We start from the raw sequence: 72,089 nt of genomic DNA on the forward strand, positions 1-72,089 counted from the left end.
TCGGAGATGTATTAACCCGTTGCGCTCGAGACTATTTTAACTCCGAAATGAAGACACTTGTTTCAACCTACGTATTTCTATTTCGTTTAATGTTTCTATTTGGTACTTATAAAATTGAACGTGTACATTTATAAAAGATTTTTCTATTTGACCATTTATCGAGTATAGATAAATTTAATAACTCGACAATATTTTAGAAATACTCTGGCAATTTTCAACGTCGCCTGGGAGTCGCGACGCGATTGCAAAGGATTAATCCGCCTCCGCGCAGGCATTTTAACCGTCTACATTGTAAGCTGCAAAATAGCAATATAACATTACAGAGACAATTATCCACTGTTCAGAATTCGGTCAGTGAACGTCCTTTGACGAAATGTACCTCTGGCCCTCCACTTTACACGCATCTCGACCGGAAGCAGTCGCAGCAAAGGCGCAGGCGACTGAAAATTTCAATTTCGTTTTTCCGACAAAATATCGACCTGTTGGAAGAATATTGAAAGCAGATCCATCTGACAAACGAAGCAGTTTTCTAATTCAACTGACGAAACGATGACGTAAAAATAGTTTGAACTAAGTTAATGGAACATTTCGCGAAAGTTTTTATTAACCCTTTGAGGTCGAATTAAATTTATACGCGATTCATGCTGGTCGTAATTAATTTTCTTTCAGTGGACAGGAATAAGAAAACAATAATAAAAGAAGGAAAACAAAGTTTATTAATATCGTTTTAATATTTAGAAATATGTAACACAATAATACGTTTTAATTTTATGCAAAAATGAAAAAGATGAAAAAGGATAAATAAATTGCTTTGGTGGCTGAGAGTAGTCATACGACCGCAAAGGGTTGATATGTTTAATACTGACTCGCTTCGATTTATATGTTTAATACTGACTGGTTTCGATTAATATGTATAACACTGATTCGCTTCGATCACACAAGATAGTTTACGGTGGACTTTGAACGCGAGCGAACGAACATTTTCTCGAGTTACAGTAATATTATATTTTAATGTAACATAATGATGGCGTAATTCATTTAAGCGCGCCTTTATAATGGCAACGAACGCCGCACACCGCGCCGCGCCGCGCCGGCCAGTCGTTTTGCTGCGTGGTAATGTACGACCACATACAGCTGGTATAACAAAACGTACGATAATGGAGCACGGTTGAGATGTTCTCTCACGCCCCGCCGCGCCGTCCAGACATAGCTTCTACTCGGTTAAATTTGGAAATTAGAAAAAGATTTCACAAGATGGTTATAGCGGTGCGGGAGCCAAACGAAGCGATGCAAATAGATACCTTAATAACTTGACACTCCGTGAACGTTTCTAAATTTAACAACTTCGTAAATTCGTTTTATTTGGAGAGCAATGGTACTGTGCTGCAGTTTCGACAAATTCCGAAATAATAGGTGTACTCGCAGTGATCAATTTTACTGAGAGCTAATCTTATTATCATTTTTCAAAATCTATTTTTTATATATACACTACAATCTTTACTCAGTATTCATTAATTGTTTCGTGACTTTATATTAATATTTTACCAACCGGTAGCTGATCGGCTTTTCCTCTGATCGATAGTCTGTGAATAGCCAGTCATGGCAACTAATAATTTGTTAGCTATTATTGAGAGAAAATTGTTAGAAAGCTCTAATATTATTATATAAGTTTTTAAATATTAGACACCTTTAGCGATGCGTAGAATAAATAAAATAGAAATACAATGAACAGAATATATAACATAAAAATGCAATGAATAGAATATATAAATAAAATAGAAATACAACGAACAGAATATGTAAAATAAAAATACTATAAATAGATTATATAAAATAAAAATACAATGAATAAAATATTGAAATAAACAAATATTTAATAGCAGTGTTTCGCTGGTGTAGATGATTGATAATGGAATCAAGAAATGATTTGAAAAGACTTCCGTCCGAGAAAGTAGAAAACATTTTGCGAAATTTATAGACAGAGAGAACATTGAAATTATGCGGAGTGTATCTGTACGGGAACTCGCTTATGCGATAGGTGGCTGTCAGAAAACTATTTCATTTTACTTCTCCGCCTTGACATCGCATCGTTTCACACAGCTCGTCTGAATAGACGTCACCTTATTCTACTGCTCTGAGTCAATATAACTGCCATTCTACGTCTTTTGCTTTACTTTAATTTTTTATCCTGCATATATCCCGCTATGAATTCATTATACGCGCCAGTCTGAGAACTGACCTTCCCTTTTGATAGTTCCAATACTGGAACTATCAAACTGATCGAAATGACAGGTTTCTAATTTTTTCTTCTACAATTTCTGATATAAAAATATTTTTGTAAGAAATTTTTGGATAACCATTTTTATGCAAGCATATTATTTTATATATGATACAGGGTTGAAATAAATCCAATTTTGGCAGCAAAATTTATAAATCTTGTTTAGAGTTCTGCAGTTTCAATTTTAATAGACATAAGTGTCCTAAATTTTATTTTTAATACTTCGTTACTTATGTTTTTACTATATGTAATACTTTATTTTACTGTATGCAATATTATTATATATATTATTGTATATGTATGTACTGTATATATTATTGTATATGTATATACTGTATATATTATTGTATATGTATATACTGTATATATTATTGTATATGTATATACTGTATATATTATTGGAAAATTTTATTACCAATCACTTGTTAACAAACACCGACTAGTATTTAAAGAACACAAAAATGACGAAAGCAAATGTCTCGAAAACATTTGCAATCAAAGCTAACGCATAGAACGTTTCACAAAACGTACGCGCGGAACAATTAAATTCGAAAGAGCGAAACGACATTGTTCACACTGCATCGTGCGATATGAAAATGTAGTTTACAGAGCTTTACATTGCGTATCGCCGAATATTTTCAATGTATTCGCAACAAAAATTTCGGAACGAGGGCCAAAGGCATGAAAAATCAACGAGAGATTTTCTGTAAAATACGAGAATTTGTTTACGGCGCGGCCGAAATAATATAAATATATCCGCCGGTTGTGGAATTTCAATTTAAGCGACGCGAAGAACATAGGGGGATTATAACTGTGCGACACAACGCGTGCAAAGTGCTACATTAATAGACAGGGGACGTAATGTTAATTACGAACCTATAAAATTACACTTGAGCCTCGCTTGACGCGACAACGCAATTTAACTGTGCCACACACATATATATATATATATATATATATATATATATATTTGAATTTGTGGCCGGTTAACACCGCGATTAATGCATATGGTATAATCACACTTGCAGATAATGATCATTAGATATTACAGCGAATTATTAATGAACATGTTTCACGCATTATATATTTATCTGGTATTGCTGTAAGCCGGTGCTATCTAGTGGCTATGGCTTGAGAATGCGTTTAGTGACAAGTGATCGCGTCGGCCACGTGCTCGTACGTAGTCGCCGCAAGCGTAAAACCGCGATCGATGAGATTATGACAGAACATAGTAAAATAATGATCATACATAACCTTTCGACCTGTATTCTTATTTCATTACTAATACTGGAAACATTAGTAACATCAAGCTATTCACTTGGAAGACATGTTAACAGAAGCTACAAAATAATACAGTACTGAAAAATGTAATATTATTGTAAATATTGCTCACTCATGTGAAGTAACAAAATATTCATGAATAAAAAATGTTAAAAATTGTGAACTGTAATCGTCTCCGATATTGTTGAATTATTTAAATGAATACTATCCCTGATTTGATGAAATGAGGGAATTTCAAGTAATTTACGAAATTCATTTAACTAAATTATAATAATTAAAGTTCCGTCCTATTCGTTAAATTACATGCTCCTGCGTTCATGATGAATTTAAGCTGTTATTTTGATATTTGATAAAATTGATCCAGACCCAGACTATGCGTCAAACAATGTTATTTTATATATGAGCGCGTGGGAAGGTTTTATCTTTCTAATTTATTCGATCTGGTCAGTAATCAACGATAATAATATATTTATCGTGAACAGGATAACTGATATTTAACAATAAATGTAACGAATCCCTAATTTCTGAAACTTTATCAATGACCGTAGAAATAATTCAGCGTTAATTAATTAATTCGTGAAGATATGTTACATTTTATGCACTCGATTAGAATATTCGAAAATTATATAATAAAATTCTTTCAAACTAAACAACATTTCCAAAAACAGATAATATATTATAATTATACGTCTCGAGAATTTTTGTTTGTTTTTTTACGAAGTGAAACAACGTTATCTCATGACATCGGCACTTTCGATTTAACTCGTATCTACCTTAGAGTAAATGTGCAATCTTAATTTGCAGCGAAACTGACTGAAACCATAGCTGCATTGCACTGATTAAATTTCTCAAATGAATTTGCTGGAAAAGATAGAACATGAAGCGTAAATACACATTTGACAGTGACGCCACTTCCATTTAACGAACGTTAATCAAACCTAGAAAGCAAAAGATATATTTCGTGTACAGTTGCGAGACACATCTTTTTACATTAATTTTTACGATTTTTTACATTACTTTTAACGATTTTTTACGTTATATCACGATCGGATCATCTGTATGTAATTGCGTAAATAGGTTAATATTTAATTAATTCTAAAAGATTCTGTTGCAAAATGCACAAAAATAGCGGAAATTTCATATTTATTAGTTTAGATCACGTTTTATATGTAAATGTAATACTTTTGATTAAACTTAACGTAACGATATCAACCGCTTGGAATACTTTAACGAGTTTGACTCGTGACAGAGATTTATAGCAATAATCTGTTAATTTTATTAGCCATTTGGCTTTTCCTAATTCCATCAAATTCGTGAAGTTGATAATTTATAAAATCAAGCGAATATAGACACACTATATACATCAATCGTGTTTTTTAAAATTATTTCAATCGAGGAACTTCTAATCATTGCTAAACTATAAAGAAAATAGCACGGCAAGGGGTTAAACGAATATGTCCGATTAAACTTTCGTTTTTCTTTAAAGCAATATTTACTGGAGCAATGTTAGCCTAGTAGAAAATGACTGTACCCAAGTTCGCCAAAATTCGATACAACGGATGGTGGTGCCATCCGATAGCCATCACAAATAATCTCCTTGAGGGGTGCAGCATGGTCAGAACCGCTGCCATCGCTGTCATAGACGACTTATCGCACGATTTCAAATATCGATATCATATCTTGTCCGTGATGGAACTTGGTATACTGATGAATCTATTCCTATACTTCGTCTGTGCTTAAAATTTTCTGCGATACCAACGAATGTTCACTAGCCGTCGATCGACGACTTAAAAGGTTATATTGCAGACAAGGTAAAGAATTAAATCTGATACCCAATTTACTATCATATAGGAGGTATTACGGTAAATTAAACATCGATTGGGGTTTCCTATTAGATGTTCTGAAGTACCGACATTGCCAAAAAACAAAGGCGCAGACTTAGGACTAGTACAGACATTGTATCTTATGGGATTTTCTGTGTTAGTTTTGGGGAGTTCTAGAGTCCCCTTATCATTTCGTATCGCATTCAGCGTTATCGATAGTTCACAAAAAACACGTTAGCAAGGAGCGAATATTCAGCATATTACATTTCTACTACGAGTGCTGAATATTATTTCCGTTGTAATAAATATGGAAGAGGTGGCAATAAGAGTGCAAATATTAGAGTGATGTAAATACTATACAGAAATATATCAAAAAAATATAATTACTTTCATGATCAATTGAGCAATTACTTTCACTACTTACATACTTACTGATGGTACAGAGCAATAGTTTTGTATATATTTTTTCTTGCAAATGGATGTTTAAAAAGTCAATTTTACAAACTTTTCAGTACACAGAAAAGCATTGCATACAATATCTGTAGTGTCTGTGATATTGAGTTGTTACGAAAATAATTTAGATCGTTTTGTAAGTTGTCTATTTGGAAAACTAAAGTAACATTTGCAAGGTACTATATGGTAAAGTTTGTTACCTTTCAGCTCGTCGAATTGTCGAGACGTAGGACGTTGTTGTGACGCGTTCGCAAGGAGACTACGACGCGAACTGCGGTCTCCTTGGCCCCACTCCTTCGACAGAATGACTAGTAAACAAATCCTGCTCCTCGAGTTACCTTGTCAAAGTCATGTGACGTATATAACTGCGTTTCGAATTATTAAGGTTGCAGGACAAGAACAGAAACGACAAAAATAATCTTCCCTTGAGACAAGTCGAATCTTGCTCCTCGTTTACTGACTTATGGAAAAGAGGCTAGCCAAGCAGCTGCTTTTCTTTTTTCATATTAAAAGCCGATTTTAATCAGTGATAATATTAATATTAGCGAATAGTTTGTATCGTAAATAGAAAAAGATTTGACAGGGTAAATGAATTGGTATATAGTTGGATTTGGATTTCAAAATTTGAAATATATTTATATCTATAAATAAGATATTTATAATTCGTTTATGATTATATAAACTGTATTATTTATATCTATAAATAAGATAGTAAATATACCTCCTTTATGGTTTCATAAACTGCATTATCATCTAGATTTTATTAATAGAGAAGGTCCCTGGGGGCCTTGTCGGGCTTTGACCGTTGAAAAAGTTGTCGGCCATCGGAGGGTTAACTGAGATCAGGAATATTAAATCAGCTTTACCTGAGCTCGATAAAGTAGTATAGGAACGAATGGTCGGACAAGTAGAATAAGAGTTGTTTGTAGCCAGACAAACTTAATAGCGATTCTTTTTGGTCAGACGAGAAGAACAAAAATTATCTATGATAATTACCAGAAAAATACAGTAGAAACCTGGTTCGTGATCAGACAAGTAGAATAGAAATTGTATATAGTCAGACAGCAAGTATATAAAGTGCCTTTGGTCAAAAAAGTAGAACAGACATTGTCTATAGTAATACAAGTAATATAAAAATTGTTAGAGAATAAGAATCGTCTGTGATCAATTGTCTAGGCTCAGAAAAATACAACTAGAGTGATATACAATTTATCAAATAGAATATCAACGATTAATAACCATAGAAATAAAATAACAAATATCTATGGTCACGCAAACAGGATAGGTAATAATCAAAATATCCAAACATTATTAACATATCTAATGATTCAAATTATACTATGATTCAAAACATATAATTGATCTTCCTATAATTGAACTTTTTAATTGCAATGATTTACGACTGATAAAGTAGTTACAAAAGCGTCGAATGGCCTAGATTAGGTTAAACGAATAGGTCTATAATAAAACTGGAAAACACCTTTCTTCTCTTAGACTTTCTCAATAGTATAAATAAAATAGGAGCGATCGAAATCAGCGCCGTTCATTTCGGAGAAACTTTATTGTACAAATTGTAAAGTTGGGACAAGCTTATCACCATCGAATACATAAACAATAAACTTCAATTGTACGCTAATGAACATGGATTATTTTTATAAACAATGCCAACGTTTCGCCAAACGTCCGATATCTCTCTCTCTCTCTAGTCCGAGGCCGAATATATATTATTATATTCATTACATTAATCCGTTTCTTTCGAACCCCGTCGAGGAAAAGTCAACTCACGTTCGATGACTACAACGAACACCTGGCATCGTAACATTATCATTATAATTTTGAGCGTTACAAATATATATATATATGTATGTATAATACAAAACAAACTTTCTCGTCGCACATTAGTCCACGGTAAATTCCATCGCAGTAATCGCAATTATTTACAGGTGATCTCCGTAGAATTCAGTCGAATACCTCGGTCACGTGGCTTCAATGTTATCAGTCATAAGAAACGATCGATAGTTCTATGGAAAATGAATCGTCTCCCACACGGTATACATGCCGAACGGTAAAAAGGAAAACAATACGAGAAACGCTTTAAACAACATTTTCTTATTTCGAAATCGTTTGAATGGAATCCAAGTGTATTTGGAATTTATTCTTAACAATGGTAGCCTCAAAAAATGGCACTCGACACGGTTACCATTCTACATATACACGTATATATTGTCACAAAAGATGCTTCCGTTCGCAACACGACGCACGGCTGTCAGAGTAAAAAATGTCGTTAACAATATTCAACAGGAGAGTAAAAGTATGATCAACACGCGATCCCCGTATCACGGTTCGAAATTTAATAACGAAGATATCCAGCCTCCTCCTCTATGTACACAGCGTTTAATCAGAGTTCCCCATGAAAACGTCCGAGCTTACTGTTATTAGATTGACTGACGATTGATCGACGAACATCGTAACTTTCATTTGTCATCGGCCGATAAGCCGGCCGAGAAACGTTTGAGCGGCGAAACCCTCAGTGGAAAATTGACTACAGTAAAAAACCTTATCGACTAGTTGTCACCAGTTAAAAATTCTCATTCGTAACATCGGTAGCTTCCACATGCTCTCTGTACACCGAAACACGATAAAACTTCGTTTTAACCAGTTCTCGACTATGAACACGTTCATGATACAGTTATACAATAGATCGTTAAATCCCTAGACCTCGAAATCAATCGCAATTCCTTTCTTCTTTTTTTCAATTTCGACGCTTCCCTCTTAATTTGGACGCTTCCTTTCTTAATTGGATGATTCGTTGCCGCGCCAGCTGATCCCGAGTGCGATGAATTAGTACAGTGCCGTGTTACAAACGGGACAATTCGACGCTGGACAACGGTGCAGTCTCCGAGAAAAGTTCATGCTCATTTTAATCTGAATCCTGTAGACACCATAACCGCGGAAGAACTTGTATACTTTGTAAAACGATGTTTCCGATGTTCTTGATCCCCGTAGAATTGAGATTAAAATGTTAAACGGACAATTATCTACACTAGATACAACAGTGTTTACGCGATTACAGATTCGTCGATTCGCAGTCTCAATTTTTGTTTCAGTTCTGGCAGTCTTTCGATGCTCTAGCAACGAATGTTGTACAAACGACTGTGAAAATGATTGTTGCGTCGACGATTAATGTATACGATCATTGCAATAGCCTTAGAAAATCTCTGTTATACTTGAAACAATTTGAACGTTGCCAAATTTGTTTGTAAGGTAGACTGTGGATTTTATACAGTTATAAATACAATTGAACAATTATGCCTTTCGTTACAGTGTTGGGTAAAATTTGGCACTGTCGGATGAATTCTCAATTAGATACGAATTTATCCAAATCAAATTTTATTCGAATAAGAATTTATTCAAATATTTATAGGGAATGTAATTGACTTGAATAAAAATGATAGAATATAAAGTGTTATTTTATCGATTTATTTCTTCTACGTTGCTTCTTCGAACAAAGAATTATTCGAGTAATAATTATGGTAAATATATGGAATAACGAGTAACAATGAATTATTCGAATAAAACGTTCGACGAAAATGAATTCACCCGGACAATTACCTTAGACAAATATTTATTCGGAACACTCCGAATAATGGCCAACTCCGGTTCGTTACAATGAAGGCAAATTTTATTCAGCATATAAATTCACAGTTTCATAATAGAAATGTTCCGGATCAGCTGGAACGATCCGTTTCGCAAACGAACGCGGCATCGTCCGCAAAGTCGGGACTCCTCAAAATGCCTTTAATTTGACAATGATCGAATAACTCGATCGAGTTTCCTCTACGAACACTTTTCGTTTCTCGTCCGTGGAATACGCATTTGATCCGTGTCCTATCGATAGGACGGATCGCGTTGACGATCTACGATCTAGGCTGGCAGTGGCGGGACGCGTTCTCTCCGACCTTCGTCAACCGGGGGAACGTCTCGTCGCTGAAAATATTCGTCGACAAATCGAACGAAGGTCGTCGACGGTGCACCAATCGAACGATAACGCCGCACTTCGCACCACTAGTTCCCGCGCGGTAATTGCAGCGTCTCTGTCACACTCGCGGCTCCGATTTCTCGAGGAACACGGAGCTGTCTGTCGCGAGAACAGTTCTCTCGGGGACAGCGATAGGATGGTTATTAAAACCGAGATTCGATAATCCGACGATCGATCCCCGGGGCCGTCTCCGCGCGTCAAAAGCGTCTCACTCTTCTCTGCGCGCCTTTGCGTTTGTGCGGGCCCGCGATGAAATATTTGCGATTCGCGCGGGGGGCAAGGTCTCTCATTAAAAAAGGCCGGAGTCGATCTGTTTAATCGCCGGCTATATCGTGGTCCTCCTCGGTCTCCGCCTCGTCCTCTTCGTCGCTTTCGACGCTTTGCACCAGCCGCGCGTATCTGTGCAAGAAATCGAGAAGTGTATTCATTTTTTAGTCCCGTCGGCCGACAACGCTTCGACGACGAACGCTCCGTCGCCGCTGATCCGCGCTGCGATCGATCGCGAAGCTGAAAGGGGTTGATTAGTAACGAAATAAAACAACCGCGCCACGAAAAAATGCCTGTCGAAACGTCTTCGTATCTAGGAAAATTCATTTTAGAAATTCCCTTCGACGACGTGATTATGAAAGTTCGTTTGTTTTGATCGTCTTAACGAGCTATCGATTTTTAGCCGACTTTGTTTCGCCGCTTTCGTAATATTCGCTCGGAGTCTATTAACTGTGACTGGTCGGTCGATCCCGAGTAAAAATCGTTAATATTATTAATGGTGTGTTAGAAAGTTGCTTTGTACGGCAACTGTGATTATAAAGTTCGATGGTACCGTGCTAACGAGTTATTCAGGTTTATTCGATCATATTTCTGCGCGCTGATAAAATGTCTATTAACTGTTTGCGAATTTCTGTATAGAATCTGATTTCGTTATGGCAAAGACAACATTCCTTTAAGCACATAAATGAATTATGAACGAAATTTTTTAGTATATTAATCAACTATGTTAACTTATAATCTTCTAGGTAGTTTGAGTATATTGATAATGTGCTACATATTAACAAGTAACAAAATTATGAAGTTCCTATATTATGCACCTTATAGAACAATTATTTTTATAATATTTCAATTTATATTCATTATTCTCTTACTGTGGATGTTTATATAAAATAAATATTGTCTGCACCAATTGCAAAAATTCACTCTTCCTTTAACCATATTGATAGATTTAAAATAATACAATAACGTTTTAAAATGCATTTAATTTTTATGCTATTTCAAGTTGCATCTAATCAATATTGCTATAAATGCATACAATCTGCAGTCTAGTTATCACCGTAATTTATTTACAAACCTAGTCGAAAAGAATCCATTATCTCTATTTTTCATGTTCTCGAAATAGCATTAACTATTTATTAACAATGTATCAAAGTGGACAGCGACACGACGACGAAGTACATTCGCGACCAAAAACTCGATTTATGAATTAGAATACCAAGCCACGTTGAGCACCGACGCCGATCTCCGGTTCTTTAATTTATCTGTTCAAGGTGCTGTTGTTCCAGCCATTAATTGTCTTCGACTAGCTAACTAAGGGCTCATTTCCCCCGCCGGAGGCTCCTAAATTAGTTTCATTATTTCGGTACCCTAATTAGTTTCTCGAAGACCACGCGAACCCACGGCGAAGTCAAGTAGTTCGGAGTTGTCTGTTTCTATTAGAAGCGCGGCCCGATGTGTATTTGTTGGCACAACGACCGTGCTATCGAAGCCCTTAAACAACAACGGGAATTACGCGAAACAATTACGCGAGCACACTTTCGCGTGCTTGCAGAACGAACCACGTACGAGCAGTGAATATTGAACTTCATGGGGTTCCTACCGAGCGTCTCGTTCATAAGTTTAACTTTAATCACGTCCGGTACACAGTTAGATCGCGTGTTTATATTAATTATGGATTAGCCCGAAGGTAGACCATCGTGCTCTTCGGACTGTTCAACGATTTTTCGAGTTCGTCTGCCGTTGGAAAAAAAGTTTAATTAAAAGATCGATGTAACGTACGCACGATCTCGCGTCTACCGAAGCGTTTTACGGAGACGTATCACTGTATTTCGTAATTGTTTTAATCAGATAATTAAAAGGGAGAAATTAAATGCAAATAAACGACCGTTATGCTGAAATAATGAGAATATTCGAAGGAAAGGAAAGAATAATTTGCTGCTCCGTTAATTGATAAAATAAAACAGTAGAGCTTTTGATAAAATGTAAAAATTGAAGGAAGGTGGCTCGTAAATTATTTAATTTACTTCAAAGTTTATCACGTCGATTGCCAAGCAGCATTTTATAAATTTCTTGAAATTAATTTATAGAATGATATATCTAGACGAGAATAAATTGTAGTAAGAATCGTAGTGCGATAAATAAAGCACGAAATAATTTTTAGTAGAAAATCTGGTTTTACAGTTTCCATTTTCGCTAAGGATCTTCGGAAATATTTTTCGACGATGGTCTGGCAATCGACGTGTTAAATGTTCCATACCTGACGGTATATCAGACGGGAGTCGTTTTCCTTAGCGTGTCGAAAGCCCATTCGCTACCCCTAACCGGGGGCGGTGGGGGCAGAGGCCCGTCGAGATCGAAAGTCACGAATTCATGCTGAACACTTGGGCTATACTCCTCTTCCTCTTCCTGCAGTACGTCAGCCGTTGTACTGACCTAAAATTGAAATTGCAAACCGTAAGTAAAAACGACTGTGAACCTATGTCCCGATAATTTATTAGTCAATTTTTAATAATTTAATTCAAGGAAAATTCTAACCAATATAATGCTAGAATAACACGAAGAATTTGTCTATTTTCTTTGATTGAAAACGGGGAAGTTTTACTTCATTTTAATGAATGAAGTATTGTATAATCTTAATAAATGAAATGTTCTTTGATCATAATGAATGAAATATTGCTTAATCTTAATAAATGAAATGTTCTTTGATTATAATGAATGAAATATTGCTTAATTTTAATAAATGAAATGTTGTTTGATCTTAGTAAATGAAATGTTGTTTGATCTTAATAAATTAAATGTTGTTCGGTCTTATTGAACGAAATGCTACAGAATTATGATAATTGAAACATCACTAAATTTTAATAAATGAAGTGTTAGTAAATTTTATTCCGTCAACGTTTTAGTTCCTTGGATTAACTTAAATGAAATGGTAGAGTTTGAATATTTTTCCAATGATTGACTCACCGTTTGAGTGGTGAGATCCCTGGGAAACTGTCTCGAATAATCATGATACTCCAAATTCGGAGGTGGTGGCAAGAATTCGTCGAAGTCGACGTGATCCACCGAATCCCTGCCGAAGAAGTATCTTTTCTGATGCCTCTCGCAGAGGAACCCACTGGGACCAATGTTCGAGTGATTTGCATGATGCACGTGATGATTGTCTAAATGATACACTCCCTGAAAAAAACGATATTATTAGATGAAAGAACAGATCAATATCGAACGAAAATTATTACAATTAATACCAATTACTACAGTTAAGTAAAATTCGCTATTCTATTTATCCTATTAATTAAAAAATTACTGTGTCGTAAAAGTGCTGTAAGTCTTATATGCTACACGATAACAAAGTTATCGAAAATAATAAATTCAAGCGAAAGAAAACGGACGAGCCCTCATCTGCATAATCTTCAATAGGATACACTATAGAATTTACTTACTGAATATTCATTTACTGAAAGTTCACCGGAGGTAAGATCTAAGTGTAAGTTTCATTAATGGGTTTATTCTAATCCTTTCGAATAATGGTGTGACGTAAATAGAGTAGAAATCACACTTTCGAAATATCAAGATTCTAAATCGATTAAATATCTTTCCGCTGTTGAATTAAATTTTTATTTTCATTTTCCGCGAAACTGTGCATGAGAAAACAAAATTAATATATTATTTTATTTCCAGTTTCTCTCATAGAAAAAAATGAAATTCATCGAAAATTCATCAGAGAAAACTGAATGCAAACAAATTAATTAATATGTTTTTACTTACATTTAGAATTTATAATTACTTACACTTTATTCTTAATATAGAATATTTAATAATTTAAAAATAATATTTACTGTATCTCTTTAATAGAATGTATCAGATAGAGATATTGACAAATAAAAGAATCTTGTTAAAAATACATTTTTACAGAGTTGCATACTAGATAAAAATATTCTATACCCTTTTTACAGCCTCTTTAAAATACAAAAATATTAACATGATAAATAGTTTATCAGTTATAAATATATACAAGTTAAAGAATTTCCCCACTTTACACTCAAAAGAAAAAGTTCCATTTAGCGTGAAACCAACGATTAAATTTTCTAGATACGCTCGAATGGGCGCCAGCAACATTTCTAAAAGATATTAATCTGTCCCGCTTTTCGAGCAGAAAAATTTCTGTTGCGCATTCAGAGCTTCGTTCCCGATTCTCGTTCTCGGTCCCCGGAGCAACGCAACGAAATCGAGTCTCCCTCTCTCTCTATATATATATATATGTACGTGTACTCCCACGAGTTCGAGCATCGCGGGTTTTGAGAGTATCAAAGTATCAAAGTGTCAAAGTCCGTCTCAAAGCGGGGCCGATGCTTTAAATCCTCGGGATGCGCGGGGTGAAAACCACCTGGGGGACGGAGAAGTCATGAGTGTCACTTGTTTCGGAGTGGCGATGGCATTGCGCGAATGAGATCTCGAGTGCTTGGAGACCGAGAGCTAACACTCGTTTCTACTTCGCGTTTCGTTTTCATCCGGTGTCTGTTTACCAGTTAAATGCAATTTAAGTCTAGTTGCTTGATGGTAATTCGCCGGGCTACGAGGAATTTACTTAACGTTGGCCAAACCCGTGCTGCTGCTGCTGCTGCTGCTGCGACGCTACCCTCTGCTCGGTAACATGTATGCAGACGAGGGCTCCCCGGTAAAAAGTTAATTAAACAGACCCCGGGAACTTGGACAGAATAATCTTACCGTTTCTTGTTCCGAGCTACCAAGAGCTATTGAATAATTATTTTGAAAATGCCGCCGCGGAACTTCTCGGTCCATGAATTGCATTACTACCGGACAACTAAGTCGGTCCATTTTCAAACATTTTTTTTAGATGTATTAGGTTAATTTTTAAACGCATTAGATCACTTTTTAGATGCATTAGGTTACTTTTCAGATGCATTAGGTTACTTTTCAGATGCATTAGGTTACTCTTTAGACGTATTACATTACTTTTTATACGTACTAGGTTACTTTTTAGTCGTAATTAGTGATTACTGATTAGTTTCTTTTATTTTCATATTTTGCGATTTTATAGTGAATTTTATAGCCTATATGTATTTTTAGATAAATTTTTATTTTGATATTTTAGGAACAGTAATATTAAATTCGTTAAAAGGAATTCTTTCCACGCAATAATTTACTCTTTAATATTGTATTTCCACTAATTTAAGTGTTTTCACTTTCTAAACTAAATTTATATAGAAATGTAGTTATTTACCATTATTAATGGTCTTTGTCTAAATTTCTAATTTTTTAGATTGTTGTAAGAATATTAATTTCGTGAGAGGAATAATTTTTAAAATATTATATTGTAGATCATTTAAAATGAAAGACGAATTTCTATATTTTCTTTTATTTAGGTATTTTCTATCTTTACAATGAATTTATGTACATAAAAGAACTGATGTCTACGTCAATACTTGATGATTATGTAAACTATGATCGTAGGATGTTTTATTGACGGTAGCATTAATTTCGTTGACGGGAGTATTTTACAAGCAATATTAAATTTTCTTTTATAATGAATTTTTATAAAAGTGTAATATATTCTTCAGATAATGAATCTTTTAAGTCACAAGACAAATATTAATATTTCTTTTAACTAGATTCTGTTTCTAGAATGAATTTAAATAAAAATATAGTACATTCATCACTATTATTGCATCCTTCTATAAATTTCTGTTATTATCTATTATCTTATGAACACCAAAATAAAATAAATAGAAGATATTACTCATAAGAATATTATCTGTATAATAAACTGCAAATCTTATTAATTCTTATCGCTATACTAATTTTTATATAATATACAAATCTCTAAACACGACCAATCTATAAAAACTTGCATTTTATCATTACCAATTACATAGTTCCATAAAGAACATATATATGTATAATATAGTTCTATCGTCATTCCAGGTAATTTATTAAACCAAACCAGGTATTTCTGACTTTTTACGGCATACGCTCGCGCGTTCTGTTATATTTAATTGCTCGGAGGACCGTTAAAGCATATCTCGATGGTAAATGAATTTTAAGGGGCGTAATTGCCGCGGCATATTGCCTGTAACACTCGGGAATGACAGAAGTTGCCGCGAAGAAGCTCGCCGGTCCGTAAACTTTCGGAATGTAAAGGTAAACTTCACGTTCAAATTTGCACATCGTACGCGCGGTAGACTTTAACCACCTGGATACTCGACTAAGCCGGAAGTTTATTTACGTAGGGGTTTTATTTCAGCCCTGGGAAACCCCAGATTGCAACGGGAAATTTTTGCGCCGGCCAACTTATCTTCCCTTGAAAACTTTCACCGGAATCCCGGGATATCCGCGAACCCGCGTCACTGACGAGCCCCGGCGAATTATTAAAAAAGAAAAAGATAAATCTCTTAGGGGAAACTTCTCCGAATACAAATGAAAAGTTCGCCGGCGGAAAAGTTTCGAATTATCGGTGTGTGTATATTTTAGGTTTACCGAAAAAATTATGTCTGTTAGTCATTTTAGGTATTTTAGGTTTACCGGAAAATTATGTCAGCTAATGTCAGGTTATATATATTTTAAGTTTACTGGGGAATTATGTCAGTTAATGCCATTTTATTTGCGACATAAATTTCTTAAAAATGATATTTATAAACCTTGTCATCATGCTGGCAATTGGGTATAAATTACGATTATATTAAATTACTATAATAATAAAATAAAACTTAGGTGTATTCAAAATTTATTGTTTACTTTCTTTTTAAAAAGAGATAGAATTTTTCGGTAGACTTAATATTATTTGAACGTTTTTATTCGAATATAATTCATTATTAAAGGACCTTCTTACAGATTACAGTCTCTGAAACATAAATCTAATTATATTCGAATAAAATAGATTTATGTTTGAGAGACTGTAAACTATAAAACGGTCTTTTAAAAATGAACGTTAATTCTACGTCTCGATTACCAATATTATTTTACAATTATTGTAGAAATTTCCGTAGAAATTTATACAAAGAGCCTGCAACATTATGCGACAGTCAACAAAAAGATAATTATACTGAAAGAAATATTTGTCCCCACTTAACCATCGTGTTCCACTCGGATCACTCGCGTATTGATATTCGGCGATCGCGTGTCCGCCGAGACGCGTGCATGTACGGCTGACCTAATTGCTTCAATTTGTACACATTAATTGAGATACTTAATCGACGATGTTTAATATCGCTCGCAAATATTCGAACGTTTCGAACAAAATATTCTTTATCATCTGTAATTAAGTTGATTACTTTTTTGGTACGATTTTGACAGTGAAAATTATGGTTCCTAAAAGCATGGAACAGTGACATAAATGTAACGAAATGTAATTTCGACGTGAATACTGATGAAATAAACAGCGGAGTTGTTCAAAGAATTAATTGACGCAGATAATGTGCAAATTTACGATATCGTTCGAATGAAAATTAATAATTCTCTGTTTATTAATTATTGTATCGTTGGTCAATATGCTGTAATTTATCAGCTTAATTTTCCTTGTACAGTACGGATTGTAAAATGTTGTAAACGTGAAAGAGTTAAATGATTCATCCTTTATAAGTGATTTTTTATTATTTTCTGTTTTACTTTTACTTTCACCAAATAACCTCGTTATCAATTGTTTTGATAATTTTAACATCTTTCCATTCGATTTTTATAAATATATAAAGAACTTATCAGATTTTCAGAAGCAATATTTCTTGTCGAACACAGAATTATTGTTGAGAATTTAAGAATATCATAACGCAACAAGTGGTAGGATTATTATTAAAACATTAAAAAACTTTTCTCGTTTAATTTAAATATTATTAAGCAATCACCATCTTGCAGTTTGCTTATTTTTTCTATGTTCTAAATAATAATTATTTATTATTTAAATATCTGTACATATTATCTCATTGCATCAGGTAAAGAATTGAAGAATTTCGCGACGCCACAAGTGGAAGAATCGTTGTTTTAAAAAATACATGTCCGCTCCCGCGTTTCGAAACATAAAATAACATTTTCGATGAAACATTCAGAAGTTCGGAACAATGTCCGGCGAAAAGTTCGGCCCGGCCAGTTTGTCACCGTTGAATGAAATTCCGGTCCCGGCAAGAATTCGGTTCCGCCGCCGGAGATTATTGCAGTTACGCCGCTTTGATACTCCGCCAAATAAAGGCTAACGATTTCCAATTCGCGTAATGGTCATTCTTAAGCGGATGTTAATTCTGTCCAAGTTCCGATCCCGCGAGTTTAGGGCGGCGGCGGGGGAGGAGGAGGCGGGGGGGGTTCCCGCGGAAGCCGTGGAAAAGAAGCTAATACTACCAACCCCGTAATTTTTCCTCCTGGAATCTCGTCGCACCAGTTCTCTCTGGTGCCAAGAAATGTACAAGAATATGGCGTAAGTGCCAGCTAGCTCGGTCGTGATGAAGCCACTCACGTACAGCAGAAATGAGAATCCGTACCTGTAGGTAAAGGGTGGTCCCTGAAATCGCAAGATTGCTACGAAGATATTCATTCGTACAAGCGCGATACAGATAAGATGCAATATCCGCGCCACCGTAGAAAATATTAAATTCAGTGAATCCGGTTTTTTATTTTTTCGATCGTGATTCACCGTCGGCTAACGTTGGAACTGAGCAACGTTACGAGAAATCGATATCGAAATTTATTGCTTGGCCGAAAACGATCCGTCGAGTCCCGCGAGAAGTTCTTGTCGCGGTCGATCGGCGCGATTTTTCAAAAATAGATGAAACAAAAATGTTCCGCATCGGTTACATGAAACTGGAGATTATATTTTAATGAATTGAAAAAAATCCTTTCATTGCTTCGAATTTTGTTTTTTGTTACAGTGTAGTTACATGCAATTTCATATTGCTTTTAAATGTATATTTTCGCTGAACTTTTATAATTTCTTTAAAACAGCTCGTTTTGATTTTAAAATAACTTGCGATAAATTACATATTTATTTTCTCTTTAATTCTGAAACAATTAAAATGAATGGTAATCTCAAATTGACTTAATCATTTTGCTCTTTTCTATTTCGTCTATTTCCACAAAAAGTTGCACAAAGCTCGCAGTCTAGTACTTTATGAATTTTAATTCTTTGATAATTATATTTCTCGTTAAATAAAATTTATATTCTACTTTATATTGAATTTATAAATTTGCGAAAAGTAATATTAATTTTGAGAAATTCAGTAGTATAGATTTTAGACAGTGATTGGGGTGGAATAATTAACATTTGAATAAAGCCGATCGATTTATGAGATTTTTAATATCGCGACGCCTTTCGCGGGACTCGACAGATTAACAAAAATATCGAAACGTCTAGATAGGCACATTTGACTGACCTGAAACGACGACCTCGGTCTAAGTTTACTACCAACTTCAGCTTTGAACACAGATATGTACATCACCATTCCCACCAGCATTAACAAACCTGAAAGGGAAACCGATTTAATAACCCGAGAGCCTTATCTCTCCGCCGCAGGTCCGGCGACAATTTCACGCTGACTGACCGATATAATAACAATCGATTGGCCGACCGTAATGCGATTGTTTAAACTTTAATCCGCCCCTTTTCCATACAGCCGTTCTGCAGCGCGCGCGCACGCGGTTCGACACGAACGGGGCAAAAGCCATTCGACTTCATGAAATACGAATTTTTCTCGATTCCCAGCAACTCAAAAATTAAATCGAGCAGAATCTGGACACGCTCGGTACAGCGTTGCCTCGGACATGTTTGCGGTATTAAAACTTCCGGGGGCTGCATCAGCATAAAATTTTCATTAGGTACTGTCGGCAAATCGTAAACCGTGGATTTAATATTTAATCCTCACACGTTCAGCGAATGTTTCGCTCTTTCGTATTGTTTTAAATCTGCGATCATTTTTATTCGCATCTTTTCTTCTCTAAGATATGTTTTTACAATCTCGCAAAACCTAAAAGAAGTCTTTCTTTCAAGGATAAAAGAATATTTGCGATAGAAACGACGTAAAAATATTTTCTCTTTAACTGGTTATTTAATATAGCATCGATCCGAGAATATTAATCATTTTAAAAAGCGCATAAATTTCCACAGTCCGCCCGCGATCATAAACATAATAAATCGGCCGCGGGACTTGGAACGCTTCTGGAAAGCTCCCGTCGCTTTATCAGCCGAAGTAAATAATTAATTATCGCCAAGAACAATTCAGAGATGAAATAAAAGCAGCGGAGCTCGATACGGCCGTCGAATCGCGGCGGAAAATATGAAACCGCGGAAGTTCCGATGAGTTCGGAAATGAAATTACACATTAAGCTGTTTGCGTCAACAAATGAGTTTCCATCGTCGCGGCGAGGATAAACTGAATTATCCGCGGCCGAGCCGGGGCACTAAATGAAACTTGTTAAGTCTTTAATGGCTTCTTTAAAGTAACCGGCGCGCGAAGGTGGGCGGGGCCGTGGCACGGTCGAACTTTCGCAAACGATTCGGTTCGGCTTTCTTTTTACGGTGGTTGCTTGCCCGGCAACACAAATTTCATCCCGATCGTTCGCCCGGAATCACGGGCAGCCCGACACCACCGTGAATCTCTCTCTCTCTCTCTCTCTCCCCCATACACAGCGAGCACGGCGGCTTCTTTCGCCGTATAGGCGTACGCAAAAGCGCGCGCGCGCGGCCCGTATATAACGCTGGTACAGTTTATTACTCACCGGAAACTATGAAGACCACGCCGGCGACAAAGACGCAGAGTCTGTGTCGCGGGTGAGTAACGTGGGCAGTGAAGTAACAAACTTCGGCCACCACCAGCAGCGATGTTGCAGCGAAGAAGAACATCGCCGACTTGGTAACTGCATCTGCGTTAAAAAATATAGGTATGAGAGCCGCCGGGGGAATGGGAAAACTTTCGACCGGGATTCCTCCTTTTTTCTCGGCTTTTGTTTCCCCCCGGCTCTGCTACCGGGGGTCGTTATTTATGGAAATATGGGGACGACGACGAAACGCGACGTGACAATGGTATACCCGGCGTCTAACAAGCACGGTTCGCGGGGCAAAAGATTAACGCGAAACGGAAGAATGGAATCGATGAAACGCACCGTGATTGCGAATATGCGAAACGACGTACAACGGCGATCCGTCCGAGCAGATACGATTCGTGCTATTATCGTGAAGTACGTTCCGCGGCGATCGACGCGAACGTTGCGTAATAACGTAAGCGACGAATACGTTCTCCTGAAATGTCATAAGTTCCCGTTTGATATTACCGTTTCACAATAGGTACGAATGTGGATCACAGATGTCAAGTGTTCCATCAATTGGAGCAATGAAAACAGTATGCTTTTACGTAGAAACGCCCGTATTTGAATAGGCGTTCTTTCACGAAATCGATTGTTAACCCCTTACCGTACTATTTTCTTCATAGTTGCAAGAATGATCACATTTTCTACTGTAATAATTTCTTAGAAGTAAAGTTGCGTTTCTCTGCATTTACTTAAATGGACAGAATTTTATTCCGGCTTAAAAGAACGAAATAACATTTATACTTAACACTTTACCGACCGGTAGCCTATAAATCGGCTTTTTACTCCAATCGACAATCTATTAATCAGTTATGACAATCATTAATTTGCTATCTGTTACCGAGGTATTTTTGTATAATTTAAAAAATATTAGATACCTTTCGTGGTGAATAAAATAAGTAAAATAGATAATAGGACTAAATATTAATTAATGCTAATATTATAAAAATATAAAAAACTTCACGGTCGAATAACCCGTCGGTAAAGTGCCAGATTCGTCAAAATACGGCAAGGGGTTAAATAACAGTATTTATCACTAGCTAATTGGTCTATTTGTGTCTCTGTTTCAAATAGGGGTCACAATTGAACGGTGTTTCATAATAGGGGGTGTCAATTACCCTTTTGTAGACTGTGTGTGTCATCTTCTGAGCACACAATTTTATTGGACAAATTCAATAGCTTTAATTTAACCCTTTACACTCCGCGTCATTATGGATGTTACCTACCAGCGCTTATGAACATTTATATTGTTATATAGTATACGTTACCTATGTATATATGTATATATAATATTATTATTATAATATTCGATTTATATGAAATTGTAGACATCGAGGAATAGTTGCAAATCGCTAGTAAACTTTAATGTTTAGTCATATACTAGAATTACGGTGTCCCCTGAGCGGAAACAACGGAGTGCATAGGGTTAACCCTTTGTACTCGAAGCCATTTTAACTGTAATTCTAAAATAACTTTTCTAACGTATGGCATTTCCATTTTGTGTAACAAAATGTATTTTATGCACATGTAATTGAATCTTGTAATTAATGAAACAACACTTTTAATCATTTCTGAAATCTATTTTCTTATAACATAAAAATGATTTTGGAACGTGCTGTAACAATTTTAGTGCTGCCTCAGAGTCTCCATTCGAGCGCAAAGGGTTAATAATGTTGCTTCTAAGCAAAAGTGAAATTATTGTCATTGGAGGGGTGCACAATAATTGACACACTTGACCAGGGCAGTGTTATCTTATATTCAAACAGGAATGTTCCGCAACTCTGTGTCATTTGGATTCTCCTTTCGGTCCACCGAACATGCCAGCGGAATGATGAGTCGTCGGCGAAGGGGGGGAGGTGGGAGGTGGGTGGACTGGGCGAGAGAGGGGTAGGTAGAAATCGCGGATAGACAAATTGTCGGATCCAGTTTATCATGGTAGGGTATATTCTCTCGGCTGAAAGCATTTTCCCGCCGAATATTTTACGGGCGTGTCACACTCCAGTTCAGCGCCAGGCAGAGGACACCTAATCAACCTCCCCCTTCAAAGGCACACGTTTCTCATTCCACCTGTCTCCGCGGCGCGGTTTTTCATGGGTACTCACATGGTATTGCCATGGTTGAATCGCTCGGGTCCGGACTGTACTCCTCGTTTGGAAAATAGTCGATACTCGAGCACTCGTACTCCATGCGGGAACCTGCGGAAAACAAAAGGAAAGTGATTCGTACACGCCTGGTACCTATCGGCGTCGTCGTGATATGCGCATTTCTGAAACACACGCTGATCGGAAAGCCCGGCCTCCCCCCCTCCCCCCCGATAGCCGAACAAATTCGTCCTTGTTTTTTCAGGCAGCACGGTCACGGTATTCGATTTATCATCGGCCAGACAGACCAACAATGCGGACGAAAATTCAAGAATTTTTTGACAAAAATCGAAATGCTCCCGGGGAGGGGGATGTTATTGAAATCAACGTTTAACGCAAAAATCAGTTTTTTTTTTAGAGCGAAGTATTGTCACTGTTTCGCGCGTGGTAAATTGTCAGATTATAGTAGGGAACAATTTATTTAATTATTTCTTTTATATTATCATCCATCTCTTTTTATTCGATAACGTTTTGCTAGCATTGCTGAGGGATTCTGTAATAAATAGTTTTTCAACTCTCATTTCCTTTACATTTAGAACAATCATAATTTTAAGAAAACTAAACACACATATACATGCCTAAGGGTGTAAAGAGGTTAAACTAGTATTAAACAGGATGTTCAAATTTTATTATTATTCATTTTATTTTATATTTTACCTCGAAGAAAAGAAATACTAAATTGCACGATATCGATCGACTGATTCCTGAAGATGAACATTTATTATTTAATAAACGTGGATAAAATGTAACAACACAAAATTGATCTCAAAATGTCAAAGAATATGTACACATACATATCAATATGCATCTATATGTATGTATGTATCGACGATGAGTTTCGTCAATGTGTCACGTTACAAGAAAATTGTCGACCCCCAATAAAAGGTTCCCTACAGTGCGCGGAATTAAAGTAAGGAAACGGGTAGGTTTATTCGCAACGCGCCCGGGTTTATTGTCGACTCCGAAGAGCGAGCACGCGAAAACACCGTATCCTAGAACAATGAACAGCGAGGCGGCCATATTTGCTCGCCGTGCAACCGAACGGAAACAGAAACAGTTCCGAAGAGCGGTTACAGAGGAGACGTTAAACGAATTTGGATTCAGAAAGGGGGGAAGAGGCCGGACTTTAATTCGTATGTACCAAACTAGTAAATTGTCCAAGCTTTTCCTCGCCCGTCGCCGAACCACGGCGCTGCCTTTTTCATTTCACGCTCGCGGGCTCGACTTTAATTGAAACGGATCTGGCAAAGAGAAGATGAGCCCGCGACTTGGGAATTCCGGGCTCTTTCGACGTCGGTTATTAAACTCGCGTGCCCACCTCTCCGCGCCGTTCGGTTTTATACGATTTGATTTAACAGGGTCGATACCATTCTCACGGGTATCTTACGATTGCTCGGCCACGCCGCTAAACCATCAAACGCGACGATCGTTGTTTTAACGATCGCCGGGAAGTCGATTCCGTGGAGACGCGAGGCGGCGCAACGAACGCTGGCTCTGCGAGTCGATTCTTCTACTAGTTGGCATCAAAATTAACCTTTTTGTACTAAAATTAAATCGGATAGTAGAAGAAGCATGTCATTTTTATATTGTTATATTTTTATATCACCAAATATATTTTCGGTTCGTTCTTATAAATGCATCGAATTAAACGATTTTCATAGACAGGCGTAATTACGTTTCGATTTTAAACATTTAAAAATTTTTTAATATTATAAATAATTTTCAATGTTGAAGTAATTTAACAAAAAATTAGAGTGTTCACCATGCATGAAATTTATTGCAATTTATAAATACAGTTTGTAAGAAAGACAAACAAAAAGCTATGATTTAGTTATTACATCCCTCTGGTTGCGATCTCATATTTAATACACGATTTAATAAACAGGTAATTAAATATGGCACTGTTTCAGTAAAAAATATTTATCTTTAAATTAATATCATGTCATATTGTATTTCGAATGAAATTATGTAATCTTTTCCATATTTGGACATTTATAAAATTAAACAGATTGTATTACGTTTTGAAGAAAAATACGTATACGTATTTTTATAAATACGTATAAATACTACAGACATATATATTGACACTGAAAGTAATTAGTACATTAACAATGAAATACGTAAGAAATAGTTATAATAAATTAAAAGATATATCAATGAAAAATACGTCAAGGTACTATGTTTCGAATCTCCTCTACTTTCTTACACGAATAAAAAATAAGAATAAATATTAAAAATAACACAAAAACCGTGATAAAGTTTTTCACGAACACGACGAAACTTCGAGGTGGTTAATATTTGTTTTTAGTTATGCTTAAATTGCTTGGGAACCGCTATTCCGTAAATGAAATTCGTTCGAAGTGGCATTCAATTAAGGGGGAGAATTTATGTAACTAAATAATAAATCGATTTAAAGTGAAATCCAATTATGGAAGAAAATTGACCGCGAACTAAATTATACATTGAATCGAAATAGCATCTAATTAAGGGAGAAGATTTACCCGCGAACTCTGTTGACAGTGAAACGTGTACACGTACGAAATAAGTGGTAAACGTTGATTACTATAATGAATATGCAACAATGAACGCATGTTTACACATTCGTTTCACGTTTTATCGTGCAAAGCGGTTGTTCAAAAAGTTTCATAATAGCTTCTCGTTAATTTGCATTTAATCAAATACTTGCTAATAAAAATCAAAATACTTTTTAATAAAAACTCTTGTTCATGAATTGACCGAACCTCTTCATAAATAAATTTCACAGAAAATACGCGTACGAGCGAATCAGTGGAACTTTAATTATATGTTTGACCAGCAATAACTTCAAATGATGAGCAAAATGGAGAAATAAAATTAATTCTCGCCGGGTGTCCAACTTTGGAAATTTGTTTGAAACGTGTGCACGGCGCGCGAACTTTCCACGTTCGAACGCAACAAATTTTAATGAGGCGAGCGCAAAAATATTTCTCATTAACTCTTCTCCGTGGGATTCAAACGCGCGTCTCTGTCTCTTTCAAATTACGTCGGCGCGAAACACCTAAAATAAAGTGCACGCAGTGGTCCGTTAAACAAGCGCGAAGCTGCTTGAAAAAAATTGGATTGTTAATTGTATTGTCAGTAGACGAATCGAATAATTTCCGATGCTTTTTTTCTTAGAGCGTCGTTGATATTGCAACGTTTACAGTCCAGCACGCGTAAAATTTTACTATCTCGCTCGAAATTTGATAACGTAACTCGTGCTCGGTTGCTGCAACTACGTGCACCGAGCGAAGTCTATCATTATGTTGCAACGGGATCGGGATGAGCTGCGCGGTGCATCAAAGCTGATTGCAATTCGGGTGTCTTGTAATTTCCGCGCGTTCTCTATATTTCCACGGCAGCAGTGCCGTTCCACACAGTGGCCGACGTCGGCATTTATTAATATATTTGTAAATAAACGAATATTCGGTTGTTCGCGGCTGTGGCCATTTTCTGGATGCCGCCGCGGTACAATGTAACATTCCGATCCGCTATCTCTCTCTTTTTTTTTTATCGAATCACCGGCACGAACCAATCACCGGAATCTGAACCCAATAAAAATCGACGCGCCAAATGACTTTTTCATCAACTCGCCTACACCGATCTATTACTCGCAGCCGAACCAACCCAATAAAAAAACCGAACTTCAAATAATTCTTTCGATTCCATAGTATCGACGTTCCGGCTCGACTATGGTCCATGGAATACCATGCGTGTCTAACACGTGTATTTCGATTTCCCGAACTTGACAGAGTGCGAAAACGGATTTTCTACTGTGCGTGTTGCATATTCTTGTTGAACATTTTACAAATCGTTGCAGTTATGTCTTGCACCTGTTATCCTAGATTGAAATTCGCTGCCTCGAAGACGTCTTCATTGTGGCGAACAATTTTGTAATACTTCTTGATATTAAATAAATTTTTTAATATTTAATATTAATGTTATATTTCACCATATTTAGATACTGTATAGATTTTTTAGACACTAAAGAATTCTTATCGCGAATAAATGAATGAAATAATTAACATAACAGAAAATAAATAAAATAAAGGAATAAAAAGATTTAGTATGCCTTTATACTAAAATAAAAGGCATGTTTAGTACGTCTTTAGTACAAATTTAATTTAATACCACGCCATTGCCGTATATTAAATTTTAAAAATTCTGACGTGGCAGTGAAAGTGTTAAACCATAAAAAATCGCGTTACAAGAATCGCAGAGACTTCAATTTCGATCAGACAGGATCGCTGTCCGCCGCAAGACGCTCAGGAAGACGAGGATTCGCCTGCTCGGCCGATCGTGAATTTTCGATCGCGTCGATGATGGACGGCAACTATCAAACGCGTTTCTCAAAATGATCCGCAAAAGGCGGCGCGCGGCGACAGGTTTCCGAGGGGGGGTTGTGGAATACAGAAGGGGGGCACCGTGGCTCGAGGAACGGGGAACGGGGAATTGGGTTGGCAGGCGTGGAACAGTCATTTCCGGTTCGTGCCGGAAGTTGGCCGTATTGCCTCCCTTCGACAGCCGGGAATCAATATTCCAGGTTCGTTGTCGGCATGCCCACTGGCAGAGGCATAACAGAAATAATAACTTGCAGACCGGTGCGCGGGCCGCGCGGTGCAACCGATCCACTGGCGGGGCCACTGTTGAACCGTGACCAGAGAACCGGATGTGTACGACCCCCTGGCAGCTTCCCATTTCACCGATCCCCGCGTTTCCTCGAGACGCGAGCCCGGTATTAAGATTTACCAGCTCCGGGATACGTAAACATATTTTCCGAAAAACTCCGCGAGAAGCGAAGACGTCCGCGCCAGAGTTTGGCAAACTTTACACGATACCGTGCATAACAAATTACAGATTACGTTTATATTTCAATAATTATTAAGTCTTTTTTTTATTTAATTTACTATTTTTATTACCCTATTTGCAATTGAAATATTACTTCTTAATTGGAAATCATTTTTAACACTAAACCTACCACCTAGACAACTATCAGGTTTCTATTTTTTGTTTAATAATTATTGATACCATAAAGATAATTTTATTAAAAGTTCCTTAATATATTTCTTTATTCAGGAACGCATTATTGTAAAAATTGGGAAAAAGTTGAGTAAAGTCTATCTCGTAATTCTATTAGGAAACAATTTTTGTTAGTCACTGCTCTTTCGTTTATCGTGTATTGTACAATAGATATTTTAAACATTAATTTTACAAGACAAATGTTCCTTAAGTAAAAGAGAAATTAAGTGAAATGTAAATTATAAATTTACTTACTTAATTTAATTTAATTTTTAATTAATTTTACTGAATTTAATTGTTGTCTTTTCTTTTGCACTTATCGCGAGATAAATATTAATTTTCATTCATTATTTTCGAAGAGTTCGCGTCTTTCTCCGCGATTATTTTTTGACGATGACGTTGAAACGTTACGGCACGAACGTTACGCAGAAGTATTGTTCCGGGATTGATCTTCCCGTTCGCTTCGGTTATTAAGCATTCATGCGCTGACCGGAAGAAATTGATTTCGTTCTTTTCTTTTTTTTTCTCGCGTTCGAACCAGCGCGCGGATGGGAAACTTTCCCGTGTCTTCCGGATTTCGAGTTTAACAGGGGCGCTGACGGATGAATAATGCAACGGCCAAGAAAATGTGGTTAAAGAAACGAAAATCTAGAGCAAAAGTTGCTCCCACGGAAACTGGGGCTTCGCTGCCGGGCGCAAAGTGCATGGAGATTACAAAATGTAGCCACGTTCGCCTGATCCAAAAAGTTCCGAGTTCGCCGAATGTTGGAAAATCAAATGGAAGAGAAAATCCGGAACCGGTCGCTGCGAATGATCTGGCGGTTCTAATGTTATACACTGAATGTCGAAGATGTGTCTTGATTTTCAACGGTGACGTTAAGTGGACGTGATTCTACTTTTACGTAGAATTCATTGGTGGCAGTATGTTGCATTTTCATATATTATTTTACAAATATTTTAAGCAGAGACAAATTTCATCAATCAACTAGCAAATTATTCACTGTGAAATTAATATAAATATGTTGTTAGACTTTGTTAATATAAATCTTGTACTTTAGAAATTTGCTTATCCAAGCGTTGGAAAATTATAAAAATATAAATTTTATAAAAAATATATCGAGTTGGAAAGTGAAAAGAACTTCATGATGAAATACAATATTTAGAATATATAGATAATATGAAGAATATTATATATAGAAAATATAAAACCTTTAGTATATAGACTTCAATTGTAAATTATTAAATAATTTCTCTTTGTGCAGCTGAATACTTTTCAAATATCCAAGCTAAATACTACGAATAAACCGTAACAGTAAGCATTATTCTGGTATAATTATTCAATGAGCTGAAGTACGCAATTTCAATGTAATTATGAACGGCAATGAACATCTAAAGACGGAACAATTGTTATCGGCATAATCGTCTGCTACGAAATTGGCAAAGTCGCCTTTCATGTTTGCGAAAATGTGTTCGAATCCGCGCGTGTGTGTGTGTGTGTGTGTATTGGCTCGAGCGTGTAACTTTACGAGGATACTTTTTCCCAGCGACAGTAAGGAGCCTCGGTAATGAAGAATTAAAGTTGCTCGCTTGAGAGTTCCATTCTGCCAACTCGCGAATTTCTCTTGGGTATCGTACTTCTTAATTTCCTCGCAGTATAATTACGAAGTCTATTATTCAAACAACTCACGGTTCTGCGGATGAAACGATTTAATGAATACACAGAAAATCGTGATTAAAGTTTAATTAATCCGTCCGGTAGAATTACTATTGACACAATTTTTCAGCAGAGTTTTGCCCCGGTCGTTGGAAAACGTTAAAACTTGTCACCACGCCGCCAATTTGCTTTGAACGCGGCCAGCATTTCTGCGATCGTGTTTGAAAACGTGAAATAAATTAATACCGCGTTGAATTCATTTTATAATTCACTTATCTGTGCAAGTTTGTTCTGTTGCTTATGTTACGCACAATTTTATTCTGCAAACAATTACTGTTTTCAATTTAATTTTTAAAGACTTTATATTAAATAGATTAAAGCTTATACAGCTTAAATTTTATATAAATATTTAGGTGATATGTTCAAGAAATGTATGAACTACATTAGTTGCAAAATTTCATTACTATTACTGGTATTACTATTGCTGCTTTGTGTTTAATATATAAAAATTGCAATAATTAATTTGTAACGAAGATAAAAGTTTTTAGAATTCAAAATTGTATACAATTATTTATTTTACATTTAATGTTTAATTTTCCATTCGATCGTTGCTTTGTGTTAAATTTGTGATAACTGCAACAAGTGTTATACAATTAAAAATTCCTACAATTTAACTATACAATTATTTATTATGTTAAAGTTTGAATTGCATCAATAGTAATAAATATAATCGTAACAAACAATGTTACGAACGAACTAAGAAATCTTCAGCTCAAAAATCACAGGAGACGATTAAGAAACCACATTTCTCTCGAGCAGCGGTAAACTTTAAATTGCACGTGCTTCACGCCTAATCCTTGGCAACTTTGAAACTAATAGAAATCGAAATAATTCAAGCGTTTACAGAAGCGGGAGACGGTAAAGGCGGCATCTACAGAGGAAAAGTTCAGCACATCCGATAAGGGGGGGGGTTCGTTTTCCACGTGACACGGCGACACGCGGTGGAAAAATCTCGGGTCTAACCAAGAGAGACCGTGAACCATTTTCCCGAAGCAAGGAAACTTTTTCAATCTAACAGTATAATTCCCGGGGATATCGTAAGCATTTTAATTAAAACAATTGTCTTCCCGGGGAAGTGAGGAGAAGTTTGGTCGCCGTTTCGATTTCGGGATGGTCGTTCCCAAGAAAGAACGGTAGACCGCCTTACAACGATCAGGCGAGTCTTTTCGCAGACTAAATTAAGACGAGAAGGATGTTGGAATTTTTTAACACAATTTAATTAATCAATAATGTTAGTGGGTAGATTATTTCGGATTTAGATATTTGATTAAATATTTTAAGTACAGTTAATAGTTAATCTATATAGAACCATTCTTAAAATTTATTTGTAAATACCATTTTCAAATATTATTATTAAATATTGTTTTCTATTAAATATTGTTTTTTATTAAATATCCCATGGTTCTATATATAGTATTTCATTTTACTTAAAATTTTATGACTTCGTCTTACGAGCTTTTGTCACAGAATTATGTAAAACGAATAATATGATTTGGGAGATTTAAACAAATGTGTAAATACTTAAAATAATTTTAGAAATATTTTCACACCTTAAAATTTCTAAAAAAGAAAAGACATCATCGTCTGACTTATTACGTTTCTTATATCTAAGTCAACACGTTCAGTCGACAATCAACCCCTAAAATCCTCACATAATTAACGCAATTTAATTAATTAAACAGAAACTAGAAAGTTAATATTAATCATACATTCTAGTCAAATTTAATTCGTTCAAATATATTGCAGTAGAAATAAATTCACAAAATTGGTAAAAAATTACCCGACGCGGCTCTCGACGTGTAAAACAATTTTTAACTTGAATAAAAATTCGCAACGCAATCGTCGCTTTTACCGCAAAAGTTCAGCGCAACTCAAAAAATTGGCTCTCGTCGACAGAAAGACGCTGGTTGGTGCCCAGCGCGCGATGAACACTGGCTGCAGGTGTGGTTTACAACGGAATAGGATCATCGAATTTACAGCTGCGATAGGGCGGGTTAGTTGGACGGCGGTGTGCCCGTTCTCTCCCCAGCGCGACATTATTTAACATCAGCGTGGATAATTGGTACAAACGGGTCGTGCTACCTGGACGCGGGGCACCAAGACACTGTTCCTGGCACGATTACACTATTAAACGGCCCCGGAAACATTAGTCACGGCGCGCGAGCAAGTTTTAGCGTCGCCGGTACCCCGCATTTATCTGCGGTCCTCGAATTCGATAACAGTGATATCCGATTTAACTTCGCCGTGGTTCCAAGTCGCGTTCCAATGGGGGCTATCTGCTGAACGGGGAATTTTACCAGCCCGGCCAAAGCCGCGATAAAGTCGGTAAATTGTCGGAAGAAAATTTTCTCCACCGGCTGAGAGGCTACGTGATACTCGTTCGTTTCGCCGGCGAGTAAACGTCGGGCGTTCCGCGTCCGAAACGGCTCCCGGGGAAAGTTCAAACCGGAATAACAGAAACAAATGAGACGAATTTAGATAACGTATCGCGTAATCAGTGAGCTCGCCAACTTTTTCAGGCGCGGCACGTTTTAACGGCGTGTCGACTTGTCGGCGATGTAAAGTTTTCGTCCCGGCATCTGTAACTGTTCAAGTTTTCCTTTTGTCTCGATTGCGGCCTTCATTCTACAGCCAAATCGGGGGAATCCATTGACGTTGGCGTTTGGATAAATAAGGATTTTGCAGATTGGCTGAGAAATGTAACAATGCTACTAGTTACGCATAGCAGTATTTTAAATAAAATTAACTAGAAAAGAAAGAGTTAATGCTAGATTTCTTTGATTTGTTTCTTTTATATTTAATTTTTAATGATTCTTAGCTGCGTTATGGTTGGTCAATGCTTTAAAAATTGTATTTCAGATAATTCGTTAATATTAATATTATTGGAGAAATATCGTAATTAAAACAGGATAATGTTGAACAGTCAAGCAAAGGAAATTCCACTTCCATCTTGATTATATATTATATGAAGTATTACAATTGGCGAATATTTTTGTAATTGATATTGTTTATTAGTTATTTATTGAAATTTTGCATATTAACATTGTTCCAAAGACTATATGGAAAAATAATGTTACGTTTTAATACAAGAGTTTTGCAGCGAATTCTGGAGCTGTAATACTTAATTAATACAGTCTCTGTAATTTTTAAAGTTTCACTTCTGCTTTACAACTATTTTACTATACGGCTAATGAATACTCCAACTTTTGCTAATTTACTTAAATAATCGATGTTATAACCATGAAGGTAAATATTGTAACTACCTCTTTTGCTGTGTACCTTAAAAAAAAGTATTGATTTACATATTTTAATTGAAAGAAGGATAGCGTCAGGACTTCTTCAATATTAACAGCTTTGCAACAAGTTGCGAAATTAAGCGCTATATGGGGCGAGACTTGAATCTAGGATGATCGGAATTTATGGAGGCAAATGGATCGTAAATTCATCGAGACAGTTTCATGAGAATGCAACATTTTTCACGATAGCAAAATTCGAAACTTCCCACCTTAAACAAGGAAAATTAACTAAAGGATTATAAATCTTAATTCTAGCGACTTTTCTCTCTTGTTTCCCGGGCACTTTCCGCAAAAGAAAATTAAAATAGCCGGCACACAACGTCAAGAAAATAAGTTCCGCAGGAAAAACACGGGATTTCTTTTCCTAGAGATGTTTCTTCTCCCTTTTACCGACAATGTTGAATTCGATTTTATAACGGATTTAATAAACGGAAATATTATTTGGTAACAACGGGAATCCTTTTTCTGTTCCAACAATAATACATTAACGATAATACATTTATACGTTTTCAACACTGAAAAGTACTGTTAAACTTGAAATGTTCAAAACCGTGATTTATCCAGTATCATGCACACAGTTATATTTCGTCGTTTGACATGTTATATGTCATTTTTCGTAGATTTCGACACGTTGATTTCAAGTCCGGTCGTAAAATTGATCTACCGCTGCTGGATACCGAAGAAAGATCGATTTATGCGAAATAACTAACGAAATCGTGATTTCGTCGACCTGTCATCATTTTGGCCACTGCGTCATGAAAGTATTGATCTTGTTCTTATCGCATGATCCATAGGAAACGAAAATTCTCGTTTTTCATTCTACGCATTATAACCTTATATTTATTAGTATTTTTCTGCCTGTTAAATATATATAACTTCGATAAAAAAATATCTATCGAAGATTACGATAAAATACAGTAATTAGAAAAATACTTATCACGTCTTAATACTTTACTGACCAGTCATTCGGCCATAAACATTTCTGATATTATAGGATAATTAAATCTATTAACATTTTTGTATTTTCATAATATTAGCATTGAACAGTATTTATTTTATCTATTTAATTACTCTCTTTTTATTTAATTATATCGTGAAATTAATATTGCAGAAATATATAGTTTGAAGTATTTGAAGTTGAAGCTTGCAGTACTTAATATTTTTACCTCAATAATATATAACAAATTATTGGCTGCAATGAAAATTTATTTCTAGACTACCTATCGGAGGAAACAGCTAATTTATAATCGGTTGGCGAAGTGTTAATAAATTTATTTTAAAGAAATTCTATATAATTGAAATCACCTGTCGCATATGAAAGCTATAATGAAAATTCCTCGTATTTAATGTATTAACTATACTTAGCATTCTTCCTATCTTATTAAAGATACTTCTACTAAACTATAGTACTTTTCTACACTTAAAGGTACTGTTTATTTCACAAAGTTCTTACAGAACGTTAAAATTTACCTCGTACAAGTTCGAGTATTACTGTCTTTAAAAATACAAATAGTTGGAACCTCCCTCGCAGAAATCATGCTTCCTTATACTTAACCCCATTCTACTCGCGTGGCTCTAGACCACCATGACCTAGGCAAGGATTATAAGACTCCGGTCCCGATAGGACCAGGGTCTGTCGTGCTCGTCAGCCAATTGACCGTTAATCGAAACTGCGGCGCGGAAAAGTGGCATCGGTCCGCGCCAATGGGACGCCGTCTTTTACACGCAATTTAGCCGCGGCGGCCGCCTCTTCGTTCCTATTCCATCCCCCCACCCGCGCGAAATTCGAGTCCCTTCGGCCGCGATAAGAAGTTATCCGGTAGTTGAATGAGGACGAGGAGGACGCCCCTCTCTACCATCGACGACGGCTGATGCTTTTCCTCCTTTTTTCCTGATCCGTCGGCACCGCCGTAGGGCATCGTTGCCGGGTAGGCGGTGGAACGAGCCCGAGGACCGTAGCGATGAAGGCGGCTCGAAGGAGAGAGAGACCGGTTTCCGGTACCCTCGGTAACGAGTCATTTCCGACCCAGTTCTGCTCGTCTCCGTCAGACCTGGGGTCCCATCCCGGTGGCGTCATTCCCATCCAAAGTGCCTGGACCGGAATCACAGAACGCTTCGCGAATATTACCAGTTAAATGCTTCCTGCCTCTCCCCCTTACCTCGTCTCGGCCGGAGGGAAAATCTTGACTGCCGCTGTCGAGCGAACAAGAGGCGTGGCGGGGCAATGTTTGCTACCTGGAATCCGTGATCGCTCCTGTTTAGAGGCTGCGAGAGCTACACGTTCCATACCGATGCTGATGCGCCGCGCTCCGCGATTATCGCGCACGGACGCCCCGGGAGCTCCCGTTTCGGTTAACGCGCGACTGTCACGAACTTCTTATGTGCCGCGCTCGAGGGGGCCGCTCGGTAATTTCCATTATTCAGCGCGTATCATGGTAAATTATTCGATGATACGATCGTGTGCGAAACTTACAATCTTAGCGAGAGTTTGTTCTTTTTCGCTAGCGGTACCTTGCGCTTGTAAGGGGAGGTCCTTAGGCGTGATACTTACTTTTTAACCCCTTGCCGTATTTTCACGAGTCTGGCTCTCCATAGGGATTTCTATTAATATCGTAATAAGGATGAATGTTACTCCGTTCTCTTAAGCTGGAATAATATTCTCACCTCTTGTCGTTAGTATTTAAATCTTTAAGTAAATGTAGGCAAACGGAATAAATATTCGTTCGTTTCTTTCTAAGAAATCATTACGATAGAAAGAGTGCTCATCCTTGTAACTATGAAGAAAATAGTACGGCAAGGGGTTAATGTGACTTTCTATAGCGATAGAGGTTGTAGAATTAAATCTATTGATACCTTGATTTTAAATACAGGTGAGTTATAGTTTTTGAGATATTTTAACCCCCTGTACTATATTGTCATATAATTGCAATTTATTGTAATAACGAGTTCGACTCATAGTAAAGATTTCATACATGATCTGCTAGATATAGTGTTACTCGTTTCGTCTAAATTGAAATATAAATTGATTTTTCTTTTATCAAAGTTGTGGAATAAAATTAAATAAAAATATAGGAAAAATAAAGGTAACTTTTAGTTCTATCAGAGAAATGATTAAAGTCGAACAAGTGTTAGTCAACACAGTAGTGAGAGAGATCGTAGTGCAAGGGGTGAATGTTGAAATTTATAGTAAGAAAATTGCAATTTATAGAACACCCTGTACAGTTTGATTTTTTACATGTTGTATTAGTTTATTAAGCATGACTAAAAATTACAGATGAACGATTTTATTCCTAGCGACCTAATTGTCCATGGATTTTGATAAACTGATTTTAAAAATTCCAATCGCAAAATTTCCTACCACCTTTCTATAAACAAATCAGTAGGTTATCAAATGCTATAACAGTATTTTTAACACCTACCAACACCATTATATATTCGCATTTGACCTGTTCATTTTCGCGATAAACAGATAAAATCTAAAATCCATTAATTACAGTTCAACCAACCCCTAAAGTCTATTTACTCCGCCATCGTGACAACTGTCGCCTCTTCGCAAAGATCCTCCGCTGATTGCAATATTTCGCTTACACCATTTTAATGCACTGCTCTACCACACAAAATGCATTTAGCGCATCCTCCTTCCGCGATGGGGGAGCACGATACGGAAGTATAGAGAAAGGCGCTTCGTTCCCCTCCACAGAAAGATCCTGAAATGCTCGCAATCAGCCGGCAAAGGTATTTCTGAATGATCCCAAAGAACCCCGTTCCTGCGACGACGTCCACATTCAATCAGATTCCGAAGATATTCCTCGCAGAAATATTTCACGGTAATCGTCGAGTACTGAGAACAAACGTCTGGAGCTGATAGCTTAAGGGTGGACACCCCATCCCAATGGTTCAAACGAATCGATCTTTTTCTGTTTCCGAACATCCAGCGACCGATGGTAAAGTTTAAAAAATCTTGCTTTGTCACAGGGAAAAGTTGCCTCAAAACTTCCTTTGAGATAAGTTCTCTTATGTTTCTCCGTCACGTTATTTCCACAAGTCGTATTTATTATATTCTATATTTAGCATATGATTTTTTCTGTAGGTCAATTATTTAATATTTTATAAGCATTTAGAGTTAATATTTTTGGACAAGAATAGTTTATTTGAATATTTTTACGATTACATAAATTGTCAGAAACCCCTGTTTTAATTTTTAAAAGTAACAGTCAGACATTTATCCTCACTTTTAACGAGTGTTATTATAATACTTGTCGCAAGTAGCACGCATATTGAACAAATAAATCATAAATATATCTTAGCAATATCGATAGTCGTAAATTAAAGAATTACCAAATTTCATCACCTAGGAAAGTTCTATAAATCTAATGTCAAAGAAATAATGCCAAAAATTAGAAAGCACTTTCTCAAGTCTCTTAATATTTTTCACATTTTGATATTATTATTAACTCTTTTAATATCTTCCTCATTTTGATATTTTTATTAAGTCTTTCAACATTTTCCTCATTTTGATATTTTTATTAAGTCTTTTAACATCTTATCTCAAAACCCGCAGTCCAGCAGTGACAAAAAGAATATCGAAACCTCACCAATTCCTCAAGGTCTCGGTACAGTATCCACCGTTTAATCGTCGCGCGACGTTTGCCGTGGAAAATTTGAATTCCCCTCATCGAGTACGGCCGTCGTAATGAATTGTAAGCCCGGCCGGAATAAGTCCGGCACAATGCCCGGAATAAATATTTTGTAATAGCGCGGCCGGTCCATTACGCTGTCAAAGGAGTGAAAATTGCGGGACAGGAATATCTCCTCGGTATCGCAACTCCGGCTTAGACATTAATATTCAGTGCTCGAGGCACGTAGAGCTACGTGTCCGGCAATGCGGCAAAGGCCGCTACGGCGAGCCCCGCGCGCCGCGGCGTCGCGGCCGTATAAGTTAGCGGAAAATAAAAGGATCCGGAATTTTCATGCATGAAGAATGATCGCAATTATACGACCGCGAAATTAAAACCGGCAGAAAAATACACGGCGTCGCCGCCGTCGCTTCGTCGTTCGCGCGACCGAAGCGCGCCCGGGACCTTCGAACGGATAAAAATTCCGCGGGATTGCTCTCTTTTACGCTCCAGACGACTCCCCCAACCCCGCCCCCCCTGTATTTTCCCTTCGCGCGTTGTTGACCGTGCGCAATCCAAACAGCCAGAATTTCTTTCATCCCGCCTCCAGTATAAATATTATCGCGCTTGCTCTCGGGGAACTACGACGAAAGCGAGTCAACAGTAGGTGTTTCAACCCCTCCGCTCTTAATTACGCCGAAGGACCGCCACTAGGGCGTTTTACATTTTCTTCGATGGCATTATAAAATTGCCCGGAACTGCGACGCGGGAAATAACGATCTAATTTGAATGCATTAAGGACCTGCGGGGGTACGGCGATTTTATTTTCGGTTTTTTTTTCGTTCGGTCTGGCGACATCGACGATCAGAGGGAAATATTCCCCGTAATCGAGCAAAGTGGTCTTCGATGGAATCAATACTCCCCGACACGTTGGTAAAATTGCTGAAATTACGAATGCATAAATTGAAAAGATTTTGGGGCCAAAGATGCAAAAATTTAAATAACGTAAACATGTTTTGAGCGGGTTATACAAACACGGTCTTATTTTCCATGCAAAGGTCATTTAAACACACCTAACACAATAATGATATCAAATTGTGAAAAGGTAATATTATTTAAAAATTATTAACTTAATATTTTACATCGCTTTTAAGGTTATTAATTTTTGTGTTAAGATTTTTTTGCAGCTACGTTTAATTTCCTCTTTTTAATTATCAATTGTTCAAAATTTGCGACCATTAGTATGTATACTTCTGGCCATTATTCCCCATAAATTTTCTACGAGTTGCGAAGCACAGACCATTCCATTAGGGGAATGTCCCGTGACTTAACCCGTTCACGAGAATGTGTGCAAATGTGGACCACTGCATTGTCCTCTTGGAATACAAATTAGTGTTCTGCAATTACGTCATATAAAAATCGACTAAAAGTCCTCTTAACAGGGCCACATAATTCTTAAAATTCATTCTGTTAAAAACGAAATGGAGTTTTAATTTTTCTCATAATGCAAACGTTCTCTTTGATTTTAACATCTTTATTTTTAAAGTTTCTATAAGTGAAATTGTGTTTCATTTGAGAATATGATTTTCGTCCACTTATCATCTCCATGCACATGATCTTTTATAAATTTTAATTAAGCAACTTTATGATGAGCTTCCAACATTGACTGTTTTAGAAATTCCATAGAAATAACACTTGGTGCGTTGTGTAAAATTTGTACCACGCCTCTTTTATTTATTGACAATAACTCTATTAATCTCTACACATTTTGTAGCGAAAAGTGAATATTTAATTATTTAATTTAGACAAAGCCGGGATATCTAAATCTAAAAAAAGGAAACTAAAACAACGCTCTTTCGTACATATTCTTTCTTACTTTAATTATATACCTCATATAAATAAGTCAGCGTTGTTAATAATCCCACAAGAAACCCACATTCTCTAACACGCGAACGTGTTATATTTGCGGCAATTAACGCAGTTCGAGCTTTATACGAACGATGCCGGTGCTGTTTCACGCCAATGGCAGGCAATTGCGCGGAGGACGGAGGAGCAATATGCAGCAACAAGTTCTCAAGTTAATTGGGTGCAGAAGTCGAAATTAGGGTAACGAACAGCGTCGCTTAAGGAGCAGGAGGGTGGGGAGGTGGAGGAGTAACGGACGGGACGAGGCTCGAATGGACGATTGTATAGAAACACGCGGATCGACCCTGGCATTAAACGCGAACGCAAAACTATCCGCGAAGATTTCCGCGCCGATTCCCCCCGGGGGAGGGGATCTCGGACGCCCGGTGAATAAAATTTCCAAGGGCGGCTCTCTCTCTCTCTCTCCCTCTCGGAGCGGTGCATTTTTCATTTCGACAACTCGAGATATCGTCTTCCATTTCACAGCTCCGACTACTTTGCATAGCCGTCTCGGAACTTTTACCCGAATACTTAACCGACAGGACTTATGGGGATATCCCCCCGGAGTAACGTTACAGCCCGGAGTTTAGCGCGTGCAACTCCTATGGCTGAACACGACCGTCTGTTTCCGGTGGCCTTTGAACTCTTCCCTAGACCACCTCCCGCCACCCCCGCGAAACCGTAACTCCGGGTACTTACTTAACGCTACCGAAAATTGCAGTTCCCTGGGAAAACTCTCGCCGACTTTCGTGGATCACCCTTTTCCCGGGGAATTTGATTTTCTTTGTTGGTGGAACCGGTCGCTGAACTCGCGAGAACATTTTCGTTGGAGTCTCGTGATATTTGGTGCATTCGCTTGACGCACCGTCGACTTTGCGAACACTGAATTAGTCGCGATATTTTAACCCTTTGCTGTACGATTTGTTTTATGACTGCGTTAATTGGTACTTCTCCCTTCTTAATTCTCTGTGGGTCCGTGTAACTTTTAGGTTATATGATAACATATCGACATTTTACCAAATAATTTTAGATGATACTTACGTCTTAATTATATAAGGTCTTTGAGATAACTAATAACAATATTGATAATGGTTGACTGCACCGTTAACTTGAAATAACAAGTTATCTGCAGCTAAGTAAAAATATTCGATCCATAGAGGATTAATAATATCTCTGATAAAATAAAACAATGTTTGATCCATTAAGTGTAAAGACGACTTAACCTAGCTTAAATCTAGAAGCGAGAACTGTAAATAAAATGCTTATTTATTGATTTGAAATAACGAGATTAAAACAAAGTTTTGTAACATAATCAAACATCAAACATACATATATGCAATAATTGTGAATTTGCTAAAGTACATATCTGGTCTAAATTATTAATAAATAAATATATAAATAAATAAGCAATTATCTTTATCACTCAATAATAAATCACCCTAAAAATGCAGTCATCTGAAATACTCGCACTTATATATGTTTTAAAATACAGAATTGTTCCAGTTGTACCAATCGCTATATTTACTTTATTGTTTCATTGTTTAGCGTTTTTTGTTGTACTTTCATGGAGAGCATGACGTGAAGTATTGCGTACAGTAACGTCGGGAAAGGTCCTCTGGACATTGAGAATGTTTGTTAGCAGGTGGAAAAGTTTAGAGTAGGTGACACCCTGGGGAGGCAGAGGTCAGAAGTTAGTTGCTGCGTAGAGGCACTGGGGATGTTTGAAAAGTGAACGAACCCGTCCAACGATTGCTTCAACGTTCTAGATCTTCAAGACGAGAAATATTGCGGCGATGTTTGTTCATTTATTAATTAACGATTCAATTTACTTTCCCGATTAAATCAATACCGATGCCGGAAGCGTTGAATAAAAGTTTTCAGCACAAGAACGTCGTGAAATTAATGATTCATTTCGTACGATGAATGTAAGACATTTTTCTGATAAGTGGATAATCGACTTTTATGCATATGAATTAATTTGTAGGGTTTGGAAACAAGTCAAGAGTCTTGTGTCGGAGATTTATTAACGTGAAAATTGAATGAATAAACCACATTTGCATCGAGACTCATATTTCGAATTTTTAATCATTGACACACATTTTTACACAGTTGTTATTTATTTAATTTGTTATAATTTTATTTAAATTTGTTTCTAAGTTTAAAATCTATTACAATTGCGTCTTCTTTATAATTAAAAAATTCTAGTTTCGTGTAAATCTCTTTTTAGTATAAAAATTCTAATTTCATATAAATTTGTTGATATTTATTATTTTTAATAATAATATAATTTGATAAAAATTTATTACAACTTATCATACCTTATTATGATTGAAACTTCTGACAATTGAAGTGCAATTTTCTCACGTTCCATTAAGGTCTGTAGAACAATTAACGTGGCCAGAGAAAACATCTTGAAAAACACATAGATAAAGATTGATAAATACAAATAAAATATAAATGAAAATAAATATAAACATAAATACAAATGAAATTGAAATACAAATAATCCTAAACATGCCCGATCGTATTTCTGTCAAAATGGCAGTTTTACGCCGTGGCAATGTTTACTTAAGCTTGCAAAAAAATTGTGGTCAATCTGCAGTTCATTGTTTACGACAGGCCAGGTGAATGGCCTTTCCTGTTGATTTAATCTTTCGCTTATTTACTTTTTCACGTGATTACTCGAAGCCGCGATAAAACGATCGCGGCGCAGCCATGCATTTCGTAGAATCAATTCAGCGTGCAAATAAACACAATGCAGTTGTTGCACTGATATTTACTGAACTGGAACGTCAACTTATCACGAGCTTACAATATAATACCGCTTTCAACGAATTGCACCACCGTAGGCGAACAAAGTTGCTTTCATACCGATTTCCATTTTAACACTGATTACAATAATATTCATTTAATTATCAGCAACAATTATTCCATTAATTTACGGGCACATTACGGGTATATCCGATTAAAAATCGACAGAGAAGCGATTGTTATATTCATCTACCTTTGTAAAAGAAATTAATAGCTGTTAGTTTGAGAACGGACTGTTAATTAGAACAGTTAACATCCTTTTAACGTGCCTTCAAAGAACCGGTTAAGTTCTCTTTAACTTCACGTATTACCGGAAACTTTTCAGACGGTTGCAGAGCTTCCTATCTGATCGGAAGCAAACTGCTACTTATCCTTAGCGAACCCGCGTTCTATTAAAATTAGTCTTCACGACCTCTGTACTGATAAACAACTGTTAAATCTACTTGTAACTTACAGTGCACGATAAGTAACTTTTAATCGGGAATTTAAGAGCAGGCTTAAATAATTCTACATAATTCCAGATATATATTTAAGACAATAATGTCAGCTTTACTAATATTAAATAATTATACTTGCAAGGCATTTAGTTATTTTTTTAATTTCACGTTTGAATACCAATTTTTATTGCATACGAAATAAAACATACTGAAAGAACTGCAACATGTTTCTAAGACTGTCGAATATTAAAAATTTTTTCTGTCGATATAAATTTCTTTTCTCGATATAGATTTTTCTGTGATACAAGCATCAAGTCTTCTTCGATTATTAAAAAAAGGACGAAATTGTTGAGCCAGTTTCCGTGTGCCCGTGAACTACAAAGATCAATTACTGTACTCCTACCTTGAACGCTGTGCTTAGGTTACTCTGTCTCTCTGAATATCGTGCCATAATTACTGTACTTTGGACACTGTGCCTTAATAACTGTGCATAATAAAAATTTAATAGTTAACATACTTGTACTTTTACATTCTCTAAAAAGAATGTGATATAATAATTAAAACTTCACGTTAGCCACGATTGCTTTAACATTTCTCTTTAAAACATGACAGAGGCGATTTGAGATTTCATATTATTAAAATTATTTCAATAAAAAACTAACTCATTCGACGAATACAATTATCACAATAAAACATCGTTGCAATTAAATCTCGTATAATAAATCCGTTAATAATTCATTTCGAATCGAATAGATTTTGTAATTTCCAGAGGGCACTGTTTCGATTGACACAGCGGAAGCCCGGCGAGAGCCGCGCTCTGTTCGCAAAGTGGTGGGTCGTTTTGGTCAATGAGCAGCAACGAGTACACGTGCGGTCATGGCTTTTACTCTTTGACACGGTCGCCCCCCGGTACCGGCGGAGAGGAGGGCAAAAAGGTCCAACGACGACGTCGAATTAGATTTCCTTAAATACGATTTCGCCCGGGCGGAGTGCTCCGGTGCACTTCCGTCCAAGATCCCAAACAATCTTCCGGGTACAAGCCGTGCGCCCGCGCGCGCGCGTTCCCCGTCGGTTCTCTCTGCGAGTTTTTCAATTTCCGTTATTGTTCCCGCTGCCCCGTGTGTCCATTTCGATATTACGTATCGAACGCGAATGAACGCGGCACGAGCGGTGGGGAGGGGGGAAGGGGGTGACCAAGGTTGTTACAAGATCGCCGCCGGTTCCCGGGGAAGTGCTTGGTAATGCTCTTTCGTCGCATCGAAGTTAAAAACGCTTCGGCAAGGGGACCGGGCGCACATATCCTCGGGAAGCAAGCATGCTTGTTATGTGCGCCAGTTCTGGAATGGACAACGCAATCTTCCTCGCTGCAACTTATTCGATTCTATTGGATTCTGTTGGGAATTTTTATTTACTCGGCGACGGTGCCGTGTTCTTGCCGGATCACGGCCGGTATCATTTTAACGCGTTATTTGCCGACAGTTATTGAATGTATCCTGAAGCTTTATTTTAACCGGTTTTTCTAATGGAATAATTTATTCGGAGCAAGGTACCTCGAATGAGAAATTCACAAGGGAACTAAATAAATTTTTGGTTACAACAAAGTCGTTCGGAAGTTTGTTAACACTATGCTGTCTGGCGTTACCACAGTGAGGTAACGCGCAAACAAATTTTATATGTATTTACATATGTGTATCTTCGAATTTTCATGAAAATAGGTGGACAGCATTAAAAGCTCACGAAGTCAAAATTAAAGAATTTATAATTTTCCGATAACCCTCCTCGATAAAGGCGAAAAATGAATTAATTTGAATCAGTGCTGATGGCGTCAAGCGAACAAATTTTGCGAGACGTGCGAGCCACAAAGTGTTAATGACATCAAACTTAACGATCTCGCTTCAAACTACAGTTATAAAATAAATCAAATAAATAATAAGCTTAGCGATCGACTATAACTTCACATCTCCCCAGATTTCATTTTCATAAAACAATATACAGAGGACGGAATAAGGGAAATGTGCTCTTCAATGATTAAAAGATTACTTATCCTAATAACGAAATAAAAATGTCGAGGCAGATTTTGCGGATTTTCATTTCCGGCGTGCACAATACGGAAAAGAGAATTAGAGGACGACGACGTTCTTCACTGATTCAGAGATTCGTCGCGATAAAACGTAAAATAGAACCGTCGACGCGTTTCGTTGGAAGCAGGACTTTGTTTCGGCCTTTTTTTTTTGTTGGCTGTTGTTAAAGGTACGCGTTTCGCGAAGTCGCGGCCGATAAACTGTACAGAGAGGGAAACACTCGTCCGAGTTCCAAAGTCGAGTGGCCCGATGCTTCCGAAATAATTAGCAAAAGAGGCAGACGTTGGAAAAATTCATTCCGGCGATAAGCAAATTGAGGGGGGAAGTTATTTTAAATTTGCATGGCGATTTTCATTCGGCGTTCGTTTCGGACGACGATAAGCTGGCTACCGGTGGTCGCAGTTTAAAGATTACCTTTACAGCTTTTATTGCGTTCCCGGGACTAAACTGATTACACAATTAGCTGGCTGTCGAAATTACGAAGAATGCTCCGCATTGTTTTCCGAGGGAACGGTGATAAATTTGTAAAAGCGTGGACAGCGAAATCATTAGGTTATGGTTACACGTATGGTTAAACCTGTTATAGTGTAATAATAATAATAATAATAATATATAATATATAAATATAATAATAATATAGTTGCACGAATAAGTTTTTAAAATTCGATCGTCTTCGACATTTTTATCTATTTCATTTAATAACCGGTGAATGGGTTTTCCAATTTGAATATCTTACGACCGTTCCACCTCATGGTGGACCATCTGAACCGTTACTGGAAAGGTTTAAACCATGCACATCTGGGGTCTAGGCCACGGTACTTTCCATGCAGACCGACCATTTTTCTTCGGAACTAAGTTAGTGGCCAGTCGCAAGATTTACAGTGTTTTACCACTCACCGTCAAGTTGAGGGTTTCTTATGAATTTTTTATGTACTCCGCCCTAGAACCCGGGAAGATGAGCTCTACGTGTTCACGTATGTACACGGCGATTCACCTTAGCGTGCGGCCGAAATTACTTCTGAATTATTCGTGGAATGGTGCGAACAAAAATTGTATATAATTTATCGAGACTGAATATCGTGGAATATAAATGTTGTTATCTTGCTAGTAAATATAAAGACCATTTCGATCTTTTTTCTATATTTTATTCAGCACTCAGTGCTTTCTTCTGTTAAATTAATTCAGTGTTTAACGACTAAGTGGTTCTGGTACATTAAATAAATAATTTCGGCTTCTATTCAATTAAAATTTACTTATTACGATAAGATACAATACACCATTTTCGTTCAGACCATGCTCTTCCAGAACAAATAGTTTCCAAGCAATTTCAGGTGACCCGTAGCCAATTATTAACTAATCAAGAAGGAAAGTTGATGGACTCTTGACTGCATCCGCGGAACCGGGTCAGACAAATTACAACACTTTAGGCCAACCATGGTCACAGATTGTCCTGTAGGAAACTGCAGTAGCTCCGTTAAAAGCAATGCAGCCACACCTACTCATAAAGAGCACTCTCTGGACAGCCAGAGCAAGGTAGACACTATCTGCAGTTGGACTTGCAAAATCGGAAGCACTTCCAGTGTGGCTCCAATCGGCGTAGTCTAACTTTGTTTATTCGAAAGCGGTGTCCTCGAGGACAATTCATAGTGCTCTCTGCGCAAGGAGCTCTTGTCCAGCTCGAGACACGAGCTTCTTCAGCAAAGATTTTTATTCTTTTATCTATTCTTGTATGAATACAGTTATCAGATAGGATAAATCAATTGCTGTTTGTCAAATAACTGGCTATTGTTTTTGGCATGGTAAAATGAGACTGCTAAGCTTGTGAAAGATAATACGGTTATTAGATAGGTTAAAATCAACTGCTCTTTGTCAACCAGTTGGGTATTGTTTTTGGCATGGTAAAATGAGACTGCTGGTCTTATGAAAGGTAATATGGTTGCCAGGTAGCCTAAAGTCAACTATTGTACATCAACCAATTAGCTATTGTTTTTGTCATGGTAAAATGAGACTGCTGGACTTACTAAAGATGTTATCAGGTAGGTTATTAAGTAATCTAAAGTCAACTGTTGTGCATCAAATAATTGCTAATTGTTTTTGGGAAGAAAAAATGAGGCTATTGATCCTATGAAAGTTAAAACATCAGATATGTTAAAATTGACTGCTAGTCATTTACCAACTGGTCATTGTTTTTGCCATGACAAAGTAAGACTAATGGTCTCATGAGAGACAAAAAGATAGCAAAATTCACTTAAGAATAATTTCACACTTTCTCGTCGTAAAAATTATTTACTAGTAAAAGCGCTCGTCTAAGTACACGCGTCTTCAGAGCCTCGAAGCAATCGCATCTCTTCGACCAAAAGCAACCAACACACGACAAAATACCGATAGACGAGTAAGCAAAATAGGCAGTTCGATTTCTCTGGCACGACAGCTTCAATTAGACAGAAATTAAAAGACGATACACCGGGGCCGCTGGGAGTTTCGCAAATAACAGGGTCTAGATCGTTACTTTGAGTCGGAAATGGCGCGGCTGCTCGTCGCAGGTGTAATTGGATACGCGGGGGAGTATCGGTTGCACAGTCTGCAAAGCCGGCGGAAGTTCGACGAAGTGTTCGTGACAAAACACCTCGGAAATATTCAAATGATCCGAGGATCGGGGGAGAGCAGGAAGGGGATTCGAAGTTCGAAACTCCGAAACCCTGAGTGAAAACTACTTACTTATTGCCACGCAGACTCTCCACAGGCCACTGTAGGTAACTTTGCTGTCAGGCTCCACGGAAGTGTTGGACGAAGTTTTCGGCAGCTTCTCCTCCGTCAGAAGCCACTCCCCGGTGCTTATGGCAACGGTGACGACTACCAACGACAGCATCGCGGACAGACCGGACCCGATACCGAGACCACCACCGCCGGCGCTGCTGGCGTCGCTGCCAACGACCACACTGCCTCCGGACGCACCACTAACTACACCCCCAGCACCAGCACTTGAGGAACCGGCACCGCCAAGGCCTTCGCAGCACCAGCAGCAACAAGACATCACCACGAGCCGCCCTCTTGTCATGGGGGCATCCCAGCAACAGCAATCGGTTTACCACTGCAACGTTGTCGGGGTCTGCTACTGTTCAAAGTTTAGACGATCAGCTGCGTTTGGGATTCGACGCTTGTGACGGAGACTAGAGTGTCCCCAAAATGGATGATTAGGTCTACTTTAGACTCTTTAGCTTCTCGACTTCTTAACTTCTGGACTTTTTAGCCCCTACAATTTTTAGACTTTGAACTCTTCAGACTTTGGACTCTTTGGCCTTTCGACTCCTTAAACTTTGGACTCTTTAGCCTTTCGACTTTTTAGCCTTCGCTCCGTTTAGTTATTAGACCTACCAGTCTTTGGACTTTTCAGCTTCTGAGCTTTGTTCTCTTTGCACCGTGTGGGTCCTGGACCTCGTGCTTTTTGGTCTTTGGACTTCTCAGCCTTTGTTTTCTATTTTACACTATTGTGAGTAACACTTGTTAACAACAGTCTAAAAATGTACTTGGCGCAGCATAGAAGATTCTTCTAATCTTTGGTCACATCCTCTATCCCGATGCTCACAGTCAATGTTACCTATTCCCTCTAGCTCCTCGATCGACTCCTCTATCCTTAGGATGAAATTATCACTTGACGACTATATCCTCTATTCTGACGTTAATTCGAGCAATTCTCGATTCGTTTACCTCCTGGTGAAATGCTGTATCCTCAAAGGATCACGCGGTGACTCGTAAATGAGCTGCCTATTGCTCCGTTCGAAGTACCCTATTCCATTTAGAAAAGACGACCGAATATGGGCATGAAGATCGCAGCTGTGTGCTTCGTGAATGGATGGCGGCACAGGTTTCCGGTATTGCCTTCAGCAGTTCCCAGCCCTGGAGATTAATAATTTGGCCGGTTCTTCTGGCGGCGGCAAGACGAATGCTCTCTTGTTCCCAGTTTCTTGCGTCGTTATTTCGCGAGTTATGGTCGAAAGTTCGCGGAAGAGGCGGAGGAGGCGGAGGAGCCGGAGAGAGGTAACGAAGAACTGGTCGGTGCTGGCCGTTAGCACTTTTCATCGATAATGCAGAGGCAGTAGCGGCAACAACTTATTTTTCGAGGATGAACGGAGCCGGAACGCTTTCTATCCTCGTTTTCTTTATTTGAGGAGAGATACGCAGGAACTTGATCCGTAAAGCTCCGCCGTGAGCGGTCTAAGCCCCGCTGTTGATAAAGGATAGGCAGCCGGGCTCGGGGCACCGCTGAATGGTTGATGAAGGATTTGGGAAGTTGGGGGATATCTTAAGCGGCGGCCGGGTAGAGTCGCTCGATTGGCTCCCGTCGCGGGAACGTTTCGGAGACTGTAATTGATCGATGAAACTGCTGACAACCGGTTCCCGCGTATCTCGACCCCCCACGGGGGTCGCCCCGTGAAAGCGAAGTTTCGTTGCGATGCGAACTCAGTCAACGATCTGGCAGCCGACCGGGCTAACTTCTGTTATTTTCGTACGGCGGAACCCGTCGGTCTCTAACTTCCGACTAGCAGCCAGCGAACACTTTCTTCGGAATTAGGAAAGTTCACGGGTGCCGGCGTGCGCGCGCGAGTCTAACGATGAATGATCAGATCACCGTCTTCACGGTCTCAGGCGTGCCAGCCAGGCCACGGGACCATGCTCCATTTATTATGAACACATCGGCCGCGTCGTCGGTTGGTCTTGCTCGGCGGCGTGCTCAATCAACGATCGCGACGCCTCCAAGTTCATAGCTTCGCCAGCCAGAAGTTCGCCAAGGTGGCGTAGCTCTCTCTCTTTCTCTATCTCTCTCTCTCCAGGCAACTCTGCAACAGAAAGTGTCAATCCGGTTAGGATTTATGAGGTGCGCGGGGTCCTGCTGTTCGGCGAAATGTTTCCCGGACTCAAGATGCCTCCGACGAGTTTCATGAATCTTCCGCGCCGCGAACCGTTCCGCATAAATTGCCGGCGAAAATCGAGCTTTAGTCGATTTATGTTTGCGTTGACGTGACGCGCCGGCGAATATATACCTGGCTGGTTTCGCGAATTAAACGGCTACGAGACGGCGAAGACGGGAAATAAATTTTCAGCAATTGTGCGAACTTCGTGTGGCACCGTCATCTGGTTAGACGAATTCTCTGACGAGTTGGGGCATGGAACGAGCAGGATGCCACGGTGGAACGGGGCTACTGTCGGTTCAATGTGTTTTATGATTTTAGATCGCGATGGTATAAACTTAATGTTTTAGTATGGTAGATTTTCATTATTGAAACACGTGGAGCTGAAGATGCAAGTCATTCTCTTCTGATATCGAGAGGGTGGAGTTTGAAATTGAAATGCGAATGTTTATATAGTATTTTTATAAACATAAGTTAGAGGTTCCAATTTTTCTTCCTTAACTGGTATAACGATTTCCATAAAATTGATGTGGAGATTTAAAAAATAAGAATTTGTACGCAAATGTACTGATAAGTATTAAAATTCATAATATTTTTATGAATTTCTAGAAGGAAATGGTATAATAATATTAAAAAATTAATTATTATTTAGAATTCGTTTTCTGTGAGTAGAGATATTAGTATATCGTATTTAGATATTTATAACACTATAAAATTACCAAATTTCTAATTGGTAATAAAACAATAAAGACACATGAAATTAAATGTCTATTATGAAGCACAAATATATTCAGAATCTATTATTTATGTTCTTAAATGAAATTTTGACTCAAATATAACATCGATTTTGGCATAATTAACGCAAGTGCATTGTAATTTATACAATAGCAAAGTGAAAGAGTTTTTCGCTTTATTAGAACTAACGCGAGAAGTTTCTGATACGTGACAACATGGGATAACAAGGAAAGGCTAACAGCAACACGTTTTCATGCATCGAAAACTTGTTACAGTTCTGTGGACCTATCGAACGTAAACACCATAACGAAATATCGCGAAAAGATTTTGATTTGATGGTTACGCATATAAACAGAGCAAATACCACCGGCACACGTCGTTCGAAATGTGTACCGTTCGGATGATAGAGCACTACTGACACTTCTGTAGCAGTGGCTTCACTTTAATATCAGAGGAAACAAGAATTACTATACTTTGAATTTTTTTTAAAAAATAAAAAATTACAATTGATTAATGTTACAGTGTGCACAAGTTTTTATTATACCTTTATAAAGTTGAATGATTCCAATGATCTAGAATTAGTTAAATAGAATTATTTAGCGAATTAACCAAAATGATCATACGATTAATTTTACTTGGAAAATTCGAATTTTTGACGTTTACAAAAATTTTATATAAAAGCTGTTATTTTTCCTATTTTCAAAGCTAGAACTACCAACGATTGACGCATCTATACCTATTTCTACCGGAGCTGTCAAAATGACTTGATGAATTATCTCTTAAATTATCAGGCAGTTTCTAAGTCATTTCGTAAGACTATTAATTTTATAAAAATATTATGAAACAAAGTAACGTTTTCTCTGTACGCGTTTCTTTCTGACTAAAAGCGAAATATTTTTTGCGATGCAGCATCGAAAATAAAAGAATATCGAGATATAGAAGCGTCACGTATTTTTATAATCAATTGAAAAGAGAGGTGAGAAAATAGAGTCAATATAACATACACATGTACCTCATGACAACTTTTGTACAACCTATATGTACGAAAATTGTTTTAAAAATAAATGTAGACTATACGAAAATAATAAGAGAAACTTCTAAAATTACGAGTTGACCTACGCTCTTTAAAATTTAAAATGACTCATAACAACGTATGTAAGTACGCACATAAAATATTATATTAAAGAGACGAGAATGAGGAAAATTGTTCTACATAATTCATTATTTACATATTTTAGAAAATGTTATATACAATTTAAAAAGAGAAAACGTTCTAAAAATTAATAATGATTATAAGAAATTTTGACACCCTTTGCTAGTTCTAACATTAAGATATATTTCAAAGATCGTGTTTATTAATCCTTCACTTTTAATCAAGCGCGTTTAATAGACTTCTCACCATGGAAAATGTCGTCAAAGCCCGAAATATCCGCTGAATGGATTAAGTAACTTCAAAAGTGTAACGAACGTTTACTTAAGACCTTACGGAGAGAGAGGTGTCTAAAGGGTTAAGCCAAAGGATTCGGCAAAAAGATTCGATCTTGGAAGCAACTCGGGCCAGCCGGCAGTCGAAAAAGTGTCACGCGGGACATCAAACGTCACCGCCGCGAGGACTGCGGCAGAAATAAAACCGAAGAACCGCATCAGAAGTAAAAAAAAAAAACGGAAAAAAGAAAGAAAGAGATGGCAGAAGGTCTGAAGCAGGTGCGGCAAAAATCCGCGACAGATCCCTCAGGATAGTCAAGTGTCAAAGCCTCGTTGGATTATCATGCCCTCTTGAGTCAGTCGACTCGGCAGCGTTGAAGAATCCTCTAGAAGGCATATTCTAGCATCCGAGCAAGGGGGCGAGAAAGAAGGGCGGAAGAAGAAGAAGAAGAAGAAGAACAGAAAAAAAGGAAGAGGAAGCGAACGATCGAGGAGGACAGGTAGCGAAAGGTAGTAAAAGGTGGAAAAAATAAAAGAGAGAGAGAGGGGGACGCAGGATCGGCTAGAGCACCTTACGTCCTCACGCATTTTGTTAATCCCTTAATCGTAATTGAATCGACGTTTCGGTCTTGCCGGGGAGGGCCGCGAACAGAAATTGAACTTTTAATCCGGCGCCGGTATAAATTCCATGGGGTTGCTATTAGCGTAATCCGTGAACTCGCCACGGTGAGCCCTCCCCAAAGGCCCTTCGGGTCGCGACTTTTTATCAGGCGTTGCCCGCCCCCTCTTAACCCGGCCTCTTATCCCGTGAGGATTATCGAAGCCCAGACTGCCGTGGGCGGGTCTTTCTCTCCTTCGATTCAACTGCGGCAGAAGTCGATCGAGACAAAAGGAAAGACCGCGGCATTGACGTACGCTGAAACCTAACATCCAAGATCCTACCGGCAGGTATTTCCCTCGGAATCCACGGACCTCTAGAAATACCCACCCGCGCTCCCTGCTCTCCTTTTCCCCTCGAATTTTTCTCAGCAACTTGCCAACACAATCTCCACATTCCTCTCGAATCGAAACGTGCACCGTTCCAGATCAAAATTGCTGTTGCCCCGCTCCAAATGAGTCGCCTTTCGACGCCACTGTAAAGCTTCCGTTCGGAATCGAGGATCTTCGTGCACAGCTTTGATATTGGCGATCTTTGTCAATTTTCTTTTTAGCCAAATTATGATAAGATAGCAATGAACTTTTTGGAAGTGTTAGATACAGCTTTCAGCTACAGGAAAATATTTTTTACTACCTCGAAATTATTGTTGAACAGTTCCAAGTGAGTTGGTGTTATAGTGGGGATTTTCGCGTAACAGTTTTGAAAATAGGCGAAATTTACTCATTTTTTTTTTCATGAGACTATTGGTAATATGAGAATGGTCTTTTGGGGGTACTTGAGTGCAGGGTTGAACTATTAGAAAATATTTTTCTTAGTTGGATATTGTTCAAGTTATGAGAAATTTAATATTAGGTTATACAAAATATACTGATGTTAAAGACAGAATTGTTAATTCTCTTGAGACAGTTGTGAAAGGAAATGTTCTTCGTGAACTTTTTTAAAGAAGACTACTGCCAATATCGAAATAAACCTTCCTGAGTTGTATAGTAATACTCTTAAACTATAAGAAAATATTCTTTTACATTACTCTACAGAATGAAATTACATATAATAAATGACACTCAAAGTCAAATAATTCGAATTTCCTAACAACTTCTAAAACACGAAGTGTTTAATAATTTCTAATATTAAAAAAAGAATGACTATCAGGGAAACTCTTATTACACAATTAAGACCAAGTCATGTAGATCAAAAACAATATTAATATAACTAAAGTATCACTTTATCTAATGTATAACACTAAATGATTACCACAACTTCACAGCACCGAAAAATCTGAACAATCCGAAACCGCTTAACGAAGCTAACCCGCTGCATTCTCATCGCGCTCACTCTCCTTCGCTCGTTTGATATGCAAATTAATTAACACTGAACGGCCGCAACTCGTAGCTCAAAAACCCCGAGTCTAACTTCCGCGGTAGAGCAGCGTTCTCGAACTTCTCGGCACAGAGCGGAGTATCTAAACGCGTCTCATCTTCCGCCAGAATTTTAATTGTCCCCGCTCCCTTCACACCTCGCCAGAATTCTCATTCATTATTATCACGCTGTTTCAATTTCTCCACTTTTTAATACCATTCCGCGTGCAGCAGGCGGCCGCCATTTAATCGAGGCGAGCGCATCTGCTCCAAGACGAGTTTTATCCTGCGGCGTAACGCATCGACGACGAAATTCGGCTGTTCAGATGGTGAACGCTGCTCGTAATTTCGTTTCGAAATTATTTGCGCCCAGATGCAGCTCCCGGTGCACGCAGCCGTGGCGCAACGCCGGATGTTCACGGGGTGCGAATGCAGGTTGCGGTTCCGCCGGAACAAGAACTTCTGCAGTGGTCGCACGGTTAGGGCGACATGTGACTTTGGTTTCGACTTATGGAGTAGATGCTTGGCAGTCGAGAGACCCTCCCTCTCTCTTTCTCTCTCTCTCTCTCTCTCTCTCTCTCTTGCCTTCTATCTTGGTCTCTTTGGCGAGTTAGGCGAGTCGTCGCTCGTGAAACTTAATTGTAAAGTTCAAGCGACAAGATATCGACAAATGCATTTCCGCCTCTACCTGTCGATCCCTTTCCCCGGGTCTCTCGAGCCTTGTGACGCTCTCCCGCGTAACGCGGCTCGATTATCGCTCGCTCGCTTTAATCGTTCGCGCAACAGTGGCTCGCGAGATGCTCGGGCATAGTCAAGTTTTGCAATATCTTTCCGCGAATTTAACATTCAAAGCTAAGGGAGCATGAGCGCCGGGGTTGATTGGAAATTATTGTCGACTGGGTTTACGGGTGGAATCTCTTTTAGGGATTCTTGCGTGTCGAGCTCGAGTGCAGAATGTATGGGAAATTGCCGATACTGGCGTGAAGAGGGTGCAATTATTAGCTTTGACAGTGGTCTGTACGCTGGAAGGATTACGCGTACGATGTAACGTTTTATGCGTTCGTAGTTGCGGGATGTACGTGTGTTTACGTGGATTTGGGGATCGGTAGTGAAAGATACTTAGATCGATAGAAAAATTAAAATTCAGAAATGAGGTAGTGGAGTTGGTTCGTTTAATTTGTTTTCTATTATTCTTATTTGAAACGGACACGAATTTAGAATTTTAGAGTGATTTTATTAACATTTAATTGGGTTAGAATCATAGTGACATAGAAGTCACAGATCCCTTATTGTGAGAAAGAATTATTATTATTTTTATATATTAGCACGTGTATTATATTCTCACCAAATTTATAGTTACGTTAATTTAGAGTTTAGTGAATTTATAGCATCTTTATAACGTCCTTATCTTTTTTAATATATTAGCATGTATAGATTGCATTTTCAGGCATAAATGACAATTTTTGAAAATATCACGTCACTATGAAAAATAAAAGAAATTATTTTCCTTTTTCATCGTTAGGATTAGTTAACAAATATATTAAATTAACGAATATTATAACGTCAAATATATATCAACAAATATTATATTGACAAATAATCGCAAACAAATATTATATTGACAAACATGCCCCAACAAATATTGTATTAACAAATTGGTCCTTAAATAAATTTGTTAATGAAACATTTGACAATAGTATATAAATATTTACGACTAATATTTATTGCGTGATTCATCTAGCGGTAAGGTGTGATCAATACACGGATAAATGAGAAAGCTCTTAATATTGACAATGTTCAATTTAGCGCCGGCACAGTGGAATACGTGAAACATTAATTGAGCTGTTATCATATTGGATGGCGTGGCGAGGGTTGGCTACGCGGCTCAACAGGTGATTAAAATATTAACGCGACTTCGCCGTTCAGCTACTCCCGGAAAAAATATTACTAATTGACCTGATTGAACCAGTTTCGGGTAATCTTGTAAAAGATTCGTTGCGACACGGCTGGCAACCATTCGTTTCCCACGTATATCACGAAAATGATTTACTCTGCGGTGAAAAATGAAAACGTCACGTCGTAAATTAATTTTTCGGTTGGTAAAAACTTATTCCACTGATTCGAATCAAATTCTTGACTAACGAAACAATTGCGATATTTGTAAGAACAATTTTAACTATACATTTAATAATTACCAAAAATTTTAAATAGGTTATTGGATATTGTATAGCATTTGTATGGAAAATGAAAATGTATTTCCTCTTTTAACACTAGATTTAGGATTTAACTAAAATAAGACAATTATTCTGCTTTTATATTAAGTAGTATATATATCGAATAAATAATTCATAAATAAATGTTTCCTTGCAATCTAAATAATTGTAAAGCTATTGTTAATAGTTTCACTATATTAAGGAGAATATAAAAATATTCTAAACTCCTTCGAATGTTTTTATCGTTTAGTATTTCACTTATATAAATATATGAATTTCACTTGTTCGATAACAATATTAATGCACAAAATGAGCATTCTATTTAAAGCAAATTCTACAATGAAGAACATACTTTGGATACATAATTAAAGGGCAGCGAACAAATAATGCATAATGCATTACAAAGACGCCGCAATATGTTACGATTTGCGGAGGCAGGGCCGCAATGTTTACAAGAAAATATGATGTTACGCGCCGCGGCAAATAACAGAGCAAAGTTTGAAACGTGTAATCTTACGCATACAATATTAAAGGCTTTAACGTGCTCGCGTCACGTTTCAGTGGTTTATTTTGTTTACGTGTTACCGCGGCAAAAGGGTGGGATGCGAGCGCGTCTCCCCGCTCGCACAATCGCATGCGAAAGAAAAACGCAACGGAATTTTCCCGGCGGACGGCACGTAGGGTTTTCCTCGGAAAACGAAGTATCAAAAATATATTGACAACCGCGAACAGTTCTTCTCTCGATTTACGGAACGTCAGCGCCATTTGTCTTTCGAGAAACGCGCGAGCGCGGTCCGGATCAGACTTGTCGGACGAATGCCGGGTCACTTTGACCCGTGACAGAATTCGCATTGTCTCACGGGGTTCAAGAAAAATGTGCGGTCGCGGTAGTGTATTTGTCATCCTCTTAAATAAATAAATCGTTTCTGTTCTAGGTAAAATGGAGCGAAGGAGGGTTCTTTGACAATTGTTTTATAATAAACTAGTGCAGATGTCACTGTCAAACCTTCTAGGTTTATGTTTTTGTATTGAAACTATGCTTATGAATTTTTGAAAATTGTTGGTGCACTTGAATTATGAATTGTTGCAGTTTCATGGCAACTCTGCGCCAATGAAAATTTGTATGCCATATTTGAAAATAATTTTGGCAATACATAATGATAATAAAGATCTAATAATTATTACATATTAATTAATATGTAATAATATATATAATAAATATTATATAATAATTTTAAAATTATATAACTGAACGTTAAAAATTTTGAGTCCCGCTTAATGAACGAATATTAATAAAAGAGTGTTTCTTCAACCGTCCAGCTTTCCCAGCAAATAATCGCTGTATTTCTAGAAACAACAATAAACAAATATTCCGGAGCGCGGTTTAAGTGTGTAGAAACAATTCTAAAAGGTTTCGCACTAACACGTTGCTGGATTCGCTTGCAAAAAATTCCCAAAAACCAGTCTCGCGTCAGCACCTTACAGAGTCCAACATTAATGAAAGGAGCGTTTCCTTAGCGGTGCGGCTTTCTCCGCGAATAATCACCGCGTTTCAGAAAATAACAATGAACAAAAAATTCCCGGACGGGGTTTAAGTATGTGCAAACAAGTCTACAAAGTTTCGCAATAATACGTTGTCTGGTTCGCCTGCGAAAAAATTCCCTCGAACCCGGAACGTTAGCCCCTTAAAGCCGGCCTCTGTTCGCGAGTCAAACAAACAATGCCTGTTGTCTTCGTTAAATTATCGCGTTCGAACAACCGGCGGGTCGCAGACATAAAAAAAAAAGAAATAATAGAAGGTACACGTGAACCCCCGGTAAACTTTAGGAACTGAAATAAACGGCGTCCTCGAATGGTTATATAAGATCTTTGAAAACAGTGCCTCAATCTTCCCCGAAGTATCCGCCGTTACAATTTGCCGGAACTTTTAAAAAAGTTCCATTCGTGCTCTCTCTCCCCCCCTCGAGCATTCTATACGAGTTTCGTGCAACCTACTTCGCGAAGAACATTTGGCCACACGGTAAGAAACTCCCTGTACCGTAATGCATCATGGGAATGATTCAACTTCTTAATCCGAAGCGTTTGAGATGCAAACGCGGCTTCTTCGCTCTCGTCACGTAGTTTAAAGCGGCGTTTCCATCCCCCTCCTCCTCCTCCTCCCCCGTGGACGTCTTTTCCCGCCGTGGAGGATCCGTCGAAAGTTCGAAATTGGCCGGCGTTCACAAAGAAGAAATCAACTCCGTTCTAATGCTCCCATTTGCAAACACTCCGATACTGGGCGGCTTTTTTCCCCCCCTTGCGCCGCGTGACGGGAGAAAGCTCGCGGCAGCCTAGAGTGCAACTGTCTTTGACTATTTAAGGAGCTTACGGCCTGGCGAGGATCTGCCCGCGGAAGGCTGCTCGAGCGAGCGGTCTGTCATTTTTGTGACGGAGCTAGTTTCACGAAAAACGCTCGGCGCCTCCGAGAAGAGTGAAAATACACGGGCATCGAAAACGTTCGGAAATTTTCTGATAATTTTAGAGCCTGGAAGCTTCTTTAAACCTACGCTGTCATGTTTCGCATGCGTAGCACATGTTGCACAATTTTTAAGCAATTAGAAAGAAGCAATATTATGGAGACTTAAAAATTTGTAAATGTTATTTGAACATTCTGGAATAATATTTTATTTATTAGAACTCTATATATTACTTGCAAGTATGCTGAATTAATTATTAATTTCACAAAACGAGATTGCTTCAGTTTTATCCAGTAGACAGTGGAGGGTTAAACATTGTTTACAACTGAAAGAAGCTTTTTTAAATATAGGATAGCGAAGCCTAATTTACTGTATATTTATCGAATAAGATATATTATATATGTTCACTGAAAACTAAACAATATACTCGAGACTATTTTAATTCCAAAATAAAGAAATTTGTTTCAGTTATTTCCATTTGATACGATTATTTCTATTTGATATGACATTGAACGCGTATGCCTATTATCTGACAATTTATCGAACACAGGCAAATATAATGACATGAAAGTTCCCCTGAAAATACTAAAGCAACTTTTAGCGTCGCCTCAGAGTTACCGCTCGAGTGAAAAGGGTTATTAGATGTTGTTTGATGTGGTCGGCGCACGGAACAATCGTCGATAAAGTTACATTCCATTGTTGCGTGCCGCGCAACGCGGGTTAAATGAACAGGGAACATTGTTCGCCGAACGTACCGATATAACTTGCTATCGCGAACATCAATTCCAGAAAATTGCGAGAGATCCGTAGGTTTTTAAACAAGTTCCCGCTCCGCATGAGAATTTCTTGAAAACACGAATTCTCGTCGAGACGGGGCACCGCCGCTCTTTATTTCGATGGCTGGTTGATTTTAGTGGCTCTGCTGAATCCGTGGATATTAATCCGCCGGGCTTTTTTCACCGATTTACCGTCTGAGTGTAAATAGTAATTAACAGGCAGTTTATTTACCGGGTAGTAAATTAGGAATGAGGAGCGTTTTCCTGGCAAGCGGCTTGATGACCCACTTTGCGCCAGAAACTGGTTCGAATCGATCGGCGGCGGTTCGCAGAAAAACTTCGTTAAGTACGGATAATGAAGCAACGATGGAGCGGAACTGCGCCAAGCGTAAGGAGAGACTCGCTTGCTCGATCCGCTCCGCTCGCGAGGCGCGCGGTTAAAGAACAAGGTAATGGCGCGAGCGGTATCACTCCAATCACGCGATTCGAGCCTAATTGCTATCGGTTTTCACATTACTCATTACCGTTACCGAAACAAGACCCCCGGTACCCTGCAAAAATTGCTGTAACCGGATGGGGGTGGGCGCCGTTTCCCGCGAACTAGCATAACTTCACCGACGGAACGCCGGCAAAATTATTCCGAATTCAATGCGCCGCGCGCACACGGAATTTCATTTGTTTAATCGACGGAGAGAAATTTCTCCATTACGGGGGAATTATAAATATACGTGCGCGACGAGACCCTTGCCGTGACGGTAATGCGATACTACAAAAATATGACAAAGTGGACGAGAGCACAGTCCGGCATTATGCGAATGAAATTTTATTCGAAATATATATATGTCGAATGAATTCTTCGAGTACAGTTTTATTCGCATACTCGGTGTAAGTTTTTCGAATGAAATTTCACACGAGAAATATTTCGAACGAATTCTTCGCGTGGAATTTTATTCGCGCAATATCGAATAAAATTTTGGAATTTCTAAGCTACGTCAATAATACTGTTAGCGTGTTGAGGGAACGCGATATTGTTCGCATCTCGATTTTCGAAAGGTTTTTCGAAAGGTTACAGGAGAGAAACAGCGATATGAGTTTTAAAACACGTGTGAATTTCAAGTGTGTCCAGTTTGCTGGATTAATTAGAATTCTTTGAACCGCTGCAGTGTGGTTGGAGGAAATGCAATTGCTGGTGTGATCTTACAGACGAATCTGCAATTTAATACTTGTATAATTTGCTTGATCATCAAGTGAATGAATAAAGGAGAGAATATATGCGATTAGAGACGGAGAAGATTGTCTATTGACTAGAGATAATCCGTGTAGAGAATTCGATAATATATGGCATTTACTGATGTTGTAAGTGCTTAATAAAACCAGTAGAATGAGGCAAAAATTGAAAACTGAGATAAGTCAATGTTTAATGCGCTAAGTATTGGCAGTGACTAAAATCTATTGTTTTACAAGAAAGACGAAACTATTTATTTAGACATATGTTAGAATTCATTCAACCATTTCCTATCCAACAGACATTGCAATTTTAACGATTTCATAATAAATAATTCGGAACTGATCATTTTTAACTCATTTCTCTATTAATCCACAAACAAATAAAAAAATAAACAGGTTACGAAATAAGACCTATTTATCTTCTAAAATCCTTGAAAAAATTCAAGATCGCGTTTGTTACTAATATTAATCTTAAAACTAAATTCACAATTAAAAATTGATTTTATCATCAGTCAGTACACCAAACAAGATAAACGTGTTAAAAGATGATCATTAATCTCCGTGGATGCTCGGTGAAATTCCAAGGGAAATATCGCGAGAAACGCGGCGGGTTTGAAAAAGGGCAGGCTGAATTTTGAGGTGTTTACCGTGATAATGAGAGTTCTTTGAACGCGAGCGCGACGTTGGTAATACCCGCGAAGTTCAGAAAACGTCTACACTTGTCCGTCGGGAAGACGAAAATCTTGCGCAGCAATTAAAAGTATACACACGCAGCGGGCCTTCTGTTGGGTGGGCTGAATTAACTCGGGTTACTTGAAACCAGCGGCCGTTCTTTATTCCGTCGGAATTAAATTGCGAACTCGTGTTGCCTCGTGCATTTTTGGCGCGTTTTAATGAATGGCGCGCAGGGTTTCGCTTGTTCGACGATATTTTTAGGATGTTTAGAGAAAGAGCCGTGGCAATAACGAAAATGGAAACGGGAAACAAGGCAACAATGCGGAGGTTCTAACCAAATATTATCGGTTAATAACTATAACAACCTCACCTGTTTTAACAATATTAAGAAACGATATGTAATATAAAAATATTCCCAAATTCTTCTGACACTTCTACAGATCCTTTTTTAATCCATTTTTGTGAAAATTGCATAAAATCCGCGCTCTAATTATCAGTGACGTAGGACAGAAAAAAAAGAACTTTGACGTTAAATATCTGAAAAATTATTGATCGTTATCGAAAGGGACTGCCATTCGAAGCTCCAACATTGTGTTAAAGCTGATCAAATAATCAATGTTAAACCTTAGGGCGTCCCCTTGTTGATCGTACGTCTCGAGATATGTCGGCGCTAGACAAAAAATGTTCATTGTAAGAGCGTATGACAAGTTGATGGTCGGAAACGGGAGCAACGGGCTTCGTTATGCATAGATAATGGAAAGGGAACGCAGGAATAATAATCTAGCATGTTAATCCTTCCGACGATGCTCAATATCTGCGGAAAACGACTTGGCTAACAAAGGCGGTGTAATTAAGCCGTGCTGATAGCGATTGGCTGCCTCATTAGCGTCCCGGGGTCATAGCTTCCGAGCTTTGCGAATGTGAAAGAGTTTCGTTTCAGGTAAATCCAGAAATAAAATGGCCGAGACCGCGGCGTGTCATCGCATTAATCAAGAGTATTAATAACGCAACTTTCGCTTTATCAATTTGATTTGCTAATAATATTTGCGACAGCATAGCGTCGAAACGACATCTTCGAAAATCTCGCAACGTTCCACGATCCCTTCCACGGCTCCGTGTAATAACAGTGTATCGGACTGCATCATCGTTAATAACAAATAAATTGTAACGAGAACGCGAAATAAACGTGAGCTGATAATACAGAAAAATTGGAGATTATAAATACCGTGACGGAATCGCGTGGTTCTACCCGTTGCCCGAAAATGAATGATGGAATCCGACCTTTCGATGATCCCGGTATTATCGCAGAACCGATGATTCGGGTCGGTTCCGATCAGGCGGGGATGTTCGAGCGGATGGTAAGGACGAACAATGAAGAGCGATCAAAGCGCCGCGGCGAGGAAGGTCGAAGACAAATTTATGTCGGCGGCTTTCATCGGCGCATGATAGTTTGACTTCGTGCTTAATGTCTATTCCCTGCTTTGCTGCGATATTAATGGGAACCGCGTTCAGTAAATTTCTGCGGGCAGTCTAATTGTGCGCAAGACAGTGACTGAATTGAACAATGCGCCTCTGGAACGAAGATTTAATGAAATGATTTCAATGAATCCGAGGGGGGGGGGGGGGGGGGGGGGGGGGGGGGGGACAGAACAGGAATGCTCAATGAATTATTCCGTTGGCTGCTCAAAGAAAATTGAAGTTTTAATGGAGCCTCGTAAACGTACCGCGGCCACGGTCATTGAAATATAAAATTCAAAGCATGGATTACGCGGATAACGAACGAGACAACTCGATTGTTACGAGACAAAGTCTTTAAAGAAACATCGCGATCGTTGTATTTTCGAACTGTGCTGCGTGATCGCGACTTCCCCCCGAGCGAATCGTGTATCGAAGTCGATGAAAACCTGCCGGTTTATTATCAATCACGTGCGATTTTGTTAAATAAACTTGTTTATAAAACTCCGCGCCGATTCATTTCCGTGAAATTTGTTTACGAGTCCGTGAAATTTATTTACGGGTACGCGGAATTTATTTACGAGTACGCGGAATTTATTCGCGAATCCGTGGGATTTGTTTACTAGACGCAGGAAATTTATTTAGCAATTTTCTCCGCGTTTTAAAGGTGTTTACTTCGATTTCGAAGTAAACAATGCATGGTTCGATATTTTGAAATAAATGTAAAACGCATTTCGATGTACGGAGTTGCGATGCCGTTGACAACCGTGTGCAACCAAGAAGTAAAAGTGCAGTTGCAGTTTGATGGAATTGATTTGTTCGCAGTATGCGCCAATCGTTCTACAAGTTTGTAGAAATGTACATTTCGTTGTTAATTGTTGTTATTGGCACGAGAATTCTTCAGTTTTAAATATATTTCTATTTTAAATAGATATTCTTTTAAATATATTTCTGTTTCAAATAAATATTCTTTTAAATATATTTCTATTTCAAATAAATATTCTCTTAAATCTATTTCAATATTAAACTGTGTCAAGCTATCAAAAGAAGAAGCGTTTTATTTTCCATAAAGAACTAGAAATTTAAATACATAATTTAATCTAGTAATCTTATATAATAATTCGCTACAAATACTCCGAGCACATCTACGCACGTCAAATAATTAAATTGCGAGTCTGTCGTCGAAATAAAAATGTCTCGCGCCAATTTATCGTAAACAGCCGAATAAAATACTGGAACTCCGCAGTTCGGAACTCCACTTTTTTGTCAAACACGTGTAAAATTTCGAGTGTACCGGTGATAATTTTAATGCCATTGTAAAAAGTTTCATGCAAATTTTCGACGAACATTTTCGCGAACGTAGTCCGCCGGAGCAGGGGAGAGGAGAGTGTACGTGATTTCGCGAAACACCGGCCCGCGATACGTGTGTGTACGTGCGCGAGCGCGCGCGTGTGTCAGCAGTATTCGAATAATATTCCAATCTGGACAGAACGCAACATTTGTCTATCGATTCCGCATAAACTACGCTCCTCCCGCCCCACTCCCCGAAAGAGAGCACGCAATTAAAATGTAATTTCCTGTACTATACTTCGAAAGTTTCCACCGTATGGAAAAGTTCTAACGGCGGATGGATTTTACATCCATTAAAACTCACCTCGTATCCTCTCCTCCGATTTTTTTTTTCCACCGGCTTTCTCCCCACCTGGTTTCTTTTTTTCTCTTTTTTTATTTTGGATCCGACGTCGCCCGGCCTTTTTATACCATAATATGTCGCGCGATATTTCGTATTTCGTGTTCCGTGTGGGGGAGGAGATGGCCTGCGTCATATCCCTACAGCCTGCCGCGCTGGCTTTTAATTAATCGGATTATAAGTAGCGTCAGCGAAATTGATTTTTGCTAAAGGAAGCTGAAAGCGCCCGTCCTTTCCCAAGTGAGAGAGGCCATTGACTGGCTCCGGGCTCTGCCCGCCTCTCGCCACTCTTTTACGGACTGTTACAAAGACTAAAAGCGGCTCAATCTCACCTTTTCAGCCCTTTTCGGCAGATATCTTTGATTAAATCAATAAACTGCGACCGGAGACGAAACGAAGCAGAAATAGTTTGCCGCCGGGTTATTATACCACGCGTCCCCGCCTGACCCGTTCCCTCTTTCTGACCTCCACGAAGACTCGATCTCCCACTCTTAATTACCGTGCGCGTAAACCAATTACGATTTCACCGCCGTGTAAACAGTTTTACTGGCAATTATCGAACACACAAAAATTCTGCTAAAATTTTATTAGCTCCTCTAATGGACTCGGTGAACGCGAAATAAAACTGTGCTTTCCTGTTAACCCTGATTAACCCCTCAGCGACGGCGAAACACGGTTCTGTGTTTCTCTTTTAACGTCGTTATCTTAATAAGATTAACATTATGACATTGAATTCATAATATCAACGTAATCTTATTATAATCGTATGAATACAGAATTTAATACATAAATAGCTTACATGAATACGTTAACGCAAAATTGTAAGGTATTATTTATTATATCACCGAGCTTCAGTGAGAACATGAATGAGCAAATGAACTTGTTTTAAAATCGCAGAACACTTCCTGCGGAATGCTTGCAGTTAAGTCAATTTCATAATTAAACCTTCAACTTTTTAATGATGAAATACCGAACCACTAAAAGTTGTTCTTAATACGGTGTCCATAAAAACCTGCATATCTTTCGAAACTGCGCCATAATATAATGTTTTTAAGCTTTTTATATGAAAGTGTGTAATAATATAAAAGCATGTAATAACATAAAAGCAGAAAAGAGGATGCACATTTATTAATTAAAAATAAGAAAAATTCGTTTCACTTCAATTAATAGAGGAAGTTAGTTACTGATCATTTCTCCGAGATTTTCGTGGGTCTCTGATTAAATAAGAATTTTGCCTTTTAATAGCCGCCGAGGGGTAATCTAACATTTCCCGGTAAATTAAATGGTATTCAGATCGAGTGGAACGTGATGGAAAACTCTTTTCAATATATCTGTAGTTTCGTCCGAATAAGCATTACCACCAATCCCATTTCGGAACGGTCTATGATATTAAAGTATTCCCCGGGCTGCCCCATTCGGTATCGTAATATTTCTTTCAGGGTCGTTTAATTGACAAAGCTCCGTTTTTACGCCGTTTTGCCCCGGCTTGGCCGGGGCACTTTGCGTTTTCCTATTCCTCGCTGCCGCGTCTTTCTCGTTCTAATGAAAAATATCGGTGGTATACGGCACGATGCCAGACTTTTACTTCGGCGGCCGATCGTTTCGCGCAGCTGAGCTACAGCACGGCCCCGCCAATATTTTAAAGACGCTTTTCAATATCGTCAAATGAACATCAGTACTATCGTTTCGGGATCGTGCAATCTAAGGAACCAATCACATTCCGCCCCTTCCCCCGCTTGTACACTGATATACGAAATCCTTCTCACGTACGGAATTACACATACGAAATTCTAAAATACCGATCCCCCCCCATCGAAAACTTCGCGAAATCTACTCGACCGGCAATCCACCGCAATCGGTTTCCTTGGCTCCCCCCACGAAATAAATGGCACAAAGCAATCGACATGGAAAACGTAATTTCCTCGGCCTTTGAATGTTTCACATATTTCATTCCTCTTACCTCCTCCATTTCGGATTTTCGGCTAACGCGTCGCGGAATTTGATTTTTCAACAAGCAATTTGTCATTGTTGATTGATCGTATTTTATTTGTCGAACAATTTCATTTTTATATTCTACTGCGAGGGTCATTTTTTTCGGAAAATAAAATAATTTTTCGATTCACTTACCGAATCATGTTATTTCGAAATTGGCATTATTATGTAACGTTGCAACAATTTTTTGAATCGGTGAAAATAATTTTCCTCGAACGTCTTTAGTAATAAAAGAATTTTATATAAAATTTATCGTTGTATATGTGAAACGAAAAATGAGTAGTTTAAAATAGTATTAAATAACACTAAACTATACGCTGTTCTATGAAAGAATATTACAGTAAAAATTGATTCTGCTTGCGGTATTTTAAAGGGAAAGATATCTATATTATATTTCGAGCTAAGCGTATAGCATTTTATTATCGCCCCGCGAAGAATCTCTATTGTTAACATTTTACAAGAATAACATTCGCGGAATAAAATTCGGTGTTTGGCTACTTTACTCCGGCGTGCATGCGAGGGGATTTTCGTGGCCTCGCATTTTTCGAGCGGTTTTGTATTCAAGTGATATTTTCGGTCGTCGAAAGATTCTGTGGCCGACCCGGCAGGCGTTGAGGTCAACCCCCGAGGGTCGGCGTGTCCCCACCATTTATAATCATGTGTGTCCCCTCACGGGGAATTTCCGCGAGAGAGGAAAGGTCGAAAATTTATCGAGATCCCGGTAAGACAGGTAAATGACCCGAGCAAACTATCTTACCGCGGTAAGTTATTTAAAAATTGTGCAGGGAAAAAGTACCTATTACGAAATCGGTACTATTACGAAATCGGAATTTCACTCAATCGTGAAACAGCTGTGCAAACAATAGAATACGAAATAGAGAAAATGTATGAGTCTAGATGTGAAAATTCTACACATATTTTTGAAGGGAACAATCTATTTAATTATTTCTTTTTTATTTATTATCTATTTAATTTTATTCGACGAGATTTTTTCCATATTACTGAGGGATTCTGTAATAAATAGTTTTTCAAGTCTCATTTTCTTTATATTTAGAATATTTCTAATTTTAAGAAAACTAAACTGAAGAGATTAAAATATTTAATATCCTAATAAAGGACATTAATCTGTCGAACAATTCTGTGAACATTAATTAATAAAACTTGTCAGTTGTAATAGAATCAATGACGATCTTACACCCCTCGAAGCGTTCCGTAATAGGTAATTTACCTCGCCGTCTTTCGAGATCCCGCTCAGGTGAACAGTGCCTTGCGGAATAATTGTCCCGGCGAGGCAACATCGCCATGAATTATTCCGACTGTGTTCAGCTGCCAGGTATTCCCCGTGTCGCCGCTATTTTCATCGCTGTCGCGTAATTGAATTTCGACCGAAGACGGTCCCCGTAAAAAGCGACCGCAAACGAATTCGATAATCTCGTTGCTCGTTCATCCGAGAAAGAGTCCGCCGGGCTGTATATTACCGTCAGCGGTGAACATTTTCTGAGCTCGCGGTATTTCACTGTCCGCGCGGGGGCTGCGACAATTTCGTCGCAAGATGCGTGTGCAGGAGGGAACCGTTGGACGAATAGCGGCGCGACGACTTCTTCGCTCGCGCACGAACGCAATCATCCGCCCCCACTATTTTTAATCCCGTGGCAAGCCCGGGGTTTTTCTTGCCACGCGAGCAACGCGGGATGACGGAACACGTTAGCTGGAAGAGTACGAAATATATATATCGTGAATGGATTTCTTTTGCGTTTTGATGCCACTGACGCAGCCGTTCAACAAAAAACTGTCGAACCCGCCGGGAGATCCGTCTCGATAGGACGCGTCGATAAAAGAAGACAGAGTGCTGCCGTCTTGATGTAACAAATAGCACCGCGGGCTGTAATCGAACTGCGAATTTGTTACGATCGAGCCTGACGGTGAAGTTTGTATAATAGTTTGCATATAACGAATATTTGATTAATGTATTAAATTATATTTTTAGTGAATTTTATAGCAAATCATTTTGTATGCGGGTCATGTTAGATTGAGTTGATGCATAATCTCTTCGAGTATTAACAAAATAGTCTTGCCACATCGTGGCAAAAAAATATCGGTATGTAATTTTAAATTTACATTGAGCTACAGAGAATCGCTATAGTTTTGCACGAAATAATTGTGTCACGATAAATCTAGACTCATTTGATTAAATAGCTGTTTCTAACTAGTATATTCATCATAATATAAGACCTCATTTCTTTCTGACAAGTATATTTGTCTAAAACAGCAAACTGGTTAAGAAAAATAGATATGATATTCTTTGTTAAATAACAAATCTTATGAAGTGTAATATTTCAGCAAAGAATTAAGCTAGCTGTTTAATATCGTCCTTCTACCTTATTTTATTATTAGTTACAGTTATAGCATTCAATCTATCATTAATCAAAGTATTTATCAAAAGATGCGAATATTTTAGTTTTCACTAGCACAAAATAATCTTATACCGCATAATTACACCCTTATTTGTTTCCAAAATATTAGAGCAAGATACGTCGCGTGAAAAGTAGACCGCGCTACTTGCTCGAGGACGCTAAAAATCGTAACCCGCCCCGAAAACATTCGACAAACGTTCGAACGACCGAAAACAACCGCAGAATTGACGACCGAAACCCCCTCTTCGCAACGACCCTCTAAAACTCGTTGCACGTTGTTAAAAAATATATTGAACGGCTTTTAAAACACCGAACGGCATTTGCCGAACGCAAAGAGAAATTGTATCGAGCGGGGGCGCGGCGCTTCAAAAATCGGGACACTTCCAGTTAAATTTGTATTCCCCGATGCGACGGTTGTCAAAGGTCGTCAGCATTCAAGTAGCTCGTTTGGTCGTCGAAAGGTTCGCGAGTTCGAGGCTGGTTTCTAAGGGCCGACAGTCTCCCCGGCGCTGATAATCATGCCACCGCACGTACGGAGCACCGCGCGAGAGCAAAGAAACGAAAAACTTCCTGAATAGTCCGGCTTCAAGGACTGCCACCCCCCCCCCCCCTCCCCCTCCCCTCTCAACCGTGAACAGTAGAGCAACAACTGTAACTTCCGCGGCGGTTAACTAGCGCAATTACATGCAACCGCGTTCTTGCAGTTTTTTTGCATAATGGGAAACCGGTTTCCGCAGTTTTTCGGGACGCCATTTTCGCGTACCACGGACCGCCGCGAAACGTCCCCGCGTTCATTCAGATATTAAATAGTGTCCGTGGCGTTTATTCAGATATCGCAAGAGTGTTCCAGCATTTATTCAGATACACCGACGTATCTTTTCCATTCTTTCGGATACCGCCAAAGTGTTCATGCATTTATTCAGACACACCACGATGCATTTTCGCGCATCCTCCCATAGATTCCAAATTATCTTTCGCATTCTTTCGCGCGTTTCAAAGCGTTTCTGTATTTATTCAGACACTGCAAAGCGTTTCTGCACTTATTCAGATATTGCAAAGCACGCGCGCGGGTTTCCCGGAGACTGGCAAAACTGAGGACGAATTTGCGGGATGGATCAAAGCGCACCGGTAAATTCCTTAGAATCGAATTCTCGATCTTTGGCAAAACTATTCCGCATCTATTGCAGAAAGCATTATTTACCCAGGATTTTCTTTCTTTCTTTTACAATGTTAATAGGTTGAAAGTGATGTATCGATACTGTTTGACATCATCTTGACATTAAAATTACAGCTTCAAATTTTTGCCATATCATAAACGCAGGAAATGCCCGACATTACGTTGTCCAATTTATATCGAAGCGAGAGATTTTTAAATTTCCCCATTGGAATTCCAATATCGATACGCGATAGGTATTCGATGGACTATACAACGCTCGAGTTAATCCAACTCGGTATTGTTGTCGTAAAATCATCTAAAAAGACTACAAATAAAAATCGCGATGTATCGCACAAAATTTCAATCAATATATAGACATCGTACACCAAAATTCTCTTAACCCCTTGTCATACTTTAACGAGTCAGGCTCGTGATGACGATTTTTATCAATGAGCTGTTAGTGACGAAGATTCAACCGTCCTTTAAGTAAAATTCAACTTTTATTCTCTTGTCACCAATATTTAAACATTGAACTAGATGCAAGCACACAATAAATATAAAATTAATTTTTCTTCTAAAAAATTAGTGCGATTGAAAAAATTCTAATTATAGTAGTTGCAAAGAAAATGGTGCGGTAAGCGGTTAAACACCGCAGATCCAAAGGAATAGTTACGAGATTCGTCGTTACGTTCGAAAACCTGTTTAATTGCCAGAAGCATCCACGGCGACGTAGCCGAGTAACTTTCTCTCGGCGATCCCGCGAAAACAGGTTCAATAATAGTTCCCCCAGTTCTGGTATGACACGCGCGAAGACGTTTGTACGTTTCGGTAGTAAAGGCGTTAAAATCCGCGGGATTCACGGTAATGGCGAGCCAAGTTCCCGGGGTGTTTCCCGGGCATTTCTGAGAGTGTCCGCTGAAATCACGCGACGTCGTCAGGAACAATCATGTAGGTAGTCTTTTTCAGAGCGGCAACGGGAAGGGGTCAGAAAGCGCCGATGCTCCGCTGGTAAGACGGCGAAGAAACAGAGAGGGGGGGGAGGAGGCGGGGAGGGCAGGGAGGAACAGTCGAGGTTCTGTTCATGGGTCATGAATTGTAAAGCGTCGCTGTTTATATTCAGACATTCGAGCCCGTGGCCGCGGCGCTTCGTGCCAGCTTCCGGAAAGCGATATAAAGAGGAAAGCGAAGCGACGACGTTAAAAAGGATCACCGAGCCCTGCTCAAGAGGGATCTGGCATTTTAATAAATTGAAATTCAACTGCGAAACGAAGCCGGAGAGTGTTCGACGGCGTGCGCGCGCGCGCGCGCTCGCTCGCGCGGGGCGTGAGGGCGGCGTCGCTCAGAAATTCCGGGGATATATAGATTAAAATGCCCTCATTCTGCTCGATTTGCTTAGAAACGAAAGAAGGGCCCCGAGCGAGAATGATCCGCCGCGGTTCCGAATCTTATCCTCGCCGTGCCCGGATCCGACAGCTCCCATTCAACCACCGTTTTATAGTCCGCGGCGTCGCCGCGCGATATTTTTCCATGGGAAATAATGTTTTCTTTGCGAAACGCCTTTCTGAATCACTGGACCCGCGGGACACTCGATAAACATTTCGAAATTATGCGGGGGCTTGTTTGTGCGGAGGAGATAGGTTGGTTTGAATGCATTATCCGCATGGTAATTCCTGAATGATATGGAACTGCCTATTAAACGCGACACGTTTTTTTTCACATTTTTAACGATTTAATAGATCGTCTTATTTAAAAAGGAAATGAGTGTATTATTGCGATTGTTTGAATGTGTCTTATTTTGGTATTAATCTGGTGTTAATAATTTCAGTGTGAGTCTTGTGTCTGTGGCATAATCCCACTATTACTCAGTACCGTTGGTATTATAAAAATAATTGTACACGGTAATATTCAATTATAATATTCAGAAACGATATTGTTCAACTACTTCACATCTCCACGGTGAGGCATTTTTCACT

General features: G+C 38.4%; 1 protein-coding gene across 2 annotated transcripts; it reads right to left on the reverse strand.

Moving 5' to 3' along the window:
- Positions 1-7,419: 7,419 nt before the first annotated feature.
- Positions 7,420-48,347, reverse strand: Stg-1 (stargazin related protein STG-1). Of its 2 annotated transcripts, XM_078178233.1 has the most exons (8): positions 47,698-48,347; positions 23,044-23,136; positions 20,855-20,998; positions 19,513-19,601; positions 18,489-18,644; positions 13,106-13,318; positions 12,399-12,574; positions 7,420-10,273 (listed from the first exon to the last, which is right to left on the reverse strand). In XM_078178233.1, the coding sequence occupies exons 1-7, from the start codon at positions 48,035-48,037 to the stop codon at positions 12,410-12,412; spliced, it is 1,200 nt and encodes a 399-aa protein (XP_078034359.1). In that variant the 5' UTR covers positions 48,038-48,347; the 3' UTR covers positions 7,420-10,273; positions 12,399-12,409. The 2 variants fall into 2 exon arrangements, with proteins under 2 accessions (XP_078034359.1, XP_078034360.1); XM_078178234.1 differs by lacking the exon at positions 7,420-10,273 and having other exon boundaries at positions 12,463-12,574; positions 18,489-18,624.
- Between the last annotated feature and the right edge of the window lie 23,742 nt (positions 48,348-72,089).

Source organism: Augochlora pura, chromosome 4, assembly GCF_028453695.1.
Source record: "Augochlora pura isolate Apur16 chromosome 4, APUR_v2.2.1, whole genome shotgun sequence".
NCBI classification, from domain to species: domain Eukaryota; kingdom Metazoa; phylum Arthropoda; class Insecta; order Hymenoptera; family Halictidae; genus Augochlora; species Augochlora pura.

Coding starts and splice junctions, on each gene's coding strand:
- Stg-1 (XM_078178233.1), bottom strand. CDS start 48,037: ATGACAAGAGGGCGGCTCGTGGTGATGTCTTGTTGCTGCTGGTGCTGC. Junction 23,137..47,697: donor GAGAGTCTGCGTGGCAATAA/GTAAGTAGTTTT, acceptor TGTTTTCCGCAG/GTTCCCGCATGGAGTACGAG. Junction 13,319..18,488: donor CCAGGAGGAAAAATTACGGG/GTTGGTAGTATT, acceptor CGTTTTTTTCAG/GGAGTGTATCATTTAGACAA.